General features: G+C 43.8%; 4 protein-coding genes and 1 long non-coding RNA gene across 12 annotated transcripts in view; 3 read left to right on the forward strand and 2 right to left on the reverse strand.

Moving 5' to 3' along the window:
* Nucleotides 1-15401, reverse strand: part of LOC138953643 (cytoplasmic dynein 1 heavy chain 1-like) — a 213050-nt gene extending 197649 nt beyond the window's left edge. For all 7 annotated transcript variants that reach the window (XR_011451579.1, XM_070325522.1, XM_070325520.1 and 4 more), the window contains exons 1-4: nucleotides 15060-15401; nucleotides 8189-8282; nucleotides 6828-7001; nucleotides 3483-3738 (exon numbers count right to left, since the gene is read on the reverse strand). Coding sequence is in view for 6 of the 7 variants with exons in the window: in XM_070325522.1 (XP_070181623.1) it covers nucleotides 3483-3738; nucleotides 6828-7001; nucleotides 8189-8282; nucleotides 15060-15297 (762 nt within the window). In the remaining variant the exon portion in view is untranslated. The remainder of the gene's footprint in view (nucleotides 1-3482; nucleotides 3739-6827; nucleotides 7002-8188; nucleotides 8283-15059) is intronic.
* Nucleotides 9001-10852, forward strand: LOC138953645 (uncharacterized). The gene is made up of 3 exons (XR_011451580.1): nucleotides 9001-9271; nucleotides 9761-9883; nucleotides 10050-10852. It is a non-coding gene; the product is annotated as an uncharacterized lncRNA (long non-coding RNA).
* Nucleotides 10941-14262, forward strand: LOC138953644 (uncharacterized). Its single transcript, XM_070325526.1, has 3 exons — nucleotides 10941-11797; nucleotides 11987-12199; nucleotides 12418-14262. Exons 1-3 carry the CDS (start codon nucleotides 11071-11073, stop codon nucleotides 13413-13415), a joined length of 1938 nt encoding a protein of 645 aa, XP_070181627.1. The 5' UTR covers nucleotides 10941-11070; the 3' UTR covers nucleotides 13416-14262.
* Nucleotides 15402-22071: 6670 nt separating the features above from the next.
* LOC138953519 (uncharacterized) lies at nucleotides 22072-34967 on the reverse strand. 2 transcript variants are annotated; one of them, XM_070325351.1, is made up of 6 exons: nucleotides 34498-34967; nucleotides 28002-28172; nucleotides 26563-26635; nucleotides 25141-25206; nucleotides 24285-24418; nucleotides 22072-24195 (listed from the first exon to the last, which is right to left on the reverse strand). In XM_070325351.1, exons 2-6 carry the CDS (start codon nucleotides 28153-28155, stop codon nucleotides 23795-23797), a joined length of 828 nt encoding a protein of 275 aa, XP_070181452.1. In that variant the 5' UTR covers nucleotides 28156-28172; nucleotides 34498-34967; the 3' UTR covers nucleotides 22072-23794. The 2 variants fall into 2 exon arrangements, with proteins under 2 accessions (XP_070181452.1, XP_070181453.1); XM_070325352.1 differs by lacking the exon at nucleotides 34498-34967 and adding an exon at nucleotides 28543-28816.
* Nucleotides 34968-39693: 4726 nt separating this feature from the next.
* Nucleotides 39694-60727, forward strand: LOC138952813 (26S proteasome regulatory subunit 4). Its single transcript, XM_070324549.1, has 12 exons — nucleotides 39694-39747; nucleotides 40203-40259; nucleotides 43477-43573; nucleotides 43867-43991; nucleotides 52718-52903; nucleotides 54266-54394; nucleotides 56900-56996; nucleotides 57939-58027; nucleotides 58355-58455; nucleotides 58648-58744; nucleotides 59726-59935; nucleotides 60204-60727. Exons 1-12 carry the CDS (start codon nucleotides 39703-39705, stop codon nucleotides 60336-60338), a joined length of 1368 nt encoding a protein of 455 aa, XP_070180650.1. The 5' UTR covers nucleotides 39694-39702; the 3' UTR covers nucleotides 60339-60727.
* Nucleotides 60728-60948: the final 221 nt, after the last annotated feature.

Below are 60948 nucleotides of genomic sequence, written 5' to 3' on the forward strand. Positions count from 1 at the left end.
TTTTTGAACAGTATATTTATGTGAGTTTTTTTGTAACAAACTTTGTGATAAAGCTGCTTTTTTCTGCTGAATTCTCAATCATAATCAATCCAAATGAAATGTTCATAATATTAAACTTATTTTATTAATCTTTTTAACTGTTTATTTATTTTCTTTTGGGCACAATTGTGTTACAGATTGCAACACAGAAGTTTGTTGTCTTGACACACTTCCTGATGGATGTGATCCCAGTCGTGACAACCTTGAACCAGTTTTTTCAAAAAGAAGACATCGATCTGCCATTGGTCAAGGTAAGCTGTTTGATTAAAGTCTCAAATACTCTAGAGGAAGACTGGTCTAACTTGTGTTTTCCTACTTATGACTGAGTTATGAGTACCACCACTCCAACCTCTAACTTTACTGCCCAAGCTAAATTCAGCCACTTGTTTCAAGAGGCAGACTGGCAGACACAATTGTAAAGCTTGTGACAACAGTTCTGTTTACTTGGTACTGTGCACAGGTCAAGGTGAACCTCTGTCTGTCAGACCTGGAAAAAATGAAGACGACACCTGGGCAGTACCAGACACTTCTCAGCTCAGACCTCACCAGGGACCCAATCTCAGACAAGCTGCTGTACAAGGGCCATGAAGTGACTGGCTGTAGGGAGACTCAGACAAGCTGCTGTACAAGGGCCATGAAGTGACTGGCTGTAGAGAGACTGATCCATCATCAGCCATCAACAGTTTCATTGACAACCTGATTGACAGCATCAAGACCAGGTTTGTTGCATTTGCTTTGCAGATCTAGTATTATGTTGAAATAATTGTCCACACGATTCTCCTCTCCTAGTTTCAAAGTGACCTCCCCCCACCCCTCCCCCACACCCACATGCCTTGTTATTGTTACTAATTGTGTTTCAATTCATGTTGCTCTGTCACTTAGATTCCCAGACACTGAACTGTTCTCTGCCTTTGGCTGCCTGGGGATGCGCCCAGTTTCATTGTTTTCTGGCGATGCACTGGAACAGTGGGGTGTAGAGGACCTGGACAAGCTGCTGGATCACTTTGGAAAAGAGAAGAAGACCGTGTGGCAAGACGATGAACGGATAGAGCACACAAGTACGTCTCCGCCACTTGTCGACAGTGCTGTGTGCAGGGCAGAGTTCCGAGAGCTCAAACAAACTGTCATATCGCAGGGATACCCCAGGGACAGTTTTGTTTCTCTGTGGCAGCTGATTGCTAAGTTCCACAGAGCTGCCTTCCCACACCTCATGAAGCTTGCGGAAATGGCACTCGTCTTGCCAGTCCATACAGCTGATGTGGAAAGAGGCTTCAGTGCCCACAACAATATCTTGACCGCGAAGAGAAACCGCCTGCTCACTGAGACACAGAACATGTTGTTGAAGCAGAAGATAGAGGGGGAGAAGGAGAGGGATGATCAATACCTTTTTGACATTGTTTGCAGATGGAAGTTAAAGAAGGATAGAAAGCTGTTCAAGCTCACTGAAAATGATCACGTGTGACATTCTGAAGTGTGTGAAAGATCACTTGTCACTTGTGACATTAATACTGAAGCAAAGTGTGTGTGTGTGTGTGTGTGTGTGTGTGTGTGTGTGTGTGTGTGTGTGTGTGTGTGTGTGTGTGTGTGTCTGTGTGTGTGTGTGTGTGAAAGTAACCCTACTGAACACTGTTGCATTTAAAATATCAAAATAAATTTGGAACTGTTCAGTTTTTATTTGCCTTTATTCATATATTCTCAGTCATCTAAAAAGGTTAGGTGCCATGATTGGTTCGCTTGATCTGAATGTCCTATTGTTTGTTTGTAGTCAGGACATGATGTCCTATTGTTTTTTTGTAGTCAGGACATGATGTCCTCTTGTTTTTTTTGTAGTCAGGACATGATGTCCTATTAGTTTTTTGATTCAGGACATTTTGTCCTGTTGCCCTCCAGTCCTAGGAACATCACTGTAGGGGGTCTACAAAAACAAGTGGTAAACACATTTCAAGAAGGGTTTTCAGAAGCTCCTATAAGCTTAAACAAACTCTTAAAATTGGAGATGGCACAAAAGTAAAAAATCTTGTAAACTTGAAGGTTTTTGTAACTAACCAGCTGAAAGTGAATTTTTAGCAATTCAAGAGTTGCTATTTGAGCCTCTCCTGGCTTTAAAACTGAAAACAGCACACACTTTTTTTGTGTGTGTGTGGGGGGGGGGGGGGGTGAATGCACAAAATCAAAACCCTCTATACTTGAAGGTGTTTGGTTGCATCACTCTTGCTAGGGGGTCTACAAAAACAAGTGGTAAACAAATTTCAAGAAGGGTTTTTAGAAGCGGCTTAAACAAAAACTTAAAATTGGAGATGCACATAATTAAAAAAATCTTGTAAACTTGAAGGTATTTTATTTCATCACCTACTTTTGTCTTTGTTTAAAACAAATGTTTACTGCATTAAAGGAAAATCGCCATGCAAACAAAGCAAACACAGAAAATAACAGTCACCTCCCTTGTACTACACATTTTTACTTGTAGCTTATGATTTTATCACTGCAGGTGGTATATTCTCAAATAATTGTTGAACCATAGCTTGAACCAAATGAGAAACAAGTTTCAAGTCAGTTAGTTTCAATTAAACACCTTCAAAAGGGCTGACTGCTCAGGTTATAAAAGAAGAAGGTTTAGACAAAAACAGAAACCGCCAGAGTTATATCCCTTGCTAATGCTAGACACACTCTTCTGATGCTGCTTTTCAATTCATCATTTCAGGAGTTATATTCTAAAATGATTGTTGAATCATAGCTTGAATTAAAAGAGAAATATGTTTAAATTAAGTGTGTTTCACTTGCAAACTTTCTAAAGGACTCAATGTATCAGAAGGTAAATACCACTGGTTCACAGATTAGGCCCCCCAAAAAATAGGTCTGTTTACGGTAACATAGGCCAAAAAAATAGGGTCGGTAGGTCGGGATTTTTATTTTTTCTTTTATTTTCCAAAAAACCATATTTTCACTTTTTTTTTCTTCTTCCCTAAATGCCAAAAAAAAGTCTAGGGTCGCGCGAAAAAAAATAGGGTCGGTCGGGTTACCGTAAACAGACTATTTTTGGGGGGGGGCCTTAGGAATGCACATTTTTTCTACCACACCACAGAAGGTCTCTGAATCCCTGCAAGTGGGGTATATACAGTTGTGGGTGAGCAGAGTTTTCAAATAGATAGCAACTAAGATGCCACATTCGCCAGGACGACATAGCTGCTCCCTACATGTCACTCAATTTGGTTTTGGTGAAAGGTAGTTGACCTTCTGTTCACAGAACGAAGTGTAAACAACAGCTGCCAGGGATTAACAAAAAAAAATATATAAAAAAAAATCCAAAATTCTTCCTGGGACGGAAATCCGTCAGTGACGGAAGAAATCCCACCCCTGGAGAGGGCAAGGCAGGCGTCACCAACAAACAAACAATGCACTTCAACACAGAATGCCCTGAGACAGAGAGGGCAAGATGGACAGACCTTCTGTATCTCCCTGATCCAGCGGTTGACGCCGCTCTGCAGACTGTTGAGGAACTGAGCGTCCTCCACGCGGTCACCAAAGTCCTCCACCTTGGGCTTGCGACCCTCCTCCTGGCACTTCTTGATCACCGTGGAAACCACCGGGTTGATGGGCAGGCTGATCTCAGGGATGTCGATGTTCTGCTGAAGGTGGAGCAAACCCATCTCCAGCTCCGCAATCTTCTTCTCCACGGTCGGGGCCATCTTGTCTCCGTCTCTGCAAGGAGCAATAACTTACTGCATGCATTCCTTCACCATCTCCACACACACTATTGATAACTAACTGCATGCATTCCTTCACCATCTCTACACACACTGTTGATAATAATGCACAGCTACAAAGGGTAGGCGTTGTCCAGTACAATGACTAGCAACACAAGGATGCTATATCTAGAGGGTGAAGCATAATGCACACATTTAGGCTACATATAGGTTACACACTCTGAGTTCTGAAAATCGACCCTAGGGAAAATATGCACTATATTCAGGACGAGGTGTGTAAGCTTTTTGTCCCATTACTCCAACGTTCTCATAAAAAAAAAAAAAAATTGGACACAAACTCGGCAAGTGCCCGTTTTCTGCTTAACCAAACCTTCCGCGACCGCAAATCGTGTCATCAAATTCATGTGCGAAATGAGTCCCCTTTTGTCTTTTTGGTAACAGCGCCATAAAACGTCGCTGTTGTGCTTCAGTGTTCAAATTTGGATAACTTACTTCTTCAATCGTCATTAATTTTAGGTGAGCCTTACTTTGATGTCTGTCGTTCAGTCTTAGGCCAGTAAGTTATCTGTACTGTACTGCAGTATAGTTTTGTTCTGCTGGTTTTTTCAATGTAGGTCAAAACTTGTAAATCTATCTGCATGCATGACCTGAACCTAGACACCGTCGTTTACTTTAAAATTGAAAAATAACACACGCAAGATCCGACCTTCTTCGCCACCTTTTATTTTAACCGTATCTCTAACTTTGTAAGTGGCAATTTCCATGTTGTTGGTAAACTTTTTCAGTAGCCGAAGATTCTGTAGCAGACGATAGATCTGCACCAGACGACAGGACAGCCTTGTTCTGTTGAACCAGATTTAGCAATCAATGCTCTAAAAGCGATAGCAAATGAACAAAACTGAAGCATACTGTTTTAGTTTAATTCTTATTTCGTTGCTCAGGATTTTGTTGTCGGGATTGATCTAAGCGGTTGCCTATGAAGAGTACTAGAGTTGTGCGCCTTGAATCACTGTCTCTCTCTATCGCTCTCTCACCGCTTCAGCCAACTCATCTTCACTCAGCTCTTTTCACCCCAGCAGATTATGTGTATTCTTTGTTGTTTTCTTTATTTCAATGTTAAAATGTATGTAGATCGTTAGCTAAACGTGAGTTCGACTTTTATATCGCAGAATATCTCAATCGTTTTGCTGAAGAAAGTAGTCCCCGAGTTAACGATAAATATGCAGAAGACCTCTATAAATGATTCAATTGTACTCTGAGATCAAAGACAATGACCAATGACAGGTGAGATCGAGACTCGGTTGTGATGGATTATCCATATGGTTGTGATGGATTATCCAGAATAATCACCTCCTCAGCTAACAGAGACAAAGAGGCAGGTCATGGGATAACAAGAAGGGCAAAGCCCATACGACTCACATGCTTGACCTTGACCTTTACATGACCTTGACCTTCAGCTAAACCTAGCAATGACATCATACACTAAGAACTGCTTTACACATTTTTCCTACCAAAATACATGTGACCTTGACCCAAGGTCAAGGTCATCCAAGGTCATGCAACACAAAGCTGTTAATTCAAGACATAGGAAGTACAATGGTGCTTATTGGCTCTTTCTACCATGAGATATGGTCACTTTTAGTGGTTCACTACCTTATTTTGGTCACATTTCATAAGGGTCAAAGTGACCTTGACCATATGTGACCAAATGTGTCTCATGATGAAAGCATAACATGTGCCCCACATAATTTTTAAGTTTGAAACAGTTATCTTCCATAGTTCAGGGTCAAGGTCACTTCAAAATATGTATACAATCCAACTTTGAAGAGCTCCTGTGACCTTGACGCAAGGTAAACCAAACTGGTATCAAAAGATGGGGCTTACTTTGCCCTATATATCATATATAGGTGAGGTATTAAATCTCAAAAACTTCAGAGAAAATGGGGAAAATGTGAAAAATAGCTGTTTTTTAGACAACATTTATGGCCCCTGCGACCTTGACCTTGAAGCAAGGTCAAGATGCTATGTATGTTTTTTGGGGCCTTGTCATCATACACCATCTTGCCAAATTTGGTACTGATAGACTGAATAGTGCCCAAGAAATATCCAACGTTAAAGTTTTCCGGACGGCCGGACGGGGGTGACGGACGGACGGACGACTCGGGTGAGTACATAGACTCACTTTTGCTTCGCATGTGAGTCAAAAAGTGCTTAAACTTTGCAAATGAAACAATGATCACAAACTCGTCAGTTGAGTAGCCTTTTCTCTTCAACAACAACCCCACCATTTTTTTTAAATCCAAACCATACCAAATTAATACGTGCACAAATCAAAATGAACAAACATTTTGGTTGCCATGAATATAAATTATTCATCATCCTGCTCCAACCATAACAGAAGTCAGGGTTTTTACAAATGTACGTCTTTCTTGTTGATATCAAACATCACCAAAAGGCTAGGGACAGCTTCTTCTTCTTCTGCGTTCGTGGGCTGCAACTCCCACGTACACTTGTGTTTTTTGCACGAATGGAATTTTACGTGTATGACCGTTTTTTTCCCCCGCCATTTAGGCAGCCATACGCCGTTTTCGGAGGAAGCATGCTGGGTATTTTCGTGTTTCTATAACCCACCGAACTCTGACATGGATTACAGGATCTTTTTCGTGCGCACTTGGTCTTGTGCTTGCGTGTACACACGGGGGTGTTCGGACACCGAGGAGAGTCTGCACACAAAGTTGACTCTGAGAAATAAATCTCTCGCCGAACGTGGGGACGAACTCACGCTGACAGCGGCCAACTGGATACAAATCCAGTGCGCTACTGACTGAGCTACATCCCCGCCCCGCTAGGGACAGCTCACATTAAAGTTGAATTTGAAATAACCCCATCACACGCAAAATGCACCATTTGCATCAAACATACTCAAGAAGTTATCTAACATCACCCTGGCCGTATCTTACACAAAAGACATGTCATACACAAGCCTTTCTTCATTCACCAAACACACACCACCAAACACACACACAGCCAGTGGGGGTAGACGACAAAGCAAAAAGCAAGGTGGACAAGTGTCCAGTGCCTTACCTCTCTGCCTTGCCGGTCTCCTTGATGTAGGACTTGAAGTAGGGAGCAACAGCGTTGCTGACGTATGCGTGCAGCGTCTCGTAGGGTGAGCCGTCGCTGAAGTTCATCACACGCACCTGCGACGCCACAGCCTTGTCTGCCTCAATCACAGCGCCACGTTTGATGAACACAAGGCTGTGGACACACATCACACACTTATTGACAACAAAGCATCGATCACAGCGCCATGTTTGATGAACACAAGGCTGTGGACACACATCACACACTTATTGACAACAAAGCCTCGATCACAGCGCCATGTTTGATGAACACAAGGCTGTGGACACACATCACACACTTATTGACAACAAAGCATCGATCACAGCGCCATGTTTGATGAACACAAGGCTGTGGACACACATCACACACTTATTGACAACAAAGCCTCGATCACAGCGCCATGTTTGATGAACACAAGGCTGTGGACACACATCACACACTTATTGACAACAAAGCCTCGATCACAGCGCCATGTTTGATGAACACAAGGCTGTGGACACACATCACACACTTATTGACAACAAAGCCTCGATCACAGCGCCACGTTTGATGAACACAAAGCTGTGGACACACATCACACACTTATTGACAACAAAGCCTCGATCACAGCGATTCTTTTCTTGATCAGATTGGATGCACAAAATAATTGACTGTATTTCTAACAGGGATGGCCAAATCTAACAAATGTAACTTGCTCGCCGTGTGACTAACTTTAATAAAGCCGTCGGAAATTTCCCAAACCTGGCACAAACCACACGTACAAATTATGGAATAGTTTTAGTATGAAAGACTGTTAGTGTTAGATTCATTTTGAGGCTTTCCCAGCTGGTTTCTTGTCTGTCTTTTTTGCACTGTTCTTCACTGATGCAAAATTTGAGCAATCTACGTTTTGCGCGACTTCATATTTTTCACCCTGAGCAATGATGTTCCAAACAAAAATGTGTTAGTTTTGTCTTTCTGTGTTCACAGAAATGTTAAACAAAATAAAACCCACTATCGTCTTCCCGGTTATCCATGTCTAATATATCAATTTGAAGTGTGTGTGCCAATAGGTTTATGTATGTGTACCGTCCGTGAGTTGCTGCCATACATCAGTTCTACCAACCGACATAACGGGCAGAAAGTAAGTAAGTACTGTCGGTGAGTGCAGGTATATATATTTAATCTGTATGCGATTCAGAAGGTTGCATTTATTTATACAAAAAGGTGATTGTGCTGAACATCTGACAAAAGCAAAAAGTACACAAATACGCCACATTTTTTAAAACATCCTTTACTCAATAGAAAGATCGCATGAATGTGGCTGATGGTGTTAGTGTTACCTCATCATCTTGGCGCTGCTGAAGTGGACTTCTGGAGCCACGTGGTACACAGAGCTGCTGTCACTCTCTCCCTCCGCCGCCTCCTCCGACTCATCTATCACCACACATAGTTCATCCATAATCAACATTAATAAAAGCATTCCCATTGATTGATTTGATAATCAGAAAACATCATGTTAAATTCAGTTCAGATTAATGATTATGCTGTAAACGCTATAAAAACAAACAAAAGGAAAGCCTTTCTAGCAGTAACAATAAAGATTGCCCCCCCCCCCCCCCCCCCTAAAAAAATGTTAAAAAAATGTATTTAAAAAACCTACCACAACAACAACACCAAATTCATACAGGAATAAATGACTGATAAAAAGTGATATGTTCCTTGCTGAAGTTTCAAACATAATTTGTCACCATGATGATTTTAACCTTGCCAAACTGAGAACATTCTCAAAGATTCTTAATGCAATTGCAAGTACACAACAACTGAAATGTTCATTGTGTGTATGCATGTGTGATCGTGCTTAAGATTACAAACAATTCTGTCTCTGCTATGTACTGTTGCTCTTTTATTGGCTTCTTTCTATATATTTCACAGCTTGCACAATTTAAATTGTAATTGTTTATAGACGTCTCTTAATTCTGCTCTATTTTCAGCATCAATGCATACAAATAATACATGGAAATTTTACTCATTTGTTATCATTGCATTATGTCCTGCTGTTATCAACAACATTGACCCTACAAAAAGAAAGTAAGGTTTGGGGGAAGAGATTCATTGTATCGGATCAGTGATCTAGACAGATGGTAGGCATGTGTGAGTGACGTCACGAATGCGCAGCTGTGCTGCTCCGCGAAACTTGTGCCCAGACTCGGCTCTCGCGCGCTCAGCGACTCTCTCTCTTTCGCTGTTTTCTAGCCTCGTTTTCGTTTATCGGAAAGACGGCGTTTTCTGTGACGTAGTTCACGTTTTTCCCTTCATTTACATACAAGTTTCAACTTCCCGCGACGCGTAATAGCTGAGCTACGCTAGTTTGAAAGTTTTGGTTCTTCTTCTAACACCATTTTGACATCAAACGTGGATATCAGGTATGTTGATTCTGCAATCAGCTTGTAGAATAATCATTTCTGAGTCTATTTTAGTGATTAGGTTTTGAATTTGTGGTAAGAATTTGGAGATTTGCTCATTTCAATGTGGTCAGTTTTTCAGATCGCGCCAGGAATGGCCGATCAAGTGCTTTTCTGAGAATCTTCATCAAATCTAGTGGAATCGTTTATACTACTTCTAATTAATGTATTTTACTTTATTAACATTCCGTATGCTTCCTTAAAACAATTTAGGTCTTTTTTGTGTTAGATAAAAGCGTGTTGTTTGGTTTTCAAATTGTAATGTAAGATCGACCGCATGTGGTCACGTGACCCAGACCGCGACTTCTGATTGGTTGTGAACATTGTTTACATTGGATTTTTTGTCTTCTTTGACGATGTTGAAGTAAGAAAGAAGCTACATTGCTGTCAAATGACTGTTTTGTAAATGTGACCAGGTGGTGACACAAGTTTTGTTTTGTTTTTATCTAGGGAGCTGTTCCTGATAACTGACAGGATTATTTGGTGTGTTTTGGACAACTTATTGAAGTCAAAAGTAGGCCTACTCATTCCTTCACTTCAGTCATCACTCCATCAGTGTCTACAAATCTACAGGTATGAAGCCTTTACCATTTCTATTGCTGGATTGCATGTGTGTGTGTGTGTGTATTGAGTTCATTGTAAGATTTCTTTTCTCTTTTCAGGTAACTGGAGTTCAAACTTATAAAATCTTTATTTACACTAACACTGTGCCAATATTTTTTGTTTATTCTGTGTGCAGGTGACTGAGTGTCATCATGCCTCCACCGAAGAAGAAGAAACTTGTTGCCCCTACCAGAAAGCCTGGTCCTGCACGTCAGTTTCTGATTGACAACTTTTCTGTCGACGACCACAGCCTGGTTTGCAAATCTGGACACGTCCTGTTCCTCTACATTTCAGCTGGCAAGTCGATCCTGAAGACAATGCGGGACATCAATCATCGATTTGGTTTTGAACCAAAGTATGGCCAAGTGGACAGTCTTGTGAGGAGAGCTCATCCTTTTATGGAGAACTACAGTCGTGCAAACAACCAAGCTGCATTCGCCGCGCTGTGCGAGGAAGTGTTTGTGTTCAGGTACCCACAGCCACCAAAACCTGCACCTACAGCAGCAGCCTGTCCATCTCCAGTCCATCCAGCGTCCCCTGCTTTGCCTGAGACAGCAGCCGGTCCTTCGACGCCTACCTCTGTGCCTCCGCTGCCTACCTCTGTGCCTCCGCTGCCTACCTCTGTGCCTCCGCTGCCTACCTCTGTGCCTCTGCTGACACCTCAGTCTTCAGCACCCCCTTTGCTGCTCTGTTACACTGACCCTGGTCCCTCAACTTCCCAGTCACCCGCCAGACTTCCCAGGTTGAGAAGTGACCAAGTGACCCCCAGAAAGCAGGCTATGAAGAGGAGGTTGACATTTCTCTCCCAAGAATATGCCACCAACATTAAAAAAAAACGCGCCAAAGTCAAAGAGCTTCAAGAGAAGGTCAAGTCCAGACCATACAAGTGCAAGCAGCTCAAGCAGACAATCATGCGGAAGAACAAGACCATCCGTCAGCTCAAAACTGCTCTCAAGGAACAGCCTGCCAGGGTCCAACTGACGAAGTTACAATCTGAAACTGTTCGACTGAGGCAGAAGTTGTCTTTGGCCAAGGCAAAGTTGGACAGCAAAACATCGCAGCTTGAGAGAGACCACCGCAGCAACCTGAAGCAGAAAGATGACATCATCCGTGCCTTGCAAGATGACATCTTGCTCCTGCAAGAAGAAGTTGAAGAGATGAGACAGGCAAACACCAGCAAGACAACAGCCAAAGCTGGGAGAGCTTACTGCGTAGACATCAGGGCTCTGATCTACGATATGCTGATGTGTCATGTGCCCACTCGTTCGGTGCCCCTGCTTCTGCAGAAACTTTCTGACCACACTCTGATTGAATTCAACAGCATCCCAAACCGGACAACTGTTGAACAGATGGCACGGGAGATAGGCGTCATTTCTGAGCTTCAAGCAGCCGAGACAGCAATAGCGACCAAGAACTTGACCCTAGCCTTTGATGCCACAACACAAGAAGGGGTTCACATCAACGCCATCCACATGACAACAGAGACGGAGTGTGTTGTGGTGGCAATCGACCAACTTGCTGGTGGGACTGCAGTGGATTATGAGACACACATCGCTCAGTCTGTGGATCACTTAGCAAAAGTGTACAGCGACTTCCACCAGCAAGAGTACACTGAAGTGAGGAAAACTATCATCTCCAACATCAGCAACACCATGAGTGATCGAGCAGCCGTGAACCATGCCACCATCACCAAAATAAATGCGTTGTGGCAAAAATCCTTGACTGAACTAAACTGTCACCTCCACCCCTTGGACACCATGGCCAGTGCTTGTCGGTCGTCACTCAAAGGACTGGAGACATCGAAGGGGAAACTCTTTGGCAAGGATTGCATTGCTGCCAACATTGTCCTGCAGCTAGACAAGATGCGCTACAAAGATTGCAAAGGTGAGGTTTCATGTGTTCTTTGGTATGAAATGCCAGCACAACACCTATCTAGACTAACTGGCAATATAATGAATATTGTTCTGGGTGTTTTAGTAATTTTTTAGCCCAACATTTTCATACAAGTTTGACTACACTTAAAATAGCAGTGATATGTACCTGGCTAATTAGTATTTGTGTGTATGTCTGAAGGTGACCCAAAGGGCTTCAAGGTTTTCTTGGAGGATCACAGCCTGCCCAAAGGACTCCTGCCACGCTACAGGGGGAACCGTCTCCACATACTGTTCCACACCTGTGGAGTTCTGGTTCAGCACTATGACCTCATCAGGGATTTCCTTGCAACTGGTGTGGTGTCATGCGGAGGTCTGAGAGACAGTTTGTTCCATGACTTCACATCAGAGACAGGTAATGAGTATTATTAATTGTAGCATTATAAGTTCATTCACATTGTTTAACGTAATTATACTGGTGTAAACAGTGGAAGTCATGATCACAGCAACCAGCATTATGTCTCTGCAGCTGATTTATGTATGGGTGCTAGTTGATGAAAAGTATAATTGAAACATTACTTAGTTTTTGGTCATGCTGGCTTTGAACTAAAAAACATTTATTTTTTTCCCCAGGCATCCTTGAGCTTTGTGCCTTGGGTTTGTTCGGGAAGCTCCTGACCGGCCCTTGGATGACCAAGTTCTACGCTGGACCAGAGAAAGGACTGCACTACCTGGCTGGCGTTGATGTCGTCAGAAGCGTGCACAACACCATTGCCCAGAGCGCCATGGATCCCCTCTCGCTCCTGGACCGACAAACCGACTTCTTCGGTGGGGATATCAGCAAAGATCCTGTCCTCCATTCAATTGCTGCCTTCACTCCTAGGACTGATGAAATGAGGGACATGCTGACACTGTGCTTGGATGCCGTGATGAGCGTCATCGATCGCCAATACAAGAAACAGTTTGAAATTGTCCAGACAGATGACCTCCAAGCACAAACTCAGACCGCACGTCTCCACAATATCGATGCGGAGGAACTTATGGGTATGTTCAGTGCGGCTAAGGAGAAGGCCCCCAACGCCACACTGTGCTACCTGTCGTCCATGCTGCGTGCAAAGAAGAACAAATGCACAGACTATCTCCGCGCCAAACCCACAGAGAAGAACAAGATTGTGACGTGGGCCATCTCCTTTGCAAGGAAGAAGAGGAATGCCAACAGGCAAAAACATGAACAAATGAAGGAGGAAATGTCACGCCGTGTGGCCGCCCAAAAGCAAAAGAAGGAAGAGAAGGAGAGGAGAAAGATTGAGAAAGCCCTCAAGGATTGCGCCCCTCATCAGGTCGAGCAGCTGTTCCCTGATCTGGAGAAGAAAGAGGCTGCTGATGTGAGTGACATTATGTCTGGAACCATCATCGGTCGCCGCCTCTGCCACATGTGGTTTGATGAGGACACCAACAGCCAGAAAATGTACTATGGCAAGGTCCTCAAGACCAAGAAGAAGAAGCCGGATGTGCTAGTCATCGCATACTGGTCACCGAAAGAAGAGGAGGAAGATGATGCAGTAGACTACGACATGGGCAAGTTTCAACTTGCGGCAGACGTCATCGCCGGTGAACTTATGTTGTCTTAAACTGTGGATGGTGCAAATGCCTGTTGTATATTATGTACATTCAAAGGGTGAACTCTATTAACTTCATCAACTGTATACTGGTCACCGAAAGAAGAGGAGGAAGATCATGCAGTAGACTACGACATGGGCAAGTTTCAACTTGCGGCAGACGTCATCGCCGGTGAACTTATGCTGTCTTATACTGTGGATGGTGCAGATGCCTGATGTACATTCAAAGGGTGAACTTTATTAACTTCATCAACTGTATATATAGACTGTGGAACTTGTGCTTGCTGCCTGTGTAAGTGTCCGGACTTCATGAACTGTGTACGTATAGCTGTAATTAATTATTAAAATTAATAAGCTTCAAATCTTTTGATTCATACATTGGGTGTGATTTTTTTCAGTAGAATGATAGTCCTAGTCACAGGTTTTCTGAAAACATCACATTTTTCAATATCACTTGAGAGGTTTGAAAAATATACAGAATTTACAGTCGCTTGATTGTGTCAACGACAGTAATTAACTCACCTTTTAGTTAATTAATTAACTTAATTTCTTTCATTTTTTTCCCACTTTAATCAATAGCTCTAGCCATAAGGATTCCACAGATATCTTTGGTTTTCTTCTAGCTTTGAAAAAAAAAAGTTATGCAGGTTTACAGTCGCTTGGTTGTGTTAACGACGGTAATTAATTCACCTTTTATTTAATTAATTAATTAACTTAAAAAAAATTGTCATTTTTTTTTATTTCAATCAATAGCTCTAGCCATAACAATTCCAGAGATATCTTTGGTTTTCTTCTAGCTTTGAAAATAAAAAAGTTAGGCAGGTTTACAGTCGCTTGGTTGTGTTAACGACGGTAATTAATTCACCTTTTATTTAATTAATTAATTAACTAAAAAAAAAATTGTCATTTTTTTTTATTTCAATCAATAGCTCTAGCCATAACAATTCCAGAGATATCTTTGGTTTTCTTCTAGCTTTGAAAATAAAAAAGTTAGGCAGGTTTACAGTCGCTTGGTTGTGTTAACGACGGTAATTAATTCACCTTTTATTTAATTAATTAATTAACTAAAAAAAAAATTGTCATTTTTTTTTTATTTCAATCAATAGCTCTAGCCATAACAATTCCAGAGATATCTTTGGTTTTCTTCTAGCTTTGAAAATAAAAAAGTTAGGCAGGTTTTTGTTGTTCAGCGCATGTAATCTGGTCACAAATTTTCTAATGTCCAATTAGTAAAACAAAGGACGGGATTTTATTCAATTAAAAATTCGTAACTTTTGAACAAATTGACTCACAGTGTTCATACTTATACCATTGGAATGGTCTTTTTATTATCTTTTCAACAAACTACATTTCATTTATTTCATTTACCTTTCATTTTTTCTCTAACATACCTACAGATGGCAAAACTATAGGCTCCTGACATACACTTTGCTTCTTTGCCAACAAAATCTGTTACCCAGATCTCCTTGACCCAGATCAGGTTACAGGACGAAATAAGCTGCATGTCAGACAGCCCTGTTGCATCCGTCAGCTAAGCGATCGAAGTCGGCTGTCTGAATCATCGGGTGATGTTCAGTTGCACACTGCTCTCCTATCCCTCCCCCCATAACTATAAATAAATTATGCTGTGGGAAATTCGTAAGTCAAACACAGTACCTTTTCCTCCAACACGTTGAATAAGCAAAGTGGGGGTCTGCGGATCGTTGATGAACTTTTTGATCGCCTCGATGTTTTGCTTGTCGGAGACAGCAGCCTTGAAGGCTTTCAGGTTCTGATCTTCATCGTCGAGCAGCAGAGGTACGACCTTTCTGAGATAGTCGCTGAATGCAGCCACGTCCATTGAAGACTGGACAGCAGCTGCCGGCGGAGCCTCTTGTTCCGAGGCATCTGCCATGATTGCTTGCACACCGAAACTTTTTTTTTACCAAAGAATTCTCCTATTCGAAGATATCAAAGCACCGTCCACTGTCCGCAAGAAGCAGACGTCAGCCGGGTACTTGCAAGTGATATCATCGGAAGTTGTAATGCTCGCCGATCTGCGCATGCTCAGTGCAAACCGCCCTCGGAAAAAATCGTCTGCTGGAAAAGGGAAATAACCCCCTTACCATACAAACAGAAATAACATGGAAAACTGAAAACTTCGCTCTTCGCAGTTACCTCCCATCAAATAGGGTGTCTGGCAGAGATATCGATGCTTAATTTTTGTCTATACAGATTATGAACATTTGTTGAAAATATATTTTAAAGGTTGTGAATAATTGTAGTTATTATGATGTTGTCATGCGAATCTGGCATCAAGAAGGGAGAGGCAGAGCTGATATTTGTCTGTCTACCAGTGCGTTTGTGTGTTGTTGCATGTGTGTACTTAATCAGGGGCGGACGAGGGTGGGGGGGTGCACAGGGTGCACGTGCACCCCCCCCCCTCCAGCAACCAAAAAAAAAAAATTTTGAAAAGCTGATTCTATGACCATTTCAAAGTTCAAATGGCACCAGATGGCACCATTTTGCTTCTTTGAGCCAAATTTTTTCCGGGGGGACATGCCCCCGGACCCCCCTAGCAAATTCGGGCGCTTCGCGCCCATCACATTCACTTTCGATTCAAAGTGCACCCCCCCTTACAAAGCAACTGATCCGCCCCTGTTAATATGTGTCAGTGTGTGAGTGTGTGCGGCGCGCGCGTGCGTCTGTGTGCAGTGCGTGCGTGTGTGTGTGTGTGTGAGTGCGTGTGTGTCGACACACAGTTTGTATCTGGTCCAAAGATTGAGCCTGTTAGTACGTAGGCATAGGCTACGTGTGTGTCAGTTTGAGTTCATCGGCCGTGCTGATTACAACTTCAAGTGCTCATCAATTGTGATTTTGGATTATTTGGACACTGTTGAGAGTCAGTCAATATTTAAGAGATATTTGAATGTCGCAAAGATAGTTATTCACAGCAACACTGTAACGTTTGTCAGTGTTTGAGTAACTCAGTGAGCCTGTTGAACATTACATTCAGTTACAACTTTAAAATAAGACTCATGTTATTCCGCTTATCGTATGATGATGCAAGTTTCTGTCTGAGGTTTCTGTCTGGAAGAGAAATAAACAAACACAGAAAAACACATCGACTGACTCACACTACACACGGACACATCGACTGACTCACACGGACACATCGACTGACTCACACTACACACGGACACATCGACTGACTCACACTACACACGGACACTGAGACAGACTCACACTACACACGGACACATCGACTGACTCACACTACACACGGACACATCGACTGACTCACACTACACACGGACACTGAGACTGACTCACACTACACACGGACACATCGACTGACTCACACTACACACGGACACATCGACTGACTCACACTACACACGGACACATCGACTGACTCACACTACACACGGACACTGAGACAGACTCACACTACACACGGACACATCGACAGACTCACACTACACACGGACACTGAGACAGACTCACACTACACACGGACACTGAGACAGACTCACGTACACTACACACGGACACATCGACTGACTCACACTACACACGGACACTGAGACAGACTCACACTACACACGGACACATCGACAGACTCACACTACACACGGACACATCGACTGACTCACACTACACACGGACACTGAGACAGACTCACACTACACACGGACACATCGACTGACTCACACTACACACGGACACATCGACTGACTCACACTACACACGGACACATCGACTGACTCACACTACACACGGACACTGAGACAGACTCACACTACACACGGACACATCGACTGACTCACACTACACACGGACACTGAGACAGACTCACACTACACACGGACACATCGACTGACTCACACTACACACGGACACATCGACTGACTCACACTACACACGGACACATCGACAGACTCACACTACACACGGACACATCGACTGACTCACACTACACACGGACACATCGACTGACTCACACTACACACGGACACATCGACTGACTCACACTACACACGGACACTGAGACAGACTCACACTACACACGGACACTGAGACTGACTCACACTACACACGGACACTGAGACTGACTCACACTACACACGGACACTGAGACTGACTCACACTACACACGGACACTGAGACTGACTCACACTACACACGGACACATCGACTGACTCACACTACACACGGACACATCGACTGACTCACACTACACACGGACACTGAGACAGACTCACACTACACACGGACACATCGACTGACTCCCACTACACACGGACACTGAGACAGACTCACACTACACACGGACACATCGACTGACTCACACTACACACGGACACATCGACTGACTCACACTACACACGGACACTGAGACAGACTCACACTACACACGGACACATCGACTGACTCACACTACACACGGACACATCGACTGACTCACACTACACACGGACACATCGACAGACTCACACTACACACGGACACTGAGACAGACTCACACTACACACGGACACATCGACAGACTCACACTACACACGGACACTGAGACAGACTCACACTACACACGGACACTGAGACAGACTCACGTACACTACACACGGACACATCGACTGACTCACACTACACACGGACACTGAGACAGACTCACACTACACACGGACACATCGACAGACTCACACTACACACGGACACATCGACTGACTCACACTACACACGGACACTGAGACAGACTCACACTACACACGGACACATCGACTGACTCACACTACACACGGACACATCGACTGACTCACACTACACACGGACACATCGACTGACTCACACTACACACGGACACTGAGACAGACTCACACTACACACGGACACATCGACTGACTCACACTACACACGGACACTGAGACAGACTCACACTACACACGGACACATCGACTGACTCACACTACACACGGACACATCGACTGACTCACACTACACACGGACACATCGACAGACTCACACTACACACGGACACTGAGACTGACTCACACTACACACGGACACATCGACTGACTCACACTACACACGGACACATCGACTGACTCACACTACACACGGACACTGAGACAGACTCACACTACACACGGACACTGAGACTGACTCACACTACACACGGACACTGAGACAGACTCACACTACACACGGACACTGAGACAGACTCACACTACACACGGACACATCGACTGACTCACACTACACACGGACACATCGACTGACTCACACTACACACGGACACATCGACTGACTCACACTACACACGGACACTGAGACAGACTCACACTACACACGGACACATCGACTGACTCCCACTACACACGGACACTGAGACAGACTCACACTACACACGGACACATCGACTGACTCACACTACACACGGACACATCGACTGACTCACACTACACACGGACACTGAGACAGACTCACACTACACACGGACACATCGACTGACTCACACTACACACGGACACATCGACTGACTCACACTACACACGGACACATCGACAGACTCACACTACACACGGACACTGAGACAGACTCACACTACACACGGACACATCGACAGACTCACACTACACACGGACACTGAGACAGACTCACACTACACACGGACACTGAGACAGACTCACGTACACTACACACGGACACATCGACTGACTCACACTACACACGGACACTGAGACAGACTCACACTACACACGGACACATCGACAGACTCACACTACACACGGACACATCGACTGACTCACACTACACACGGACACTGAGACAGACTCACACTACACACGGACACATCGACTGACTCACACTACACACGGACACATCGACTGACTCACACTACACACGGACACATCGACTGACTCACACTACACACGGACACTGAGACAGACTCACACTACACACGGACACATCGACTGACTCACACTACACACGGACACTGAGACAGACTCACACTACACACGGACACATCGACTGACTCACACTACACACGGACACATCGACTGACTCACACTACACACGGACACATCGACAGACTCACACTACACACGGACACATCGACTGACTCACACTACACACGGACACATCGACTGACTCACACTACACACGGACACATCGACTGACTCACACTACACACGGACACTGAGACAGACTCACACTACACACGGACACTGAGACTGACTCACACTACACACGGACACTGAGACAGACTCACACTACACACGGACACTGAGACAGACTCACACTACACACGGACACATCGACTGACTCACACTACACACGGACACATCGACTGACTCACACTACACACGGACACTGAGACTGACTCACACTACACACGGACACATCGACTGACTCACACTACACACGGACACATCGACTGACTCACACTACACACGGACACTGAGACAGACTCACACTACACACGGACACATCGACTGACTCACACTACACACGGACACATCGACTGACTCACACTACACACGGACACATCGACAGACTCACACTACACACGGACACATCGACTGACTCACACTACACACGGACACATCGACTGACTCACACTACACACGGACACATCGACTGACTCACACTACACACGGACACTGAGACAGACTCACACTACACACGGACACATCGACTGACTCACACTACACACGGACACATCGACTGACTCACACTACACACGGACACTGAGACAGACTCACACTACACACGGACACATCGACTGACTCACACTACACACGGACACTGAGACAGACTCACACTACACACGGACACATCGACTGACTCACACTACACACGGACACATCGACTGACTCACACTACACACGGACACTGAGACAGACTCACACTACACACGGACACATCGACTGACTCACACTACACACGGACACTGAGACAGACTCACACTACACACGGACACATCGACTGACTCACACTACACACGGACACATCGACTGACTCACACTACACACGGACACTGAGACAGACTCACACTACACACGGACACTGAGACAGACTCACACTACACACGGACACTGAGACAGACTCACACTACACACGGACACTGAGACAGACTCACACTACACACGGACACTGAGACAGACTCACACTACACACGGACACTGAGACAGACTCACACTACACACGGACACTGAGACAGACTCACACTACACACGGACACATCGACTGACTCACACTACACACGGACACATCGACTGACTCACACTACACACGGACACATCGACTGACTCACACTACACACGGACACATCGACTGACTCACACTACACACGGACACATCGACTGACTCACACTACACACGGACACTGAGACAGACTCACACTACACACGGACACATCGACTGACTCACACTACACATCGACTGACTCACACTACACACGGACACTGAGACAGACTCACACTACACACGGACTGACTCACACTACACACGGACACATCGACTGACTCACACTACACACGGACACTGAGACAGACTCACACTACACACGGACACATCGACTGACTCACACTACACACGGACACATCGACTGACTCACACTACACACGGACACTGAGACAGACTCACACTACACACGGACACTGAGACAGACTCACACTACACACGGACACATCGACTGACTCACACTACACACGGACACATCGACTGACTCACACTACACACGGACACTGAGACAGACTCACACTACACACGGACACTGAGACTGACTCACACTACACACGGACACTGAGACTGACTCACACTACACACGGACACTGAGACTGACTCACACTACACACGGACACTGAGACAGACTCACACTACACACGGACACATCGACTGACTCACACTACACACGGACACTGAGACAGACTCACACTACACACGGACACTGAGACAGACTCACACTACACACGGACACTGAGACAGACTCACACTACACACGGACACTGAGACAGACTCACACTACACACGGACACATCGACTGACTCACACTACACACGGACACATCGACTGACTCACACTACACACGGACACTGAGACAGACTCACACTACACACGGACACATCGACTGACTCACACTACACACGGACACATCGACTGACTCACACTACACACGGACACTGAGACAGACTCACACTACACACGGACACATCGACTGACTCACACTACACACGGACACATCGACTGACTCACACTACACACGGACACATCGACTGACTCACACTACACACGGACACTGAGACTGACTCACACTACACACGGACACATCGACTGACTCACACTACACACGGACACATCGACTGACTCACACTACACACGGACACTGAGACTGACTCACACTACACACGGACACTGAGACTGACTCACACTACACACGGACACTGAGACTGACTCACACTACACACGGACACTGAGACTGACTCACACTACACACGGACACTGAGACTGACTCACACTACACACGGACACTGAGACTGACTCACACTACACACGGACACTGAGACTGACTCACACTACACACGGACACATCGACTGACTCACACTACACACGGACGCTGAGACAGACGAATACACGCACATGCACATCATTTATAATGCTTCACACACACACACAAACCATAGCTAAGGCGATGACAATGTTTATTTTTTTGCTCAAAATCTTATCAAAAAAATCGGCATCATGTGATAATGACGGCTGTGAAACAGAATCAGTGCACACTGCAGCAGAAGTTCCTCACGATCCTCTGTCCACAGCGCGTGCATACCTGCCGCTTACCGGCACGCCTCTTGATTCTCCCAGCACGTCTCTGATACAACTCAAGCCATAAATAAGCCAAACAGCGATACAAGCACCGTGACCCTCTCACCTAGCAAGGAAGACATCTCTGGCAAGTCAGTCATTGAACGACCCTCTCACCTAGCAAGGAAGACATCTCTGGCAAGTCAGTCATTGAACGACCCTCTCACCTAGCAAGTAAGACGTCTCTGGCAAGTCAGTCATTGAACGACCCTCTCACCTAGCAAGAAAGACATCTCTGGCAAGTCAGTCAGTCATTGAACGACCCTCTCACCTAGCAAGTAAGACATCTCGGGCAAGTCAGTCATTGAACGACCCTCTCACCTAGCAAGTAAGACATCTCTGGCAAGTCAGTCATTGAACGACCCTCTCACCTAGCAAGTAAGACATCTCTGGCAAGTCAGTCATTGAACGACCCTCTCACCTAGCAAGTAAGACATCTCTGGCAAGTCAGTCATTGAACGACCCTCTCACCTAGCAAGTAAGACGTCTCTGGCAAGTCAGTCATTGAACGACCCTCTCACCTAGCAAGTAAGACATCTCTGGCAAGTCAGTCATTGAACGACCCTCTCACCTAGCAAGTAAGACATCTCTGGCAAGTCAGTCATTGAACGACCCTCTCACCTAGCAAGTAAGACATCTCGGGCAAGTCAGTCATTGAACGACCCTCTCACCTAGCAAGTAAGACGTCTCTGGCAAGTCAGTCATTGAACGACCCTCTCACCTAGCAAGTAAGACGTCTCTGGCAAGTCAGTCATTGAACGACCCTCTCACCTAGCAAGTAAGACGTCTCTGGCAAGTCAGTCATTGAACAACCCTCTCACAAAGCAAGTAAGACGTCTCTGGCAAGTCAGTCATTGAACGTAAAAGAAGAGGAAGGATAACAATGGGTACTGTCCGGTACTGTCCGGTACTGTCCGGGAGCCTTCATTTCAGTCACAAAGATCCCTCTCCTCAGTAATTGAAGAATAAACAAAATGACATATTGAAGTGCCATCATAAACTGCGTACATGTACTGAACACTGGTTTTACTCTGAGAAAGACAGCTTGAATAATGCAAATAGTGCCCTTATAGTGGAACAAACTGTATAAACGATAGAGTTGAACATTGCACTTATATAGTGGGACAACGTGTATGAACGATGGCGAAGAACAATATGTCTTTAGTGGTGGCCGCTTGGAACATCTCATTGATAACAATGCAAGTAGGGTTTGCCGAGGCTATCACCTCCATATGTCCCTCGTTCCTTTATTCACGCACTGTTCTCTCAGCTTGCTAAACGGCTGGAGTGTGCACCAAGCGGTGATAATAGTCAAAGTACATCTGCCCTCAACCACTGCACTGTTCTCTCAGCTTGCTAAACGTGGAGTGTGCACCAAGCGGTGATAATAGTCAAAGTACATCTGCCCTCAACCACTGCACTGTTGCACAGAAAGCAACAAAAACAGTGCAAATAAGCAAATAAAACAAAGCTGATTGTAAACTGATGGAGGTGTTAGAGGTAACGTGTAGACTATAGAAATGATCCAAAGTGTGGTTATATTAGCCTATTGTGCATGTGGATCACTGGGAGAGGAGTCAGTGGGTGTGACGTTCCTTTCTGTTGTGTCTGGGTCATTGACGGCAGTGTATGCAGCAACAGCCACACCATTGTCTGCTTCAAAGGGGTTGGTCCCCGTCTCGCTCTGCTCCGTGCCGGAGGGAGTTGAATGTTTGCTGTCACGTGTGTCTGTCTGCACGCGCTGCGTCACGCGCCCCTTGGTCCACGCGTCACCCTCGGCAATGACGTCAGTCTGTGTGGACATCTCGTGACGTACCACCGGCACTGCTGGGGGCAGGGCTGTCTGCTGGGCCGAGTCCGGTATAGGCTGATGGCCATACTGGCTGTCGTCTCTTGGGCGGAAAGACGTCACCAGGTAGAGACAGGCCAGCACCATCAGACAAAAACCTGCACATATAAGCATACTTTTTCTGTCTACGTTACTGCAGAATTACTGATGAGTGGAACAAGAAGCAGATGAGGTGCTACGTGCTTACCGGTGACGACGAGGAAGAGCCCTTGCAGGCCCTGCAGGAAGAGCAGCACGGAGAGCGCGGTGTACAGCAGGAACTTGCGCCACCCGTCCACCCACAGCACGATGGACCAGCACCGGCAGCAACAGCCCTGCCGTCTGCACACACACACACACACACACACACACACATACACACACACACACATACACACACACACACATACACACACACACACCACACACACCACACACCACACACACACACCACACACACACACACCACACACACACACACACACACACACCACACACACACACCACACACACCACACATACACACACATACACACACATACACACACACACACACACACACACACACACACACACACACACACACACATACACACACACACAAAGTACACGATATAAAATGGAGACAGGACATAATTATGTCTGACAATTAGTCCTAAAACTATACGGGCATATGTCTGGACAATTAGTCCTAATCTGTCTGACAGTCGATCCTAAAATACGGGCATATGTCTGGACAACCAGTCGAAGAATACGGGCATGTTTCAGACAATAAGTGTTCAGCGTTCATTTCTGGTATGCTTTCCTTTGAAACATGATGAAAGGTTCAAGTCAACACTTATCATCTCGTTTGAACAAGCTGCTGCACCCCTTGTGGCCAGTCAAGTACTTAAGGTTAGGGTTAGTGTTATCACTTGTCATCTCGTTTGAACAAGCTGCTGCACCCCTAGTGACCAGTCAAGTACTCGTCATTCGTGTCAACTCCACGCTACAGCTACGAGGGTTGATCAAAAGGTCGTGACATGAGCGCAGTCTAGTGTAGGCGTTGCGTTCTTCATACTCACACGCAGCACGCCATCTTGTCGATGACCCAGATGACCTCGAAGAAGGTGACCACGATGCTGGCCGCACTGCACATAACACACACAACTTGACCACACAATGCTTGCCACACTCCACATAACACACACAACTTGACCACACAATGCTAGCCACACTTCACATAACACACACAACTTGACCACACAATGCTTGCCACACTTCACATAACACACACAACTTGACCACACAATGCTAGCCACACTGTCCACATAACACACACAACTTGACCACACAATGCTTGCCACACTTCACATAACACACACAACTTGACCACACAATGCTAGCCACACTTCACATAACACACACAACTTGACCACACAATGCTTGCCACACTGCACATAACACACACAACTTGACCACACAATGCTTGCCACACTTCACATAACACACACAACTTGACCACACAATGCTTGCCACACTTCACATAACACACACAACTTGACCACACAATGCTAGCCACACTGCACATAACACACACAACTTGACCACACAATGCTAGCCACACTGCACATAACACACACAACTTGACCACACAATGCTTGCCACACTTCACATAACACACACAACTTGACCACACAATGCTTGCCACACTTCACATAACACACACAACTTGACCACACAATGCTAGCCACACTTCACATAACACACACAACTTGACCACACAATGCTAGCCACACTTCACATAACACACACAACTTGACCACACAATGCTAGCCACACTTCACATAACACACACAACTTGACCACACAATGCTAGCCACACTTCACATAACACACACAACTTGACCACACAATGCTAGCCACACTTCACATAACACACACAACTTGACCACCACGCCAGATACACATGTGCTGTTCATCATCATTGACAACACGAAAACATAGCTCAGCAGTGAAGCTCCTATTTTTTCTACGCTTATGATTTTTGATTCTGATTTTGTCGTCTTTGTGGCCGCGTGTGAAAGAGTGTGAAATTGAACATTCGCGGCATACGTACTACTGCTGACTTGGTGCCCCGAACCTTCACTGGTTCGGCCATCTCATCATGACATCTTTTTTTTCTCATAATCACAAACACACACACACACACACACACCACACACACACGTACACACACACACACACACACACAAACACACACTGACACACACACACACACACAAACACACACTGACACACACACACACGCGTGCGCATCACGCCCACATAAACGCACGCACTCACGCACACATAAATACACACACCCCCCCTTACACACACAAACGTTTTACAAGGCCTATACTTAATGAGCTGGTGGTAAGCCAAACATAATTTCAACTTGACTAAAGTTTTAAAAAAATATTGAGAATGACCTAAAAAAACGATAAAATACTTTATCGACTTACATTAGGTAGTAGCCAACATATGTCGGTGCATTCGTTTTTCCTTGCAGTGACGTCACTGTAGCTGCCCACATCACTAGAAACACAAACACAAACCCATGTTACAGCACAAGACCGGTAACCACACCCCTATAACTGTTCGAGACCAGTAACCACACCCCTATAACAACTCAAGACCAGTAACCACATCCCTATAACAACTCAAGACCAGTTACCACATCCCTATAACAACTGACTCAAGACCAGTAACCACACCCCTATAACAACTCAAGACCAGTAACCACATCCCTATAACAACTGACTCAAGACCAGTAACCACACCCCTATAACAACTCAAGACCAGTAACCACACCCCTATAACAACTCAAGACCAGTAACCACATCCCTATAACAACTCAAGACCAGTAACCACATCCCTATACCAACTCAAGACCAGTAACCACATAACAACTCGAGACCAGTGACCACATCCCTGTAACAACTCAAGATCAGTAACCACATCCCTATAACAACTCAAGACCAGTAACCACATCCCTATAACTGTTCGAGACCAGGAACCACACCCCTATAACAACTCAAGACCAGTAATCACACCCCTATAACAACTCAAGGTCAGTAACCACACCCCTATAAGTATAACTCAAGACCAGTTACCACACCCATGTAACAACTCAAGACTTTCTTTATTTGGTGTTTAACGTCGTTTTCAACCATTCAAGGTTATATCGCGACGGAACAACTCAATACCAGTAACCACATCCCTATAACAACTCAAGACCAGTAACCACATCCCTTTTACAATTCAAGACCAGTAACCACATCCCTATAACTCAAGACCAGTAACCACATCCCTATAACAACTCAAGGCCAGTAACCACACCCCTATAACTCAAGACCAGTTACCACACCCCTATAACAACTCAAGACCAGTAACCACACCCCCATAACTCAAGACCATTTACCACACCCCTATAACAACTCAAGACCAGTTACCACATCCCTATAACAACTGACTCAAGACCAGTAACCACACCCCTATAACAACTCAAGACCAGTAACCACACCCCTATAACAACTCAAGACCAGTAACCACACCCCCATAACTCAAGACCAGTTACCACACCCCTATAACAACTCAAGGTCAGTAACCACACCCCTATAACAACTCAAGACCAGTAAACACATCCCTGTGACAACTCAAGACCAGTAACCACACCCCTATAACTCAAGACCAGTAACCACACCCCTGTAACAACTCAAGACCAGTAAGTTAGTAACCACACCCCTCTAACAACTCAAGGCCATTCAGTAACCACACCCCTATAACAACTGAAGACCAGTAACCAGACCCCAAAGTCATCTCAAGGCCATGCGGTAACCACTCATCAGCCCATAACTGACCACAACCCTGTAACTTGAGTTGTGACGGTGTAACCACTCACCGGCGAGGACGACCATGCCGCAGAGACGGGCGATGGTGGTGACGTGTCGGAGGAAGCAATCCATGGCGGAGTCAGCGCCCCCTGGTGACCGCGAGCTGACTGGTGTCAGGGGCTGCTTCTCTGTGTCCCCGGCAGACATCTTGTTGCTTGTCATTGCCAACAGCTAGTCTTCTGCACAACAAGCCGTCATGGAGACATTGCAATGGTGACAGACATATTGTTGATTGTCATTGCACACAGCTAGTCTTCTGCACAACAAGCAGTCATGGAGACATTACAATGGTGGCAGATTCGTTGTGATTCTAATCAGTCACAATCTTTTTCACAACACTGAGACAATCTATTATCAGTGACGTCATTTTGCCAGACGTCTTACTTGCAACAGTTTATTGCATGATCATTTTTGTTCAACAGACAATTATGGAGTCTGGATATTGCTATCCGATCCCGACCCCCCTTAACAATTAACCCCCCCCCCCTCTCCCCTGAATACCCCCTCTCCCCTGAATACCCCCCTCCCCCCCAATTAGTCACTCACTACCTCCTGCATTTCCTAGGTACTTCCCTTGCTGTCTGATTCGCCTCTTCCGCTACCTTCCCTGCCTGGGACAGACGGTGTCAGGCGCTGTACCGTACACACCCGGTGCGTTGTTGTTGCTGACGTTTAAAAGGCAGGTATTTTTCTCCTGTGACCATACAGTGTACACTGCAAAGCGGTCTGTGACCACGGTTGTGGTGTCAGCCACTGACTGGGGCCGGGCAGTCAGCGCTGATCGACGTCAACCGAGACAACACAGTGAACACTCTTCACGTTGCTGCCTCGCTGCGCACCACTGCGCTAAGGTCGCTCTCTGAAGCACACAGCTGTCACCAGACCTTCACTAGCAGGAGCACCTGAGCGACAAACGGTTTGCACTGTACGCTAAGGTCGCTCTCTGAAGCACACAGCTGTCGACCAGACCTTCACTAGCAGAAGCACCTGAGCGACAAACGGTTTGCACTGTACGCTAAGGTCGCTCTCTGAAGCACTTAGGCCTACACACCTTTACTAGCAGGAGCTGAAGAGCGACAAACGGTTTGCAATGTAGGCAAAGGTCGCTCTTTGAAGCACACAGCTGTCGACCAGACCTTCACTAGCAGGAGCAGAAAAGCGACAAATGGCTTGACAAGTCTGATGTAGGGGAAAGTTGTGGCCGCCTCTTTCAGTCACAAACCGTCACCAACAGTCAGAGACATTGCCAACACCTCACACCTGTGTCGCCACCTCTCTCTTATTCCATCCGGTTAATTTATAGTAACGCACGACGGACCACGCGCCACTCAATGATAAGCAGACACAGTGTAACAACAACAACAACAACACTCAACAACAACAATACACACGTGCACACACATACGCGCACGATCCAGAAAGCGAGAGAGAGACACTGACTTTATTGCCGTGTTGAAAGAGAGACAATGACAATGACAATGACAAATCTTTATTTTTCGAGGGTGACAAGAATAAGCATAGATATGCTTTTTTGAATCTGGCCCTCCCATGTGATTTAGGTCAGTCCATTCTGTCAGCTGCTTTAAACTCCCTTGGAGGGATTCTGATAAACGAGTTACATTTTTATATTTAGTCAAGTTTTGACTAAATATTTTAACATCGAGGGGGAATCGAAACGAGGGTCGTGGTGTATGTGCGTGTGTGTGTGTGTGTGTCTGTGTGTGTGTGTGTGTGTGTGTGTGTGTGTAGAGCGATTCAGACTAAACTACTGGACCGATCTTTATGAAATTTGACATGAGAGTTCCTGGGTATGAAATCCCCGAACGTTTTTTTCACTTTTTTGATAAATGTCTTTGATGACGTCATATCCGGCTTTTCGTGAAAGTTGAGGCGGCACTGTCACGCCCTCATTTTTCAACCAAATTGGTTGAAATTTTGGTCAAGTAATCTTCGACAAAGCCCGGACTTCGGTATTGCATTTCAGCTTGGTGGCTTAAAAATTAATTAATGACTTTGGTCATTTGAAAATCGGAAAATTGTAAAAAAAAATAAAAATTTATAAAACGATCCAAATTTACGTTTATCTTATTTTCCATCATTTGCTGATTCCAAAAACATATAAATATGTTATATTCGGATTAAAAACAAGCTCTGAAAATTAAATATATAAAAATTATTATCAAAATTAAATTGTCCAAATCAATTTAAAAACACTTTCATCTTATTCCGTGTCGGTTCCTGATTCCAAAAACATATAGATATGATATGTTTGGATTAAAAACACGCTCAGAAAGTTAAAACAAAGAGAGGTACAGAAAAGCGTGCTATCCTTCTTAGCGCAACTACTACCCCGCTCTTCTTGTCAATTTCACTGCCTTTGCCATGAGCGGTGGACTGACGATGCTACGAGTATACGGTCTTGCTGAAAAATGGCATTGCGTTCAGTTTCATTCTGTGAGTTCGACAGCTACTTGACTAAATGTGGTATTTTCGCCTTACGCGACTTGTTTGTTACTGGAGTGAATTGTAGTATCATCTGCAAAAAGTTCACATAAATGTTGAATATAAACGGGGAGGTCATTAATACATATTGAGATGAGCAGAGGTCCTAATACCGATCCTTGTGGTACACCATAATCTACAGCTTGCATGCTCGATGCTCTAGCGTTTGTAAGAACTGTCTGTTGTCTGCCAGAGAGAAATGAACTAACAAGATTGATAGTATCATATCCGACGCCATACAAACCGATTTTTCTAAGCAATAATGTGTGATCAATTACGTTAAAGGCATTTGCAAATTCTACAAAAATGGCACCACAGAATTCATTCTCGTTTATTTCGTCCAACCACTGATCAACAAGAGAGATTAAGGCAGTGAACGCTTAGCTCTAAATCCCGATTGTTTAGGATGGAATACGTTGTTTTGGTTAAAATGTGCTAGGATGTGTTTGTTGATATACTTTTCAAGTGGTTTTGATAATACAGACAATATGGAAATTGGCCTATAATTTGAGGGGTCTCTTTTGTCACCTGATTTAAACAGAGGAATGACTTTAGCCTGTTTCAGGGCGACTGGAACATATTTTTTTTGTTTAAACAGAGATTGTAAATGTAGCTAAGTGTTTCAGAAATTACGGGGGCTGACAATTTAAGAATCCTACCATCAAGCCCATCGGGTGCCTGTTTGCTTAGGGTGTGTAAGTGCGTGAAAAACTTCAGGTACTGTTAGAAGAGGAATATATGCTTGACATGAAATTTGTTTTGATTTGCAAAATTCTTCTAAAAATTTTAAATCATTTAATTTAGACTTATCATTTTAAATCACCTGTTCAGCTATTTTAGAAAAATGGGTGTTTAAATCATCGGGAGATATGTCCTTGATACAACTCGGATGATTGGCAGACTTTTTATTTGTAAGTTCATTTATTGCCTTCCATATATTCTTTGAGTTTTGCTTTGAACTTGATGATGCTAGGTCACGAAAATATTTGATCTTTTTTGTTCGTTTAAATGAATTTACCTTATTTCTCTGTTCTCTGTATTCCTCTTCCTTGCCAACCGACTTTAAAAAATCGCGATAGTCAATGGCATGTTGTAAATCATTATCAAACCATTTAGGTTTTACAATGTGCCTGACTCTCTTTATTCTCCATGGAGCATGTTTATCGTATATGTCTTTGAAGGCACTAAGCCAATGTGTTAGGGCTTCGTCAGGATCCGTAAAATTGTAAGTATCAGATAGTGGAGTTCATGGAGAAAGGTGTCTTCGTTAAATTGAGAAAGAGAGCGGTATTTTATTGTCTTGTGACCAACTTTAGGAATTTTGACACCCTTTCTTGACCATGTTAAACTAGGAAAATGATCGCTGCAACCATTGGCTGGAACACAACATTCGACAATATTATGATGATCAGTAACATAGATATGATCTATCAGAGTACTGCTGGATGCTGTGAATCTAGTGGGAGTGTTGACTATTTGTTTAAGATTATAGAGGTTAATCATATCAACCCACTGCTTGTTTTGTTTAAGCAAATCAACATTAATTAAAGTCTCCCAACAGAATTGTTTCCTTTGACTCGAGCAAAACTGCATCTAACATCTGTGTAAAGTTATCTGACCAGTTTGCTCGCTCTGCGGGATTTCTATAACAAAATCCTATGAGGAGTGGAGGTGCTCCTTTCAACTTGACTTCAATCCACACAGATTCCACAAAGTTCTCAAGGTGTATTATTCGTGTATAACTAATTGATTCACTTATGTACAAAAGTAAACCAGTTTCTCTACTTTGCTGAGGGTCTCTGCGTAAAGTACTGTAACCTGGAATACCAACATCAGAATCCGAGATCTGAGGTGTTAATCTTGATTCTGTCATCCCAAAAATGTGAAAACTTGTACCAGTATTTAACAGCATTGTAGAAATATCATTGATTTTATGTTTAGGGGGTGTTGCAGGTAGCTCTGTTTCCTCCTTGGGGATGAAGCTACCAGGGGAAGGGATTGTGTTGGAGGTGCGGGTAGAGGGGTAGCCCTCCCGGTGCTCCCCCTTGGACCTCCCTAGTCTAGGACCCTGGGTCTTCGCGAGGTGGCCATTGTGGCGTAATCCCTCCGGACTAGCATAACGTTTCCCTATCCCAAGACCGACCGTGCGTGGTCCATGACCACATCCTCTACGAGGTGACCCTATCAACTAGGCAGCGCAAGCCCCTAGGCGAAACACGGCGGATCTAGAGGAGAGAACCTCGATAAAAAAAATTTGAGCTGCCATGAAGACGGAGCATGTTGGCTGAGGACAGCGGGCAGACCTTCTGTGCCGACACCCATCTACAGGAGAAAACCAGGCATGCACGCATCAAACCCAACATGGCCATACAAACGGATTTATAGCATGGTTAATGTTGAGGTGCCCAACACGGAGACCCTGTTTTGTTGGCCATGCAGTAGGAGAGCTACTCATATTTAAACTCAAGTAGCGTTTTTGGCGTTTTTAAATTATACAATATACTTATTGATACTAAATCAGCTAATTATCCAGTAAGCAAGACAACAAAATAATCAAGAGATACAAAACAGTGATGGAACCAATATGACACTTTACGAAACACAACGTCAAGCGTAAATTAACTAGTAAAGAGACAGGGAACTGTTTCCGACGACAAACTAAGTAAACAGCGAAAACAAACAACAAGCAAGTAGAAAATCGAAAAGCAGACTAGCACAATTAGGAAACAGGAAAATAAAACTAAAACGGTACTGTTACCGTTTATAAAAATAATGATATTAAAGAACCAAACTAAAACTACACAACTAGTGTAATAGACTCTGAACAAGTCTGACACAAAGCAGTTGACACAGGAGTCAATGTTGACACACTTGTCGCCTAGAAACAGCAGCCGCTTTCAAAGTCGATAAAAAAGGGCGAATAGCTTGACCGTCCGAACACACTGCTGTCACTAGAGCGTGTCCGATAATAGGCGCACAATAAAGGAGCACGCACACACCGAGTCTCTGTCTCAGGCAAGACAAAGAATGTCATTCTCGTCTCTTTGTCAAAGAGTTGCTGTGACAGCCTGAAGCACAGCACAGTAAAAACGAAGGTAATACGAAGTTCAATCAGGAGGATAAAGGCCACGAAATCATGCTGACACCCTCACAAGGGTAAATGTTCGTGCAGTAGCACAGTCGTACACAAAAGTATGCAAAGTGTTACCATCATGGCAGATGACACCAATAATGCTGTATTGTCTCGCATTCTCTTTCCGCACACACACACAAACACACACACGCACACACACACGCGTGTACACACACACGCGCTCACAGAGACAGAGAGAGAGAGAGAGACAGAGAGAGAGAGAGAGAGAGAGAGAGAGATCAAATCAAATCAAATCAAATTTTAATTTACGAGGGTAATTGTGGCATAAGCAATACAAATTAGCTTCTTTTCAACCAGCCCTCGACCAGAGAGAGAGAGAGAGAGAGAGAGAGAGAGAGAGAGAGAGAGAGAGAGAGAGACTGACTGGGGAGGGAGAGAGAGAGACTGCGAAAGAGAGAGAGAGAGAGAGAGAGAGAGCAAAGAGAGAGCAAAGAGAGAGACTGAGAGACTGCGAAAGAGAGAGAGACCGAGAAAGAGAGAGAGAGACCGAGAAAGAGATAGAGAGACCGAGAGAGAGAGAGAGAGAGAGAGAGAGAGAGAGAGAGAGAGAGAGAGACTGAGCGAGATAGAGAGAGACTGAGAGAGAGAGAGAGAGAGAGAGCCTGAGAGAGAGAGAAAGATAATTGCATTTTAGATGGTCCTTTCTCACAGCTAGTCCCTACTACAACACACACATGACACGAAGAACGAGAATGAAAAATAAAAGAAAGAAACAAACAGACACTGAAGCAAGCGAGAGAGAGAGAGAGAGAGAGAGAGAGAGAGAGAGAGAGAGAAAGAGAGAGAATAAAATGTGTGTGGAGGGAATGTGCGGACAGATATCATTGTGAAAAGGATTGTCGGCTTACCAACTTTCCACTGCCAGCTTAGAACAGCATCCACTATGCTAATGGGTGTCTGTAGATACCTGTAGATATCTATGGATAAGACATCCTGTCGTGTCCAGTATCCAGATCAGCGCTTCACGAAGGCAGGAGACACAGAGTCAACAACACAGCGGTCTCAGTCAAAACTGTTGCAGTTACAACTGTGACGAATTGGATAAACGTGGCACCACCGCCCGGCAAACTCAACGAGTGTGATAATTAGCAGAATAATGATGTACGCAGCAAACAATTCAGGCTGTGTCACTCGTATGATCGTGTCGCTGTGAACAATGCACAAAATGCGAGCTGTGCCAAAGTGAGTGTGAACCTGGTTACAGGCTGCCCCGACACTGCCCTGCTTCTGTCCCAACTGCGCACTGGCCCAGGAATACATTTAGATCGAAAACGTGTCTGAAATTAAGGTCGTTCGGAAATTTTTTTATCTGGATAGAATGAATTTATTCATTCCCGCTACAGGTGTGTGTGTGTGAGTGTGTGTGTGTGTGTGTGTCAGTGTGTGTGCCCAGTGTGTGTGTGTGCGTGTGTGTGTGTACGTGTGCCGGTGTGCCAGTCCAGGCTGTGCCGGTGAGTGTGTGTGTGTGTCTGTTTGTGTGTGTGTGTGTGTGTGTGAGTATGTGTGTGTCTGTCTGTCTGTCTGTCTCTGTGTGTGTGCGTGTGTGTGTGTGTGCCCTGTGTGTGTGTGTTAGTGCTATCAGAACACCTGTTGCAAATAACGAGTCATTGTACAACACGGTGAAAATGCATGTAACATTAACTGTGCGGCGCAGGTGTGGAGCAACTGGCTGCTTGATTGTTATAGCCAACTAAACCTATCCGGCACCGGCTGTACTAACTAAGTTAGTAACTCCTCCTGTCCGAGCACTAGCCTACTCAACAGTTAACGCAGGAAAGCTCGTCAGTTAACTGTCATGGGGGGGGGGGGGGGTCTTACGCGGGATGCCCTGGAGATACGCATGATACACAAGCTTCAGCTGGACTCTGTGAGAGGTGATTGTTTGGAAGGAGCGAACTTAGTGTGTTTTCTTGTGCTCTAGTTATCTCTCTTTTTACATTTAGTCAAGTTTTGACTAAATGTTTTAACGTAGGGGGGGAATCGAGACGAGGGTGTGGTGTATGTGTGTGTGTGTGTGTGTGTCTGTCTGTGCGTGTGTGTGTGTGTAGAGCGATTCAGACTAAACTACTGGACCAATCTTTATGACATTTTACATGAGAGTTCCTGGGAATGATATCCCCGGAGGTTTTTTTCTTTTTTTCGATAAATGTTTTTGATGACATCATATCCGGCTTTTTGTCAAAGTTGAGGCGGCACTGTCACACCCTCATTTTTCAATAAAATTTATTGAAATTTTGGCCAAGCAATCTTCGACGAAGGCCGGATTTCATTATTGCATTTCAGCTTGGTGGCTTAAAAATTAATTAATGACTTTGGTCATTAAAAATCTGAAAATTGTAAAAAAAATTTTTTTTTTATAAAACGATCCAAATTTACGTTCATCTTATTCTTCATCATGTTCTGATTCCAAAAACATATAAATATGTTATATTTGGATTAAAAACAAGCTCTGAAAATTAAAAATATAAAAATTATGATCAAAATTAACTTTCCGAAATCGATTTAAAAACAATTTCATCTTATTCCTTGTCGGTTTCTGATTCTAAAAACATATAGATGTGATATGTTTGGATTAAAAACACGCTCAGAAAGTTAAAACGAAGAGAGGTACAGTAAAGCGTGCTATGAAGCACAGCGCAACCGCTACCGCGCCAAACAGGCTCGTCACTTTCACTGCCTTTTGCACTAGCGGCGGACTACGTTCAGTTTCATTCTGTGAGTTCCACAGCTTGACTAAATGTAGTAATTTCGCCTTACGCGACTTGTTACATTTAGTCAAGTCAGTTTTGACTAAATGTTTTAACATAGAGGGGGAATCGAGACGTGGTGTATGTGTGTGTGTGTGTGTGTGGGTGCTGACACAGCATTAATGAGTGACAAATGCCGAGCTTTGGAAAGTCGATGAACTGAACGTGTGTCTGTCTGTTTGGCTGACTGAGTAGGGGAAGAAACTGGCGGCGTCTGGCGGCTGTACCATGGCGGCACCATGTGGCGCGGGGCAACAGCCTGTATTCATGATGTACAGTCCTTTCTGTAGCAGTGACAACTGACGGCCACAACCAGCAATGGCAATCAATTGTACACTGACCTATCAAAACTTGTGAGCTATTGGTTCCAGCTGCTCATCATCACGCTATTGTTGAGTGAAAACATCTCCATTCTAACACTGGCATTCCACGCCCTCCGCACAGTCGGCCTAGGATTCGTGTATAAAAGTCTCACATCCCATTTTCAAGTTGTTGTTTTTTTTACTTCAAGTTCCATACATAAGTAAGCCCTTTACTTCCTACATTTATTTTCCTTCTTAGCAATCCTTGAACTTACCGTAAAAATTATCTTTTGTAAATGTCATGTTACTTTTACTGACGTTTTCTCAGGGCCCGGGTAGAGACGGTAACAATATGTGTTCTGTCACAACGGTATACGTGTGCTGACTGGGTGTAGGGGTTTAAGGGAAGTGAAGGTATCACAGGTAACAATATGTGTTCTGTCACAACGGTATACGTGTGCTGACTGGGTGTAGGGGTTAGAGGAAGTGAAGGTATCACAGGTATGTGTTCTGTCACAATGGTATACGTGTGCTGACTGGGTGTAGGGGTTAGAGGAAGTGAAGGTATCACAGGTAACAATATGTGTTCTGTCACAATGGTATACGTGTGCTGACTGGGTGTAGGGGTTAGAGGAAGTGAAGGTATCACAGGTAACAATATGTGTTCTGTCACAATGGTATACGTGTGCTGACTGGGTGTAGGGGTTAGAGGAAGTGAAGGTATCACAGGTAACAATATGTGTTCTGTCACAACGGTATACGTGTGCTGACTGGGTGTAGGGGTTAGAGGAAGTGAAGGTATCACAGGTAACAATATGTGTTCTGTCACAACGGTATACGTGTGCTGACTGGGTGTAGGGGTTAGAGGAAGTGAAGGTATCACAGGTAACAATATGTGTTCTGTCACAATGGTATACGTGTGCTGACTGGGTGTAGGGGTTAGGGGAAGTGACGGTATCACAGATCAAAATTTAGAGCGTTGTGGGATTATTCCCAATTTTGATGTGTAAGACATACCTTACCTTGGGGGAAACAAAGTTGAAGAAACTTGTTACCACTTTTGCACATTTCATTTTTACATTTAGTCAAGTTCTGACTAAAGGTTTTAACATAGAGGGGGAATCGAGACGAGGGTCGTGGTGTATGTGTGTGTGTGTGTGTGTGTGTGTGTGTCTGTCTGTCGAGAGTAGTGCGTGTGTGTGTGTATAGAGCGATTCAGAGTAAATTACTGGACCGATCTTTATGAAATTTGACATGAGAGTTCCTGGGAATGATATCCCCGGACTTTGTTTCATTTTTCGATAAATACCTTTGATGACGTCATATCCGGCTTTTTGTAAAAGTTGAGGCGGCACTGTCACACCCTCATTTTTCAATCAAATTGATTGAAATTTTGGCAAAGCAATCTTCGACGAAGGCCGAACTTTGGTATTGCATTTCAGCTTGGTGGCTTAAAAACTAATGAATGAGTTTGGTCATTAAAAATCGGAAACTTGTAATTAAAATTATTTTTTTATCAAACGATCCAAAAACAATTTCATCTTATTCTTCGTCATTTTCTGATTCCAAAAACATATACATATGTTGTATTTGGATTACAAACAAGCTTTGAAAATTAAAAATATGAAAATTATGATTAAAATTAATTTTCCGAAATCGATTTAAAAACAATTTCATCTTATTCCTTGTCGGTCCCTGATTCCAAAAACATATAGATATGATATATTTGGATTCAAAACAAACTCAGTAAGCTAAAAAGAATAGACATACAGAAAAGCGTGTTATCCTGCTCAGCGCGACCACCACAGCACTATCCTGCATGCCTTGTCGATTTCACTGCCTTTGCCACGAGCGGTGGACTGACGAAACTACGAGTATGTGGTCTTGGTGAAAAAAGCAGTGCGTTCAGTTTCATTCTGTGAGTTGGACAGCTTGACTAAATGTTGTTATTTCGCCTTACGCGACTTGTTTCTTCTACCCGGCGCTGTGCAGTCTTCTTCAGTTGTTATTACTGTTTTTTTGGGTTTTTTACACCGTCAGTATAATCTGAAGTATTTATTCAGTAGTGATTTTGATAAAAACGTCTGTGTTAGGAAACGCTACCGTTGCTGAGCTTTGGTTCAGTTTTGTGTGTTGCATGTAGTTGACTTATTTGTACTTTGTGGGAAAGTACCGATATTATATTTTGTAAACACAATATTTATGCTTGGACGAGAATGCAGGTGAACTTTCTAGTCCTGTCAAAACAAGTTGTTTACCATGCTGTTTTAGTCGTGAGTTCGTGGCGTTCGTTCGGATTAAGTGCGTCGGCGCTTTTGATGTACGTCATAGAGAATGTCGCTAGTTTAGTCCATGCACGACTCGAGTATAATGTAGTTGTATCGTGTTCGGTCTGGAATATTCTCGAGATTGAGTATTTACTATATATGCCAGCGCGATTTGAATGTTAAAAAGCTTCTATTTGATTTCTGCTACGATGTGCAGTTGTATGTATGGAATGCTGAATAAATCCTCGAACTCAATTTGACGAGTTGTTTTCTGTTGCTGCGAAGACGGGCGACGTAGAATAAAAGAACACAACTATACGACGTTTGAGAACTTGTGGCAATCTCAAGTGTCGTGTAACAGTCTGATAACCCTTCTTGCCTTAGCCTTCAACTTACAGAAATGTTCTTTGTTTATTTACTTTATTATCAATCTTACTATTGATTTTTCTCTGGTGTAGACTCCACCCCGAATGCCAGGTCGGTCAACTTTCTTTCCAGGCTGAGTTGTTGTTAGCCCCGTAAAGCCTTGAACTTGTTATCACAATGTTGCTAGAAATCAGCGAATGATTTGGCAATGCGTATATGTAAAATACATGTATATTTACACACGTTCTCGTCTTTGTGAAAAAACTGAGCATACTCAGCTAACGAGATAGGATAGGTGCGCCATCGCGAAACCTATCTTGCAGGGGAGATAACAAGACATAGCTCTTCAGTTCGGAACAAGAAGAAGTTGTATGCGCATGAGCATTGAAGAATTTCGTTATTTCCTGTCCACCATGGTAAGCATTTCTTGGTCTCCGACTAAAACTAGCACAAAAAAACCATTTCTTAACATTACTATTAGATAACATATGTATTTGAACAGCATCATAACCACTGCTGTGAATGTTTTCGAGACATATGATTATGTTGCTTGTCTTGATATTGGCGGAATAGCGAATAATCGAGAGTTCAGTTTGTCGGCATCGACAAAGGGGGCCAAAACCGCTTATTCACGATAGTAGTAGTAGTACTAGTAGTTTTGGGACTGGCAATATCGCCTAGGACTCGCGGGCCATAAAGTTGTCCCATTTTGTGTTTGCATACAAGTAGAATTTTATTTCTTTACTCGTCAAAGTCGACGTATCCATAGCGAAAAGTTGGTGTGTCGAAATACGTCTGTGGTAAATTACGCATACATACTTGTAATACTGGTTGTGTCACTCACTCACTGTGTGTTTGAATTGTTCCAAAGGGTCAGAAACAGTCTGGGGGTTCCGGAGGACAGGGAGGCGATAAGTCAGAAGACAAGGTAAGTTCACATGCAGCGATAGGTAGGACGTCAGCCGGCCTTGTTTATCTCACATACACTCCATACTGACTATCCATATCCCCATTAACGACTGCGACATTGGACCTTGTAATCCACTTATATAGTCTAAAAATTTATGTTGAAAAATGTTATTTGATTTAGAACTTTGCTTCATCCCAAAATCTTTTTCCCATTCATTGATTCAAGGGGCGTAACTACTTGGTGCGTTTTCTAATAAATAGAATTTTGGGGTTAACGAATAACTCTATTAGATTTTATCCCAAATCTACTTTACTTGCACGAACTTGACATTCTTTTCTCCCTCTAGATATTTGTACCCCTTTAAATTGTCTGGGAAGCATTCACAGTCTGAGTTTATTTTGGCAGCAGCCTGGCTGACGTTCTACCTATAGCCACATGTATAAGTTCTGATGACAAGTTATAATACAACTCAGTCCATGTGTATTCCTCTTGAAGTTGAATTAAAACATACCTGCAACCTGCAGAGCTTGCAGTCAGCCTCTCTCTTTAGTATTTCGAGAAGCCAAGTACAGCAGTCCCTGCAATGTACGGCCCCCGGCGTGAGCGGACACCTGACATGTACGGACACATTTGCTCGGCACGGAGTGTTTTCCTTCAATATTTGCCTCCCTTAAACGGACACCTGCAAAACGTGGACGCGGACACTCATTTTCGGTCCCAACAGCAGGTCATACCTCCAATGTACGGACAGACCATCGTCAAATTTTCAGCACAACAAAATCGATAACAGAGCAGTCTGGCTCTTGGTACAAAGATCACAGCCGCAATGGCGTGATGACAGTCACTGATAACTTGAGTGCACGTGTACACATCAGGAGGGGGGGGGGGGGGGGGTAGTTTTGGTCAGGAGTGGAGAACATGCGAAGATGCCAACATGAAACTGCACTGTGCTCTTTATTCTTGTCTGTTGCGTAAACAACAGAAACCACACAGAAACCACAATCGATGAAGGTCCTGAGCAAAAGAGAGTGAAAAACCAGCCACAGTTCTCAGCATCGTGTGTCTGTGTGTAACCTCTTTCATTGACAAGATACTCTTGTTTCCCCTCAGCCTTGACCAGTGAGTCGGTTGCCTAATCTGTGAACCCTTCAGTTGTCTTGCTTTGTCAAAAGTTATGACACAGTCAACTGGTTTTGCTCTGAGTGAACAGTGCAGCTGGCCTCTCTGGCCACAGCCCCAAACAGTACATGGCTGGAGGGAGTGAGAGAGAGGGAAGGGGGGTGGGGGGTGGAGGGGTAGCTGGCTAAACTCTGTGGGGTGTCCGGTGTCACTGCATGTCAGCAGGAAGAGCATTGGAGAGAAATAGAGAGGTGTATTCTTCCACACAATTTCCAAGCATCAGTTGTCACGGCTTGGGGTAGGCATTAGTGAGGGAGAGTGGGAGCTGTGTTATGTACAGTGTATTTCCGACTGAAGAGTGAAAAGTCACTGCCATGCCACATGATCGGCATGCAGTCAATAAAGCCAGACAAGAAGAAAATAAATTACATGATTATGACATGCAGCTCTATCTGCTGATTTATTCAAACTGGTTTTCAAGCTCATTCTTGCAAAGCATCTGCACACGCTCCTCTGTGCTGTGTTTGTGTGGCTGCTTTCGTATGTCAGTGCATGGTGAGTGTGTTCACTGCCTTGAGGATTTATTTTATCTCTTCTTTTCAACACTTTTCATACAAATCATTTTACAGAACGTTTAAAGAAGTATTAGGAGTTTATTGTTATTGTTTAGTAGCCAAGCCACAAGAAGTGATTAGCATAGATTCAATCCTGTTGTTTGTGTGTCTCTGTGTGTGTATGGGGGAGGGGGTGGTGTGGTCACCCCTCCCGTGACCGGACACCTGCAATGTACGGACAGTTTTGCTATGGCCCAAGGGTGTCCGTTCATGAGAGGGACTGCTGTAATGCTATTGCTAGTCAGATCATACTGTTATACCTGGTTTTACTTGCCTATAACTTTTATAAGTATAATTCCTCCATTGCTTCAACGTGTTTTTTTGTGTGGACAGAGTATCTCATTGTGTCTGACTCGTTCAAGTCAAAGCACATGCTGGTGCAAGAACTTGATGCAGCGGACAACAGTGACTTGTTTGTGTGGACAGAGTATCTCATTGTGTCTGACTCGTTCAAGTCAAAGCACATGCTGGTGCAAGACAACAGTGACTTGTTTGTGTGGACAGAGTATCTCATTGTGTCTGACTCGTTCAAGTCAAAGCACATGCTGGTGCAAGACAACAGTGACTTGTTTGTGTGCACAGAGTATCTCATTGTGTCTGACTCGTTCAAGTCAAAGCACATGCTGGTGCAAGACAACAGTGACTTGTTTGTGTGGACAGAGTATCTCATTGTGTCTGACTCGTTCAAGTCAAAGCACATGCTGGTGCAAGACAACAGTGACTTGTTTGTGTGGACAGAGTATCTCTTTGTGTCTGACTCGTTCAAGTCAAAGCACATGCTGGTGCAAGACAACAGTGACTTGTTTGTGTGGACAGAGTATCTCTTTGTGTCTGACTCGTTCAAGTCAAAGCACATGCTGGTGCAAGACAACAGTGACTTGTTTGTGTGCACAGAGTATCTCATTGTGTCTGACTCGTTCAAGTCAAAGCACATGCTGGTGCAAGACAACAGTGACTTGTTTGTGTGGACAGAGTATCTCATTGTGTCTGACTCGTTCAAGTCAAAGCACATGCTGGTGCAAGACAACAGTGACTTGTTTGTGTGCACAGAGTATCTCATTGTGTCTGACTCGTTCAAGTCAAAGCACATGCTGGTGCAAGACAACAGTGACTTGTTTGTGTGGACAGAGTATCTCATTGTGTCTGACTCGTTCAAGTCAAAGCACATGCTGGTGCAAGACAACAGTGACTTGTTTGTGTGGACAGAGTATCTCATTGTGTCTGACTCGTTCAAGTCAAAGCACATGCTGGTGCAAGAACTTGATGCAGCGGACAACAGTGACTTGTTTGTGTTGATATGCAAAGTTATAGATCATTTTTGTCTGTGTCATTTTGTGTCTGAAGATCACAAAGCAAATTATATGTTTGACAGAAGTAGGTTTTGAAGATTTACAGTACTACAGCCTGATATTAGGGGTGTATGTTTTGATAAATGAAATTATTTCAATGATACATTGTATTTATTCTGCAATACATTTTTGAAATCCGCTTAACACAAACAGGACAAAAAGCGCAAGTATGAACCTCCCATCCCAACCAGAGTGGGGAAGAAGAAGAAGAAGACAAGAGGACCTGACGCTGCTACAAAACTGCCACAGGGTAAAACAACTGTCCTACTTTTACCAAGTCCTGTCTTGTTTTGTTCAAAATTAAACGTTCCACTTTCAGTCACTGTTTTTTTCATTGTAGATCTGGAACGTTAGCAGTCGATCTGTTTTGGGATAAGAACTGTTGGCTTACTTAGTTTGTTACCCTTTAGTTTGTTACCCTTTAGTTTTTTTATGCTGCTTACACTGCAGAGATTTAAAGATTTTATGTTTTAATTATAACCTTAATTGTTAATGCCACATTGTTGTGTGTCACCATTGATACCTTATGTTGTATGTTGTCAGTAACCCCACACACGCGGTGTCGCCTGAAGCTGCTGAAGCTGGAGAGGATCAAAGACTACCTGCTGCTGGAGGAGGAGTTCATCAAGAACCAGGAGCGTCTCAAGCCCCAAGAAGAGAAACACGAGGTAACCTCTCTCCCCTCACTTGATATTATCAGGAATTGGAATTGTCCGCATAAGGCAAATTTCCGCCGAAAAAGCAGAAGTTTCCGCCGGGAACAAAAATGGGGGAGGCAAAAATGGTTCTAAAAACTGATTAAATTACATATCTTTACCCAACTCACATATAGCAATTAACCCTAGTTCAGTGCTGGTAACGCTGTACGCGTCCCCTTGGTTACAAGGGAGACCACTCTAAAAAAAGAGTGACCAATCCCATAAGGCCAGACTAATAACAAGTCCGACTTACGTATGCGTGCGCATACGCCGCCATTTGAATCATTCCACACTCAGCGCTTCAAGAGACTGGTCGCTGTTATGTACGCTCCGGCTGTTTTCAGCTCTTTTCCTTAGTCCTTGGACTTTGGCTTTGCCCCTTGGTTCGCCGCCGAGCTTTTGACTTCACCTATGCTGTTTGGGTGAGATCTTTCCTTTGTTGAAACTTTGGCGACATTTTGTCGCAAATTTTGGACTTGTAAACTTTTTCAAGAAAAATTTTTGTGAGTCTTTTTGACATGGCGGAGAACGCTAAGAAGAAGCATGGTCCTAGACAGTTAACTGCTGAAGCTTCTCCTCCAAACAAGGTCCCTAGAAAAACAAAGAGTGCCGGACAAACTGTGATCTCAGTTTTAGAACCTTCATCTAACAAATGTATCGATGTGTTGGTAGACAAACCGGCAACTTCCATTTTGCCTACTAAGGTTACAGACAAGGTTAGTCATGTTGACAAAGCTGTTGTTGAGTCTGGGGCACCTGTTAGTTCAGGTTTAGCGGCCTCCGACGTAGCGTCGTTGCTTTTGACTTTGAGTTCGCAGGTGTCTACTTTGGCTGAGGAGTTGTCTTCTACAAGGGCGGAACTACGTGCCCTCCCTTCCGGTGTCTCGGACGTTTCCTCTCTGGCCGGGTTCCATGCCTCGCAGGATTTTGATGTTCACCACGGGTCTTTGCCTGACGTGCCTGATCGTGTCAAAGGTATGTCTACTCCGCGATTAGCCGGGTTTTCCGGTGAAAGCGGAGTGCGTGCACAGGAGGAAGTAACTCGCTCGAGAAGAGGTGAAAGCTCTGATACTCGGACTGATCGCTCGCGCGCGCTCCGGCGCTCGGTTGGTTCGGGAGATGGGCCCTGTGCAGCGAATTGATTTGTTACATCCCTCTTTATCTGAGAATATCGGGGAGTTGCAACATCCTCTTTTGCCCGGGGGGCAGGAAGTCCTTGGTCTTGCTGACTCTTGGATCGAACATGCGAGTCTTTCTGAGGGTCAGCTTCCGGAATGTGTTTTTGAGCATGACGGAGAGACTGACGAGGGTGCTTTCGCTGTGGCGGAGGACACTCAACTTAACTTGCCTTTCAAGTTGTCAAGCGCAGTGACGCTGGCGGCGGAAACGGCATTTAAGTATTTCCCAGAAGGGGTGGTTGAGAGTAGAACGAAGCTTCCTCCACCTCTCTCAGCGTTTGACGACTTCCGGAGTTCGAAGGAACGGAAGGTTCACTTCTGTTTCCGGGAATCGTCGTCCATTGCCTTTGAGATGGCAAATGTCTTGAAGAAGGGACGTGGTCCGGCGGTACCGTTGTTGATGCAACATGGTGAGGCCCCTGACGACGTGGTCCCTTGGCTTGCGAAGGCTGGAGATGAAGCTGTTTCCGGTTTCCGGAATTTCAAGCTGTTCCCGCAGCCTATCAACTTGGTTGACACATTCGCTCTGCCTTCGGCGGTCCTTCCGGTCACACCGGAACTGGCTTCGTTAAGTGAGGATGGCCACAGTAAAGACAGGGCTGTCCCTTATACTGAGGCATCACTTGCGGCTTTGGAGGAAACCGGAAGATCTCTCTTAGAGCTCTCTTCCGTTTACGAGATTTTGCAAAGGTCCTTGTCGAGATCTATTGCTACCTCACTCGATCCGTTCGAGTTTCGCTTTGACGCTTCGTCTGTGGATGTTACTACACTTTTGACATCGCTGGCTAGGGTATCCAAAAAGCAGATGTCCTTGTCTGCTAAGCTTTATGCCCATGCCGTGCATTCTAGGAGGTCTGCGTTTTTGTCAGGCTCCAGGATCAGGGATAAGGCCACTATCGAGAGCCTGAAGATTTCTCCTTTCTCGGAGGGGGCTCTGTTGGGTCAGACATCCTTGGACGCTCTTCAGAAAGAGACGCAGGATGCGAGAGATCTCGCCATCGCCCGTATTGCTCACCAGGGCTTCCAAAAGACTCAAAACAAGCCTCAGTCGTCGAACAAGCCTCAGACTTCGTCGTCTGGCGGTGGAAAGACACAGAATCAGTCTTTTGCCTCGAAGGGTAAGGGCCGTGGAGCTCCGAACCTGAAGAGGGGACAGTCTTTTGGCGGTTCTAGGGGGTCGGGGCGCAAGCCTCACGTCCAGGGCCCTCACTTCCTGGCTGCAGCTAGTGGACAGCAAGTGGGTTACTGGGATAGTGCGTTCGGGGTTCCGACTTCTCTGGTCAGAGGGAAAGGCACCTCTTACCAGGATAATGCCGCCTTGCAGAGCTCCAAGGGATCTGGAGGCAAGGGCTGCCGTACAAGGGGAAGTGACTGCCCTTCTCCGCAAGGGGGCAATAGAGCAAGGTCCCCGGGGTTTTATGGCAGACTATTCGTAGTTCCAAAAGCCTCGGGAGCATGGAGACCGGTGTTGGATCTGTCATCCTTGAACAAGTTCCTCCGGGTAGTGAAGTTCACAATGGAAACTCCGGCCTCAGTACGGGAGGCTCTGCATCCGGGGGACTGGGCAACTTCAATGGACTTAACTCTTTCAACACGTCCACCCTATGACATGACTATACACTCAGAACGCCTGAGCCAAAGCATATAAATAGCCTGCTGACAACCAAAATTGGGACATTTTGAAAAAAATATTGTATTTTGAAAAAAATATTGTAAAAAAACTAGTACATGTGGAGATTTACTTTTTGCACACAATTAAAGAAAGATCTTTCATTGTTTCAGAAATGTACTTTGTATTTGTCAAAAGGCTTGTTGTGTTTGTGTGGTATGCTATTGAAAATGTCAATAAATAGCCTGCTGACAACCAAAATTGGAAAATTTTGAAAAAAATATTGTATTTTGAAAAAAATATTGTAAAAAAACTAGTACATGTGGAGACTTACTTTTTGCACACAATTAAAAAAAGATCTTTCATTGTTTCAGAAATGTACTTTGTATTTGTCAAAAGGCTTGTTGTGTTTGTGTGGTATGCTATTGAAAATGTCAACAATTTAAATAAAAAAAAGTCCAGAGGCACCACATAAATACTACAGACATGTTTGAAAATATGCACAAAATGTTGTTAGTGAATACTCAAAAAAGAATTTACTAACCTGAATGAGACAATGAGATGACTGGGTGATGACTACATGTATGATGAATATATCCATGTAGAAGAAAAGAAACACTTGCTGTCACAGTATTTACAGTGCCACACTTGGAAGCACAGCTCAACGCAAAACGTCACACCACATTCCAGGCACCAGAATCGAGTCCCATTGCGTTGGGTTTTATCCATAGAAGAAAAGAAACACTTGCTGTCACAGTATTTACAGTTTTTGTATAAATGACTTGTTTAGAACTCGGTTTATGCACGGAGAACATCCTTCTTTGTGTGCCACACTTCGAAGCACGGCTCAACACAAAGCGCCACAGCCATGTGGCCACAGAACATTCCCGGCACCAGAATCGCGTCCGTCCGCTTGCATTGGGTTTTGGCCAAAGTAGCATTGACACCTCGAGCTCTTGATTTGGCTAACTCATTCACCCTCATCACTCACTTATCCATCTATCACAACAACACTGTTTGATGCACACACAGTCACTGCCTGCCTTCTGCACGCCGCTTCGCTTCGCAACAACAACACTGACAACTCGCGACATTTTGGAATCCTAAATATGAAACTAAGGCATGGGTTGGTCCCGTCAATGACCTGTAGTATCCAAACTAACCAATGAAATCAACTGTTCTGGGAGTTATTTGTCGCGTATGATAATGCAGCCGACCTCTGAACCTATCACGTGGGTTTTCGTATGGAAAATCCCCAGCGTGGTATTTTCCACTTCCAACGCTACTATTATGGCGGTGTGTGGCGAAGTGACTCACGCACCTTACGCACGGATTCTGGCGGCGTGTTGACAACGGCATGATCAGTCAACGCTTGTATTCGGGCGGCGCGTCGCGAAAAAGTTAACAGATGCGTATTTCCACGTGCTGATGCATGTAGCAGACAGGAAATGGCTGCGCTTTTGCCCGCCTCAGTTACTTGAACTTTTATGTTTAAAAGTAAACCAGATTGCACAGATTGTGTTACAAGTTACATTTTCCTGTTTGTCTCAACAGATCAATTTGTTAACAAATTTAAACCATATAATACATGTAAATATTTATTTTCTTCAATAAAGCTAAAATTGGTACTAAAAACTCTGATTCTAAAAACAGAATTTAATGGCAAACGTGGAGCTCAGATGACACCAGATTGCACCATCTGGGTTCTTTGGAGAAATTTTTTCCGGGGGTGCATGCCCCCGGACCCCCCTAGTAAGGCTAGGCGCTTCGCGCCGTCGACTTCACGCTTCGCGTTTTCAGTTATAAATTGTCAGCCTTTTTTACAATTTTCAATTCCCATGCCTGGTCTTAACATGTTTGATACATGTATGTGTCACTGTGTCTTAACATGTTTGCTACATGTATGTGTCACTGTGTCTTGATATGTTTGCTACATGTATGTGTCACTGTCTTGATATGTTTGATACATGTATGTGTCACTGTCTTGATATGTTTGATACATGTATGTGTCACTGTGTCTTGATATGTTTGCTACATGGATGTGTCACTGTGTCTTGATATGTTTGCTACATGTATGTGTCACTGTGTCTTGATATGTTTGCTACATGTATGTGTCACTGTCTTGATATGTTTGATACATGTATGTGTCACTGTGTCTTGATATGTTTGCTACATGTATGTGTCACTGTCTTGATATGTTTGATACATGTATGTGTCACTGTGTCTTGATATGTTTGATACATGTATGTGTCACTGTGTCTTGATATGTTTGATACATGTATGTGTCACTGTGTCTTGATATGTTTCATACATGTATGTGTCACTGTGTCTTGATATGTTTGATACATGTATGTGTCACTGTGTCTTGATATGTTTGATACATGTATGTGTCACTGTCTTGATATGTTTGATACATGTATGTGTCACTGTGTCTTGATATGTTTGATACATGTATGTGTCACTGTCTTGATATGTTTGATACATGTATGTGTCACTGTGTCTTGATATGTTTGATACATGTATGTGTCACTGTGTCTTGATATGTTTGATACATGTATGTGTCACTGTGTCTTGATATGTTTGATACATGTATGTGTCACTGTCTTGATATGTTTGATACATGTATGTGTCACTGTGTCTTGATATGTTTGCTACATGTATGTGTCACTGTGTCTTGACATGTTTGATACATGTATGTGTCACTGTCTTGATATGTTTGATACATGTATGTGTCACTGTGTCTTGATATGTTTGATACATGTATGTGTCACTGTGTCTTGATATGTTTGATACATGTATGTGTCACTGTGTCTTGATATGTTTGATACATGTATGTGTCACTGTCTTGATATGTTTGATACATGTATGTGTCACTGTCTTGATATGTTTGATACATGTATGTGTCACTGTCTTGATATGTTTGATACATGTATGTGTCACTGTGTCTTGACATGTTTGATACATGTATGTGTCACTGTGTCTTGATATGTTTGATACATGTATGTGTCACTGTGTCTTGATATGTTTGATACATGTATGTGTCACTGTGTCTTGATATGTTTGATACATGTATGTGTCACTGTGTCTTGATATGTTTGATACATGTATGTGTCACTGTGTCTTGATATGTTTGATACATGTATGTGTCACTGTGTCTTGACATGTTTGATACATGTATGTGTCACTGTCTTGATATGTTTGATACATGTATGTGTCACTGTCTTGATATGTTTGATACATGTATGTGTCACTGTGTCTTGATATGTTTGATACATGTATGTGTCACTGTCTTGATATGTTTGATACATGTATGTGTCACTGTGTCTTGATATGTTTGCTACATGTATGTGTCACTGTGTCTTGACATGTTTGATACATGTATGTGTCACTGTCTTGATATGTTTGATACATGTATGTGTCACTGTGTCTTGATATGTTTGATACATGTATGTGTCACTGTGTCTTGATATGTTTGATACATGTATGTGTCACTGTCTTGATATGTTTGATACATGTATGTGTCACTGTCTTGATATGTTTGATACATGTATGTGTCACTGTCTTGATATGTTTGATACATGTATGTGTCACTGTGTCTTGACATGTTTGATACGTGTATGTGTCACTGTGTCTTGATATGTTTGATACATGTATGTGTCACTGTGTCTTGATATGTTTGATACATGTATGTGTCACTGTCTTGATATGTTTGATACATGTATGTGTCACTGTGTCTTGATATGTTTGATACATGTATGTGTCACTGTGTCTTGATATGTTTGATACGTGTATGTGTCACTGTCTTGATATGTTTGATACATGTATGTGTCACTGTGTCTTGATATGTTTGATACGTGTATGTGTCACTGTCTTGATATGTTTGATACATGTATGTGTCACTGTCTTGATATGTTTGATACATGTATGTGTCACTGTGTCTTGATATGTTTGATACATGTATGTGTCACTGTGTCTTGACATGTTTGATACATGTATGTGTCACTGTGTCTTGATATGTTTGATACATGTATGTGTCACTGTGTCTTGATATGTTTGATACATGTATGTGTCACTGTGTCTTGATATGTTTGATACATGTATGTGTCACTGTCTTGATATGTTTGATACATGTATGTGTCACTGTCTTGATATGTTTGATACATGTATGTGTCGCTGTCTTGATATGTTTGATACATGTATGTGTCACTGTGTCTTGATATGTTTGATACATGTATGTGTCACTGTGTCTTGATATGTTTGATACATGTATGTGTCACTGTGTCTTGATATGTTTGATACATGTATGTGTCACTGTGTCTTGACATGTTTGATACGTGTATGTGTCACTGTGTCTTGACATGTTTGATACATGTATGTGTCACTGTCTTGATATGTTTGATACATGTATGTGTCACTGTCTTGATATGTTTGATACATGTATGTGTCACTGTGTCTTGATATGTTTGCTACATGTATGTGTCACTGTGTCTTGATATGTTTGATACATGTATGTGTCACTGTGTCTTGATATGTTTGCTACATGTATGTGTCACTGTCTTGATATGTTTGATACATGTATGTGTCACTGTGTCTTGATATGTTTGATACATGTATGTGTCACTGTCTTGATATGTTTGATACATGTATGTGTCACTGTGTCTTGATATGTTTGATACATGTATGTGTCACTGTGTCTTGATATGTTTGATACATGTATGTGTCACTGTCTTGATATGTTTGATACATGTATGTGTCACTGTGTCTTGATATGTTTGATACATGTATGTGTCACTGTGTCTTGATATGTTTGATACATGTATGTGTCACTGTGTCTTGATATGTTTGATACATGTATGTGTCACTGTGTCTTGATATGTTTGCTACATGTATGTGTCACTGTGTCTTGATATGTTTGCTACATGTATGTGTCACTGTGTCTTGATATGTTTGCTACATGTATGTGTCACTGTGTCTTGATATGTTTGATACATGTATGTGTCACTGTCTTGATATGTTTGATACATGTATGTGTCACTGTGTCTTGATATGTTTGCTACATGTATGTGTCACTGTGTCTTGACATGTTTGATACATGTATGTGTCACTGTGTCTTGATATGTTTGATACATGTATGTGTCACTGTGTCTTGATATGTTTGATACATGTATGTGTCTTGATATGTTTGATACATGCATGTTTGACTGTGTGGTTTACCAAAGGAGGAGCGTAGCAAGGTGGACGAGGTCCATGTCTTGACATGTTAGATACATGCATGATTCACTGTGCAGGAGGAGCGTAGCAAGGTGGACGAGGTCCATGTCTTGACATGTTAGATACATGCATGATTCACTGTGTAGGAGGAGCGTAGCAAGGTGGACGAGGTCCATGTCTTGACATGTTAGATACATGCATGATTCACTGTGTAGGAGGAGCGTAGCAAGGTGGACAAGGTTCATGTCTTGACATGTTAGATACATGCATGATTGACTGTGTAGGAGGAGCGTAGCAAGGTGGACGAGGTCCATGTCTTGACATGTTAGATACATGCATGATTCACTGTGTAGGAGGAGCGTAGCAAGGTGGACGAGGTCCATGTCTTGACATGTTAGATACATGCATGATTCACTGTGCAGGAGGAGCGTAGCAAGGTGGACAAGGTCCATGTCTTGACATGTTAGATACATGCATGATTCACTGTGTAGGAGGAGCGTAGCAAGGTGGACGAGGTCCATGTCTTGACATGTTAGATACATGCATGATTCACTGTGCAGGAGGAGCGTAGCAAGGTGGACGAGGTCCATGTCTTGACATGTTAGATACATGCATGATTCACTGTGTAGGAGGAGCGTAGCAAGGTGGACGAGGTCCATGTCTTGACATGTTAGATACATGCATGATTCACTGTGCAGGAGGAGCGTAGCAAGGTGGACGAGCTGCGCGGCACGCCGATGTCGGTGGGCAACCTGGAGGAGATCATTGACGACAACCACGCCATCGTGTCCACCTCCGTGGGCAGCGAGCACTACGTGTCCATCCTCTCCTTTGTGGACAAGGACCAGCTGGAGCCAGGCTGCTCCGTGCTCCTCAACCACAAGGTGACCTCTCTGCGCTTGTCTCTCTGTCCTTCACGTCTCTTTGTCTCTCTGTCCTTCAACCATCTTTGTCTCTCTGTCCTTCAACCATCTTTGTCTCTCTGTCCTTCAACCATCTTTGTCTCTCTGTCCTTCAACCATCTTTGTCTCTCTGTCCTTCAACCATCTTTGTCTCTCTGTCCTTCAACCATCTTTGTCTCTCTGTCCTTCAACCATCTTTGTCTCTCTGTCCTTCACGTCTCTTTGTCTCTCTGTCCTTCAACCATCTTTGTGGGTTAATGTTTCAGTGTCCCATTGATGTGTTTGTAATTAGGACCAGCTGAGGCAGGGATGCTGGGTTGTGTGTGAGCGCAGAGCTAGATGCTGTCCATTGCATTTCACACCTTTGTGTGTGCTCCACAGGTGTAATGATGCGTTATGTTTGAGCACCTGCTGGTTTTTTTGTTTTCTCCATATTCCCAATGTTACACTGCATTCAGATAGCTTGTGTCTGTCAGGTCCATGCCTGTAGACCCTGTGATATTATTTGTTGTGTCTTAACTCTAATGTCCCTGTATACATTATACCATATCATTTCATGTGCTAGGTGTGCATTCTGTTTGTAGTGACGTAACATAAAATGAAGTTGCATTGTATGTCTGCCAGGTGCATGCCGTGGTGGGAGTGCTCGGTGATGACACAGACCCCATGGTTACAGTCATGAAGTTGCATTGTATGTCTGCCAGGTGCATGCCGTGGTGGGAGTGCTCGGTGATGACACAGACCCCATGGTTACAGTCATGAAGTTGCATTGTATGTCTGCCAGGTGCATGCCGTGGTGGGAGTGCTCGGTGATGACACAGACCCCATGGTTACAGTCATGAAGTTGCATTGTATGTCTGCCAGGTGCATGCCGTGGTGGGAGTGCTCGGTGATGACACAGACCCCATGGTTACAGTCATCAAGTTGCATTGTGTGTCTGTCAGGTGCATGCGGTGGTGGGAGTGCTCGGTGATGACACAGACCCCATGGTTACAGTCATCAAGTTGCATTGTATGTCTGTCAGGTGCATGCGGTGGTGGGAGTGCTCGGTGATGACACAGACCCCATGGTTACAGTCATCAAGTTGCATTGTCTGTCTGTCAGGTGCATGCTGTGGTGGGAGTGCTCGGTGATGACACAGACCCCATGGTTACAGTCATGAAGTTGCATTGTATGTCTGCCAGGTGCATGCCGTGGTGGGAGTGCTCGGTGATGACACAGACCCCATGGTTACAGTCATCAAGTTGCATTGTATGTCTGCCAGGTGCATGCCGTGATGGGAGTGCTCGGTGATGACACAGACCCCATGGTTACAGTCATGAAGTTGCATTGTATGTCTGCCAGGTGCATGCGGTGGTGGGAGTGCTCGGTGATGACACAGACCCCATGGTTACAGTCATGAAGCTGGAGAAAGCTCCGCAAGAAACCTACGCTGACATCGGTGGCCTTGACAACCAGATCCAGGAAATCAAGGTGAGATGTGTGCAGCATGTCTTGGCTAGCCTGTGCCGAGGGGGGGAAGTGACATTACAGTCTGGGGAGAAAGTCTAAGTAATCCAATAAGTATAACAAAATGAGCAGAGAGTATGAAGCGTGAGTGTTTCTCCATCAAAGTCAGTACATGTATAGTGTATAGATTGGAGTGTTTCTCCATCAAAGTCAGTATAGTGTATAGATTGGAGTGTGCTACAGTAAACCCTGCATCTAGCGGACCCTTATTTCGGCGGACACCTTAGCATAACGGACAATTCAAGTGAGGACGGATGTATTTTACACTCAAAAACACCTTAAAAGAGCGAACACCTCAAAGGCGCGGACGCGGACACCCTTTTTTGGTCCCAATTGGGTTCGTTACCTGTCAACAACGGACAAACCCTTGAAGCAGACAGCTTTTAGCAGACGCTGGTCCGCCATCTTGGTTCTGCAAATACAATCTCGCTGGCGATGTGAACGCGCGAGAAGCTTATTTTTTAAGCCAATGACAGCACTTGAAAGAAGTTGATTTTTGTATGGTGCACGCTCATTGGTCAATGCCGTGAACTCACAAACAAAATTACGTGTTTCTACTTTCTGTACTGTGATGCATCTTCGTCTCATCCTTCGTCTTCGTCTCATCATGCCAAAACGAAAATTTTTGACTTTAGAAGAGAGTCGATGTCAAAGAAATTGGACAAGGGGCTGTCCGTTCAAAAAGTTGCTGATGAGCTGAATTGCGGAAAAACTCAAATTTCCAACATAAAACAGGCATGGGAATTGTCCGTTTTTACATTTAGTCAAGTTTTGACTAAATGTTTTAACATAGAGGGGGAATCGAGACGAGGGTCGTGGTGTATGTGTGTGTCTGTGTGTGTCTGTGCGTGTGTGTGTGTGTGTAGAGCGATTCAGACCAAACTACTGGACCGATCTTCATGAAATTTGATATGAGAGTTCCTGGGAATGATATCCCCGGACGTTTTTTTCTTTTTTTCGATAAATACCTTTGATGACGTCATATCCGGCTTTTTGTAAAAGTTGAGGCGGCACTGTCACACCCTCATTTTTCAATCAAATTGATTGAAATTTTGTCAAGCAATCTTCGACGAAGGCCGGACTTTGGTATTGCATTTCAGCTTGGTGGCTTAAAAATTAATTTATGACTTTGGTCATTAAAAATCTGAAAATTGTAAAAAAAAATTTTTTTTATAAAACAATACAAATTTACGTTTATCTTATTCTTCATCATTTTCTGATTCCAAAAACATATAAATATGTTATATTTGGATTAAAAACAAGCTCTGAAAATTAAAAATATAAAAATTATGATCAAAATTAATTTTTCGAAATCAATTTAAAAACACTTTCATCTTATTCCTTGTTGGTTCCTGATTCCAAAAACATATAGATACGATATGTTTGGATTAAAAACACGCTCAGAAAGTTAAAACGAAGAGAGGTACAGAAAAGCGTGCTATCCTTCTCAGCGCAACTACTACCCCGCTCTTCTTGTCAATTTCACTGCCTTTCCCACGAGTGGTGGACTCACGATGCTACGAGTATACGGTCTTGCTGAAAAATTGCATTGCGTTCAGTTTCATTCTGTGAGTTCGACAGCTTGACTAAATGTTGTATTTTCGCCTTACGCGACTTGTTTTTTTGTTCCGCCGAAAAAGCAAAAGTGTCCGCCGAAAAAATAAAGGGGGGAGGCACACAAAAAAAGCACCGGTTACTTTTGCCTTTGCGCAAAAGTCCGCGAAAACTTTCCGTACTTTGTTCAGGCACTGCCTCAGTTACTTGAGTTGAACTTTTATGTTTGAAAGTAAACCAGATTGCACAGATTGTGTTACAAGTTTCATTTTCCTGTTCAACAGATCAATTTTTTTTAACGAATTTAAACCATATAATAGATGTATATATTTTTTTCTTCAAAAAAGAAAAAAATTGGTACTAAAAACTCTGATTCTAAAAACAGAATTTAATGGCAAACTTGGAGCTCAGATGACACCAGATTGCACCATCTGGGTTCTTTGTCCGGGGGGGCATGCTTTGTCACTTTCTGCATGACAAATGCACAGTTTGGAATTTTTATTAACAATTGTTTTTCTGAACATCAAGTTTTGGTTTTCATGAAAGAAAATGAAAGAACTAAACATTCATAGACACTCTATTTACATTTATATATAAACATGCACACATACATACAATAAAACTACATGTACCACTAACAAACAATCATGTAATTCATTTGGCTGTTGGTTTTTTTTCTCCAAAAAAATGTTAGCGCATTCATATTGATAAGAAAGGACACCTTGCTACAAAGGACAGTGGCAAGGCTCCCCAAGAGCGTCCTTTGCTCGCAGGTTTTACTGTAGTATCAGGAATATGTACACATGTGTTTTTGTGTGTGTTCGAAGTGTGTGCAGTGTTGTGATTAGGAAGTGTTGTATTAATTTTGCATAAGCAGTGTGTGCAGTATGGTAATGAGAAGTGTTGGTGTGTCAGGAATCAGTGGAGCTGCCGCTGACCCACCCCGAGTACTATGAGGAGATGGGCATCAAGCCGCCCAAGGGGGTCATTCTCTACGGTCCGCCGGGCACAGGTCACTTCTCTTGACACCCTTTCACATTCTGGTCCTGTTGTTTAACGTAGCCATTTAGCATCGTTTGTGCCTTGCTAGCTCAGTCTGATCATGCTCAACCATTCTTGCCGCAGTTTTAGTTCGCAGGTAAAGAAAAGAAAACATCAAATGTTTACCTTTCATTTTTCAGCCACTGATTTCTATCCTTGAAACCTTCCTGCATTGTTTTATGTTACTGGTGATGTTATGTTACTGGTGATGTTAAGACGGTAGCTGTGCGTTTACATTGTGTTACTGATGATGTTGAGTCACTGGTGATGTTATGTCACTGGTGATGTTATGTCACTGGTGATGTTATGTCACTGGTGATGTTATGTCACTGGTGATGTTATGTCACTGGCGATGTTATGTTACTGGTGATGTTAAGACGGTAGCTGTGCGTTTACATTGTGTTACTGATGATGTTGAGTCACTGGTGATGTTATGTCACTGGTGATGTTATGTTACTGGTGATGTTATGTTACTGGTGATGTTAAGACGGTAGCTGTGCGTTTACATTGTGTTACTGATGATGTTGAGTCACTGGTGATGTTATGTCACTGGTGATGTTATGTTACTGGTGATGTTATGTTACTGGTGATGTTAAGACGGTAGCTGTGCGTTTACATTGTGTTACTGATGATGTTGAGTCACTGGTGATGTTATGTTACTGGTGATGTTATGTTACTGGTGATGTTAAGACAGTAGCTGTGCGTTTACATTGTGTTACTGATGATGTTGAGTCACTGGTGATGTTATGTCACTGGTGATGTTATGTCACTGGTGATGTTATGTCACTGGTGATGTTATGTCACTGGTGATGTTATGTCACTGGTGATGTTATGTCACTGGTGATGTTATGTCACTGGTGATGTTATGTCACTGGCGATGTTAATTGTTACCATGCAAGCTGTGTGTGTGCAGGTAAAACATTGCTGGCCAAAGCTGTCGCCAACCAAACATCGGCCACCTTCCTGCGAGTGGTGGGCTCTGAGCTGATCCAGAAATACCTGGTGAGTCCTCTTGGCTTTTTCTGAGCTGATCCAGAAATACCTGGTGAGTCCTCTTGGCTTTCTCTGAGCTGATCCAGAAATACCTGGTGAGTCCTCTTGGCTTTCTCCGAGCTGATCCAGAAATACCTCGTGAGTCCTCTTGGCTTTCTCCGAGCTGATCCAGAAATACCTGGCGAGTTCTCTTTGCTTTCTTTGTTGTCTAGTGTTCTTTTCCTTCAGCTACTTGCTAGACAGGCACGTACAAAAAGTATCTACCATTATGTGCACCTTGCGTTGTGTAACATTGATCCTTGGCAAAGAGTTGATGCAGATTGTGGTTGTTACCAGGGTGACGGCCCCAAGCTGGTGCGAGAGCTGTTCAGGGTGGCCGAGGAACACGCTCCGTCCATCGTCTTCATTGACGAGATAGACGCTGTCGGCACGAAAAGGTCAGCCATGCAACACTTTGATTGTGGAACCTTACTTGTTACTAGTACTTTGCCACATACGCAGGCATGGAATTTTAATACAAGTTTGTACTCAGAGTAGGCTCCATTTCTCTCTCTTTCACCAACCCGTTTTTATGTGTGACTGGTTGAAAAGAAGTATTTTAGAGTTGATGTGTATGTGTATGTTTTCAGGTACGAGTCCAACAGTGGTGGAGAGCGAGAGATCCAGAGAACTATGTTGGAACTGCTCAACCAACTGGACGGCTTTGATTCACGCGGGGATGTCAAGGTGAGGGCTTTGATTCACGCGGGGATGTCAAGGTGAGGGCTTTGATTCACGCGGGGATGTCAAGGTGAGGGCTTTGATTCACGCGGGGATGTCAAGGTGAGGGCTTTGATTCACACGGGGATGTCAAGGTGAGGGCTTTGATTCACGCGGGGATGTCAAGGTGAGGGCCTTGTGCATGAGAAAAGTGAAAATGTGAACTGTAATTCAATTGGAGAGATTACAATCTATTTCTTTACTTGTTTGCACACTTCTCAGTTCAATGTTCCTGCCGAAGACAAATTCAGTAAAATCAGGCCCCAGGTGGTTAGGGTTAGGGTTAAAGTGATTACTTCTCACAGAAGTTAAAAGTTACGTTTTAGTTTGAGAAGATGTTCATAGGATAACAAGTAGTGGCAGAGATGAGCTGCACAGTCATGAGCTGCACAGAGATGAGCTGCACAGTGTGTCACAGTCCTTCACCACCGGATGATGCCACACACTTTTATTCATATTCAGTGCTAAGCAACAGGTTAGTCATGTTAGTGCTAAGGCAAAAAAAAAAAGTTGTATGTTTCTGGTAACATGGCTACAAAAAATAGGGTAGGTAGGGATTTTCAAATTTTTTTAATTTTTATTCAGGGTAGAAAATAACTATACAGTGACGCAAAGAGACTGGACTTACTATACAAAGAGACTGGACTTACTATACAAAGAGACTGGACTTACTATACAAAGAGACTGGACTTACTATACAAAGAGACTGGACTTACTATACAAAGAGAAAGACAACACATCACAAAACAAATGAGACAAAAGGGATGCGGGGTTATCCCCCTTGTGTCGTCTGCCACTTTCGTTTTGACGCTTTTTTTATACTTGTTTTATTTTTTACAAATGCAATAAAAAAAGTCTAGGGTCGGCGGGAAAAAACTAGGTTGGGTCGGGTAACCAGAAACATACAACTTTTTTTGTGTGACCAAAGCTACACGTTTTTTTCACCAGGTGATCATGGCCACCAACCGCATTGAGACCCTGGACCCTGCCCTGATCCGACCGGGTCGTATCGACCGGAAGATCGAGTTCCCACTGCCGGACGAGAAGACCAAGCGACGTATCTTCACCATCCACACGTCGCGCATGACCCTGGCCCAGGATGTCAACATCGATGACTACGTCATGTCCAAAGATGACCTTTCCGGCGCCGATATCAAGGTCAGTACATGAAAATCATGTAAATACATAATTTGAAGCTGTATCAGTATCACGGTACATTCTGCTCATGTGTAATTTGCCTTTAACAAAATAAATGAAAAATAAATGGTTCTCAGATAAAAAGCGAGAGATGATTCGCTGTGGAAATGAACATGACTGTGACGTGTTGTGAGTTGATGTTTTACTCTACAGTCATGACAGGTTGTGTTGTCAGTTGATGTTAAACTCTACAGTCATAATTAACTATATTGATGTTTTTTCCTTGCAGGCTATCTGCACAGAGGCGGGCCTGCTGGCGCTGAGGGAACGTCGCATGAAGGTGCGAAACGAGGACTTTGGCAAGGCCAAGGAGAACGTTCTCTATCGCAAGAACGAAGGAACGCCTGAAGGGCTCTATCTCTGAGGACTGTGTTCTGTGTCAGGGGATGGGAGACTCGTGGTTAACTCTTCTCTTCAGTTTGATTGGTAGGATGGAAGTGTGGCAACTTGGATTGACACTGATGCTGTTGTGTGACTGTGGCATTATTGTTAGGAATGAAGCTAGGCTTTGGGGGGTGGAGGGAGGGGAGGCGCTGGGGGAGAAATTGAGCGTGTCAGATAAAACAAAGAAATGCAACAACAAAGCACCACTGGGTGCTCATTTAGCAAGTTGGGGAGATCTTGGGACGATTTGTGTGTTGAAAAAGATAAGCTAAGTACATATGGGTTAGGTTATATGTTATTTTCTGGAGTTGGATGTTCTGTTGTAATTTTGGTTTGCGTGAATTAAATGTTTCACATACGGTAAACTTCCTTTGTCTGTGTTTGCCTCGATGTTTGCATGTTCTTAGATAAGGGAAGCATGTTTTGGTAATTGCTGCATGATTTCAATCAAAGTTATAGATTATTGGACAGCCAAGTGTGTTCATTGAAGAAGCATCTTTAACTCGAATGCTAACCATGACATCATAACCAAAAGCGCTTGTAACATGATCTAAGAAACGTTCCTTCCTTTCCTCAGGCAAACATGAACA

This window comes from Littorina saxatilis, linkage group LG17 (genome assembly GCF_037325665.1).
Source record: "Littorina saxatilis isolate snail1 linkage group LG17, US_GU_Lsax_2.0, whole genome shotgun sequence".
NCBI classification, from domain to species: domain Eukaryota; kingdom Metazoa; phylum Mollusca; class Gastropoda; order Littorinimorpha; family Littorinidae; genus Littorina; species Littorina saxatilis.

Bases quoted from the DNA above. Each gene is read 5' to 3' on its own strand.
- LOC138953519 (XM_070325351.1), bottom strand. From the start codon at position 28,155: ATGACAAGCAACAAGATGTCTGCCGGGGACACAGAGAAGCAGCCCCTG. The intron at 25,207-26,562 runs GTAAGTCGATAA...TGTTATGTGCAG, and splicing joins TATGTTGGCTACTACCTAAT to TGCGGCCAGCATCGTGGTCA. The intron at 24,196-24,284 runs GTAAGCACGTAG...TTATATGTGCAG, and splicing joins GCTCTTCCTCGTCGTCACCG to GTTTTTGTCTGATGGTGCTG.
- LOC138952813 (XM_070324549.1), top strand. From the start codon at position 39,703: ATGCGCATGAGCATTGAAGAATTTCGTTATTTCCTGTCCACCATG. The intron at 39,748-40,202 runs GTAAGCATTTCT...ATTGTTCCAAAG, and splicing joins GTTATTTCCTGTCCACCATG to GGTCAGAAACAGTCTGGGGG. The intron at 58,745-59,725 runs GTGAGGGCTTTG...TTTTTTCACCAG, and splicing joins ATTCACGCGGGGATGTCAAG to GTGATCATGGCCACCAACCG.
- LOC138953644 (XM_070325526.1), top strand. From the start codon at position 11,071: ATGAGACAGGCAAACACCAGCAAGACAACAGCCAAAGCTGGGAGAGCT. The intron at 11,798-11,986 runs GTGAGGTTTCAT...GTATGTCTGAAG, and splicing joins GCGCTACAAAGATTGCAAAG to GTGACCCAAAGGGCTTCAAG. The intron at 12,200-12,417 runs GTAATGAGTATT...TTTTTTCCCCAG, and splicing joins TGACTTCACATCAGAGACAG to GCATCCTTGAGCTTTGTGCC.